The sequence below is a fragment of the Pogoniulus pusillus genome, chromosome 2 (genome assembly GCF_015220805.1).
Source record: "Pogoniulus pusillus isolate bPogPus1 chromosome 2, bPogPus1.pri, whole genome shotgun sequence".
NCBI classification, from domain to species: domain Eukaryota; kingdom Metazoa; phylum Chordata; class Aves; order Piciformes; family Lybiidae; genus Pogoniulus; species Pogoniulus pusillus.
The window spans coordinates 49,238,851-49,308,676 of NC_087265.1; the positions used below are offsets into that span (position 1 = coordinate 49,238,851).

The 69,826-nt window shown below is 52.9% G+C and overlaps 1 long non-coding RNA gene across 5 annotated transcripts; it reads right to left on the minus strand.

Annotated features, from left to right (window-relative positions):
* Positions 1–12,608: 12,608 nt before the first annotated feature.
* LOC135188302 (uncharacterized) lies at positions 12,609–30,813 on the minus strand. Of its 5 annotated transcripts, XR_010307649.1 has the most exons (4): positions 30,701–30,730; positions 30,439–30,550; positions 19,033–19,113; positions 12,609–12,966 (listed from the first exon to the last, which is right to left on the minus strand). It is a non-coding gene; the product is annotated as an uncharacterized LOC135188302 (long non-coding RNA). The 5 variants fall into 5 exon arrangements; XR_010307652.1 differs by lacking the exon at positions 30,439–30,550 and having other exon boundaries at positions 30,701–30,813; XR_010307651.1 differs by lacking the exon at positions 19,033–19,113 and having other exon boundaries at positions 30,439–30,509; positions 30,701–30,810.
* Between the last annotated feature and the right edge of the window lie 39,013 nt (positions 30,814–69,826).

Below are 69,826 nucleotides of genomic sequence, written 5' to 3' on the forward strand. Positions count from 1 at the left end.
CCTATCCTATCTTGAGGGCTCATAGCCTCAAGTTGTGCCAGGGCAGGTCTAGGCTGGATGTTGTTAGGAAGTTGTTGGCAGAGAGAGTGATTGGCATTGGAATGGGCTGCCCAGGGAGGTGGTGGAGTGGCTGTGCCTGGAGGTGCTGAAGGCAAGGCTGGCTGGGGCACTTAGTGCCATGGTTTGGTTGGTTGGGCAGGGCTGGGTGCTAGATTGGGCTGGCTGAGCTTGGAGCTCTCTTCCAACCTGATCCAACCTGACTCTCTGCTTCTCTGGTTAAGCACAGGACCTTCTCTTGGTCATTTCTGGCATTTTCCTAGTTTGGGTGGGTTGTTTGAGATGGTCCTTAAAGCTATGTGAAGCATCAGGAGCCTATACATAGAGACCTGGCATGAAGCTCTACTAGAACCAAAAGTAAGGGACCAAGTCAATGAAGTAGTTTAAAACAGGTCTTTGATTCTTGTTGCTGAATCATCTCTGGGAGCTGTTTTTCAGCTCTGGAGAAAGGCAGAAGAGGCTGTTGGGATCAGCCAAGTGTGCATCCTCTCCCTGTCCCAAGCCAGGGTCACAGCCCCTGAATCCCCTGTCACATGCTTTCCTCTGCCCTGAACACACTGGCAAATTGTCCAAACTGTCCCCTCTCAAGAGTGGCCAACTGCCTGATCTCCTGTCAGGGAAACCAAAACAAGCTCTGCCTTTTTTGTTTCAGTATAATCAGTCTCCCTTTTTAGCCATCACAGCATCTAGTCACATGGAACAGGAGCTGGAGCAGAGAGGGAGCATGAGAGAGAAGGGGAGCTTAGACAAAAAGCTTCCTTGCTTGGGACAGGAAAGCTCCACAACCAGGCAATGGAACAAGGAACTTGGCCTCGAGGTCAAGGTTTCAAGTGCATCCATCAGTTAGAGGCTTTGGGAGTTCTCCCTTAGACTGAGGGGAGCATGGATGCATGGCAAGTCCCCTTGTAACCTGGGGTGGGGGGGCAGTCTCTACATCTCCTACAAGGAGATACTGGGGTACAGACCTGGGTGCCAGTCACTGTCTAGATAAAACCCCAGTCCTGCCATTTCTTGGTGATTTGTCTGCAGTGACCAACACAGATTTTAATACTGCCTGTGAGGAGAGGGGACAGGGAATCAGCCAGGCTGGAAGAGCCCTCCAAGCTCAGCCAGTCCCACCTAGCACCCAGCCCTGCCCAATAAACTAGACCACATAATCACCAAACCAACCAGGCTGGAAGAGACCTCCAAGCTCATCCAGCCCAACCTAGCACCCAGCCCTGGCCAATCAACCAGACCATGGCACTAAGTGCCCCAGCCAGCCTTGGCTTCAACACCTCCAGGGATGGTGACTCCACCACCTCCCTGGGCAGCCCATTCCAATGCCAATCACTCTTTCTTGTTCCTTCATCCTTTGTGTGGTTCTCTGACTCTCCTTATCTCAGCCCTCAAAGGGTTTTGCAGTTTGGTCCCAGTTTCTCCTTTGTATCCCACAGAGAGGAAGGGGTCAGGGGAGTCATGAGCTGCTGCCAGCCAAGCCTAACCATGACACTAGCATTCATCTTGAGCCTGCTGACTTTACATAGTCCCCTGGAGCTGAAAGATAACTTTCACTTCCTTTAGCAGGGTCCCAAACCCATGCAAATCACTACATGAAGCCAAAGCCTTCCAGCCAGCCATCACACTTGAATAGTGCCCCTGATCTCTATCTGTCAGCCAAGGACCTCATGCTTGGCCATATTCAGTAGCTCCCAGGTAGGCATGACATGTGTTTGCTCTCTTGATAACCTCTGCTTTGCTCTCTGTGTCTAACCAATGTTTGTGAGGCTTCCTCAGGCCAGATCAGCCAGCCTGGTGTGTAGGCAAGAGCCACCTGTCAGCTGCTAGGGAGGGGGACTTTACCTGGAGCATCTCAGTCCTCCTCTCCTTTGACGTATTCAGAAAGCCTCTTTCTGATCATGCAGGCAGGAAATATACCTGCCCCAGCACCTGAGGAGTCCTGCAAGCAGGAGAGCAGGAGAGCAGGGCAGTGATGGTTACCTCTTTTGCTGCTGAGGCTCTGGAAGCCCTCTCTTGCGGCAGTTCATCTGGCCCCGCGCTTCGCACGGGATGCAGCATTTCATGTCTTTGGGCTGGGAGCAGGGATGTCATCCCGTGGCTCCAGATGATGGTACATCCACCCTGTCCCTTGGGCTGCAGCTCTCCCTGCACCACACTACTCCTCTGTGCAGAAACATGCCACATATTTCCTTTGTGGGCTTCGCTGATCACCAGCCTGCAGCCTGCGGAGCCTCTCATGCCTCTGGCTGCCAGATCAAAGATCCATTTTCCATCAAGAGTCTTTCACTCCATGAGTGCCCCATATCACTTACTGACCTGTTAGCCCCTGTGCCATCTCTCCTTCCCTCTTTCACTGGTAGGCACTTTTGCCAGGCTATAAATCTTTCTGACAGTTCTTCTTTGTGCTTCCTCCAAGCTGTGTTTTTGAAGTGCCAGCTCCAGGACCCGGCGCAGGATTCTGTTCTCACACACTTGCCAGAGGTTGGTTTTGCAAACTCATTAGTAAATACATTTCCCTTCCAGTTATTTCTGCCAGTTCTGAGTGACCAAAGGGAGAGGCAGAAGGCAAGAGATAAGGTATGCTGTTGTTTCTACTTACCATGTGAGCCTCACATGGAGCAATCTCTCCTGGCTTTCTGCACACCACTTGCTGTGACCCTTAGTGTGGAAGTCTGCCTCAGGAGCAGTGTGGGCAGCAGAGCCAATGGCATCCTGGGCTGGCTCAGGAGCAGTGTGGGCAGCAGGACAAGGGAGGTTCTTCTGCCCCTGTGCTCAGCACTGCTCAGGCCACCCCTGGAGTGCTGTGTCCGGTTCTGGGCTCCCCCATTGCAGAGAGATGTTGAGGTGCTGGAAGGTGTTTGGAGAAGGGCAGCAAGGCTGGGGAGGGGCCTGGAGCAGAGCCCTGTGAGGAGAGGCTGAGGGAGCTGGGGGTGTGCAGCCTGCAGCAGAGGAGGCTCAGGGCAGAGCTCATTGCTGTCTGCAGCTGCCTGCAGGGAGGCTGTAGCCAGGTGGGGTTGGGCTCTGCTGCCAGGCAACCAGCAACAGAGCAAGGGGACAGAGTCTCAAGTTGTGCCAGGGGAGGTCTAGGCTGGATGTTAGGAGGAAGTTGTTGTCAGAGAGAGTGATTGGCATTGGAATGGGCTGCCCAGGGAGGTGGTGGAGTGGCTGTGGCTGGAGGTGTTGAAGCCAAGGCTGGCTGGGGCACTTAGTGCCATGGTCTGGTTGGTTGGGCAGGGCTACCTTCAGGGAGCTGCAGACAGCAATGAGCTCTGCCCTGAGCCTCCTCTGCTGCAGGCTGCACCCCCCCAGCTCCCTCAGCCTCTCCTCACAGGGCTGTGCTCCAGGCCCCTCCCCAGCCTTGCTGCCCTTCTCCAAACACCTTCCAGCACCTCCACATTTGTATATGTATGCATTTGAAAAATGCAGCCCACATCTTTTGGTTTAAATTTGATCTGAGAGTATCCCTTTAACATGGAACTCCAAAGCTGTAACTGATACCCCAGTTGGACATTATCACAGATTACTTCCTGTCTGTGTTTTGACTGTCCTGGTCCAACAGCTTCCAAACCTAACACAGTCAATTAAGAGAAACAACCCTCAGCTACTATTATTGCAGTTACTCATTCCACCAAAATAATAAAAATAATGAAACCACAGCCTGCCCTGAGCAGCAAAGAGCTCTTGAAAGCCCTTCCTAAGCTGAGCCCTGATGTGTCTCACATATCTTGAGAGAAAAACCACAGTTGGTAGGTTGGAGAGAGGAATTAGCAGTGCTGTGCCTTGGCTGGGCTTGTGTCCCTGCTGCCTTGAGCACAGATGGCAGCACCAGGCCCTCTCTGTCCCACCCAGGGCTGACCACCCAGCTGCAGCCTGCCTGGCCATGAGCCTGCTCTGCCGCACCACTGCCGGCAGCAGGGCTGGTGGGAAGCCAGGTGCAGGTGGGCAGCTGTCCGGGTGGCCCTGCTGTCTGCACTGGTGACAGCAGACCTTGTCTGCAGGGGGGCAGGCAGGAGCTTGCCAGGGATGCTTATGGTCTGGCTGGGGCACTTAGTGCCATGGTCTGGTTGATTGGGCAGGGCTGGGTGCTAGGTTGGTCAGGCTGAGCTTGGAGCTCTCTTCCAACCTGCTTGATTCTCTGATTCTATGATCCTGGGTTAAGGAATTTTCTCAGGGCATGGTTGGAGTTTTTCAATGCCATATGTCAGAGGAGCTGCACTTTGGAAACTTTCAGACCTCCTGGGTCCACAGGGTCATGGCTCCACCATCCTAATGAGGAGGTCCTGCTCACTGCTGTGCAGGAGGAAGCTTAAAAGGCAGCTGAGTGGAAGGATAATGAAATGGCTTAATATGAAGTCTGCTCCTCACAGCAGAGCAGAGTGCCACAGTGAATTCCAATGCCATTTCTATTCTCATTGTCTTCTGCTGTGAAATCTTCTTGCACCTCAGAGCACACTAATCAAGTCCAGGTATCCAAATCAAGCTCTGAGTGTAAACCCTTATCCTCCTTTCCTAGAACCCTTGCTTCATGGGTGGGCTTGCCTGTCCCCTGGCCTGCTGGATAGGGGAATGAGAAAATCCAGAAGCTGAGGCTTTCAGGATGCACACCAGAGGCTCTCTTATCTGTGGTGTCCATGCAAGAGGTGACAAACAGGTTTTCTTCAGGAGATCACCTGGCAGATGTGTTTATACTTGCTGGGGAAGGTGGGGCAGAGAAAAAGCCAGAATCAAGCCTCAGTCTGGGTTTGGTGAAGAGGTGCTGGAGATGAGATGCTGTGATTCAGTTGTACTTGGGCTCAGCACACAGCTGGTGCTGCCAGAGAGCTGGTGCTATTCCTGGTGCACAGGGCATCATGGTGCCAGCAAGCCTTGGCTGCAAAGCAGAGGTGAGGCAAACGTTACAGGAGAGGACTCTGGGCTTGTCTCTTCACAGAGACCTGGCAAAGGAGACCTGCACTCAGAGACATCTCTCCTGGTCAGGCTTAGTAAGGCCTCAGAGCAGTCACCCACCAGAAGCTCCTTAGGGAAAAAAAGCAATCCAAATATCTGCAAAACAACATAATAGTCCAGGACTCATTTTAATCCACAGGAAACAAACTCTTCTGGAAAGCAGCTTTTGCTCCCCCCCCTCACCTTTCTTGGCTTCTCCTTCTGTCACATGAATCTCCACTGAGATGTTCCTCATAACCCATTTTTTCTATGCCTTTATGATATTGTTTCATCTGATTTTCCTCTTTCCTCACCTCTCAAGGCTGGAAATAGGCTCATTAATTTTTTACTGGGGAGAGAAATGAAAAGTAGTCCTTGAGACAGTGGAATTCTGACCCACCAAAAAGACAACCAACAGCAGGAACCACTGGCCCAGTGCTGTTCAATATCTTTATTGATGATCTGAACCAGGGGATTGAGTCCAGCATCAGTAACTTTGCAGATGACACCAAGCTAGGGGCAGCTGTGGAGCTGTTGGAGGGCAGGAGAGCCCTGCAGAGGGACCTGGCCAGGCTGGATGGGTGGGCAGAGGCCAATGGGGTGAGACTGAACAAGGTCAAGGGCAGGGTTCTACACTTCTGCACTTTGGCCACAACAACCCCAAGCAGCACTACAGGCTGGGGCCAGAGTGGCTGAGAGCAGCCAGGCAGAGAGGGAGCTGGGGGTGCTGGGAGAGAGGAGCTGAAGCTGAGCCAGCATTGGCTGGCTGGTTGGTTGGGCAGGGCTGGGTGCTAGGTTGGGCTGGCTGAGCTTGGAGCTCTCTTCCAGCCTGCCTGATTCTATGATCCAACCCTCCCCAATCCCCTCTTCCCCTCCCTGCCCCCCACCTCCACCCCCTCTCAAACCTTCCTCATGCTTCTCAGGTCAGCCATGTGCTGGGGAGCTCCACACACACAATCTTCTCTTTCCCCTGTTCGAGTGAATTTTTGCTGAGAGCTTTCTGCATAGCCTGAGGCCTGCAGCTATTTTTGAACCTCTCCATCTCTTTCTGAGGGCGAGGCAGAGTCAAGTTACCTTGTCATCAGATCCTCATTTTGGCAAGAACCGTGGTGGGGGTGAAGAAACAGAGGACTTCATAGCAATAATCACTAACCAAAACACTTCAGAGTGCCTGAACTTGCTGCTGCATCTGCTCAGCTCTCGGGCGAGATGTCAAGCAGCAAGAAAACAGCTTAATTTTTCACCAGCCCAGTTGCTTTCTGAAGGGAACAGCAACACAGCAACTTGTCTGAACTAGTAGCTGCAGGGAAGGTGCTATTAATACCAGAGTCACTGCTCCCCACTCCCCACAGCCCTCCAGATGGCTGCGTTCAAGCTGTCACCTCACGGATCACATCAGATTCTATGGGCAGCATCTTGCTCTGTGTTCCAAATGCCCTAGAGGCACTGAGCTGTTCTTGCAAGGTCTTTGATATGGTCTGTGAGTAATATATGGCTGTAAAAAGTCACATCTATTTGTGGTGCACTGTTATTAATACACCTCCTGTTTCCACCAGTGGTTTTGCAGTTCTTTATGTGATGTTTCCTCTCAGGCAGCTGGATTGCTCTAGGAGCTGATGCTTCATGTCAATGGCTCCATGGCCAAGTACAGGCTAGTGACACGTGGAGTCCCTCAGGGATCAGTCCTGGGACCACTCTGGTTCAGCATCTTTGTGGGTGCCATGGACAGAGGCATTGAGTGCAGCCTCAGCATGTTTGTTGCCCACACCAAGCTGTGTGCTGCAGCAGCCAGGCTGGAGGGCAGGATCCATCCAGAGGGACCTGGGCAGGCTGCAGAGGTGGGCACAAGCCAAGCTCAGGAGGTGCAACAAGACCAAGTGCAAGGTCCTGCAGCTGTGTGGAGGCAATGCCAAGCACAACTGCAGGCTGGGCAGTGAGTGGCTGGAGAGCAGCCCTGAGGAGAGGGACTTGGGGGTGCTGCTGGAGGAGATGCTCAGCAGGAGCCAGCAGTGTGCACTTGCAGCCCAGAAAGCCAAGCAGAGCCTGGGCTGCAGCAGCAGAAGTGTGGCCAGCAGGGCCAGGGAGGGGATTCTCCTCCTCTGCTCTGCTCTGCTCTGCTGAGACCCCACCTGGAGTACTGCATGCAGCTCTGGAGCCCCTGGGACAAGAGGGCTGTGGAGATGCTGGAGAGTGTCCAGAGCAGGGCCAGGAGGATGCTCAGAGGCTGCAGCAGCTCTGCTGTGAGCACAGGCTGAAAGAGTTGGGGCTGTGCAGGCTGGAGCAGAGGAGGCTCCCAGGGGACCTTCTGGTGGCCTTCCAGGATCTGAAGGGGGCTACAAAAAAGCTGGGGAGGGACTTTTGAGGCTGTGAGGGAGTGTCAGGAGTGGGGGGAATGGAGCAAAGCTGGAGGTGGGGAGAGTGAGGCTGGAGGTGAGGAGGAAGTTGTTGAGCAGGAGAGTGGTGAGAGGCTGGAATGGGTTGCCCAGGGAGGTGGTTGAGGCCCCATGGCTGGAGGTGTTTGAGGCCAGGCTGGCTGAGGCTGTGTGCAGCCTGCTCTAGGGTAGGGTGTCCCTGGGCATGGCAGGGGGGTTGGCACTGGCTGCTCCTTGTGCTCCCTTCCAGCCCTGACTGATTCTGTGATCATACAAATCCTCTCACTTGTCTATCAGCCCAGATTGGTCTCCTGCCTGCTCCCCAGCCCCCTGAGGGTTGCTGTGTGGCAGGGCTCTGTGCTCACATCCAACACCAAATTTTCCCAGAAAAGAGAGAGAGATTCTGGGAAAGCTCTGTAGGAAACCAAAATAAATCCATTTCCCCTGGAATTTGGTTGTGGTGATTTTTGGGTGCTTTGCCTTCTCTATTCTCAAAAAAAATCAACAACAAGCCCCAAACAAACAAAAAAAGGCTGAAAACTGGCTAATGTTTAGGCCAGAATTGGTCTGCACCCAGAAGCCAAAAATTCCTGTGGAAAGAAGACAGTTTTCAAGCAAATTCAAACTCCACTTTCTCAACAAAGCCAGAGCTGATGACAGCTGTACCCAAGCTGACACTGCTGGGCACTACCACCTCTTCCTGCCAGGGGATTCTCCTGGGCCACTTGGCCATGGGTCTTTCATGGTGAGAGAAAAAAGTCAAAAGCTTTGCTCAACTGAACCATCAGTTAGTGAGAGACTGTCCTGTGCATAGGGAAAAAAGCTGGGAAGGAACTAGGGAGTCAATAGAGCTTATGGGTAGCAGAGAGACTGGAGTGCTGCATCCTGTTCTGCAGCACTGCACCCAGTTCTGGAGTCCCTGTTCCAAGAAGGATGTGGAGATGCTGGAGCATGTCCAGAGAAGGGCAGGAGGCTGCAAGGAAGGGCTGATGTGGAAGGGGACAGACCTACAGACTGACCCAGGTCTGCCCAAGTTCATCTAATATTTCAGATCAAAGTAACCTCCTAAGTAGGTCTTTTGTTCCCATGGGGTGCAGCTCCTCTAGGACCTCACTTCACTATGAGGAGAGGCTGAGGGAGCTGGGGGTGTGCAGCCTGCAGCAGAGCAGGCTCAGGGCAGAGCTCATTGCTATCTGCAGCTGCCTGCAGGGAGGCTGAAGCCAGGTGGGGTTGGGCTCTGCTGCCAGGCACCCAGCATCAGAACAAGGGGACACAGCCTCAAGTTGTGCCAGGGCAGGTCTAGGCTGGATGTTAGGAGGAAGTTGTTGTCAGAGAGAGTGATTGGCATTGGAATGGGCTGCCCAGGGAGGTGGTGGAGTGGCTGTGGCTGGAGGTGTTGAAGCCAAGGCTGGCTGGGGCACTTAGTGCCATGGTCTGGTTGACTGGGCAGGGCTGGGTGCTAGGTTGTTCTGGCTGAGCTTGGAGGTCTCTTCCAGCCTGCTTACTTCTATGACTCTATGATTCAAGGAGCCTTTCCTCCAGCAGAGCAGAGGAAGGGCCAGGCCCTGGGGTGGGATGCCAGGGTGCTGCTGCAGGGGCATACCTGTGCGCGGTCAGTGCCGCTCCCAGCCGCGCTCTGCACTTCTTCATTCCTGCTCTTCCTACAACAGAAAATTCCTTTTTTTTCTGGTTTTCCTCCCCTTCCCCTGAGATCTAAAATGAAGAAATCATGCAGATGGAAAACATCTGCCTGTCCTTTGTGCATGGAAAAAACATAACACATGGCAGCACGATAAATAATAATAAATAATGGTGACGGTGAAAACATTTTGAGAGGCACAGTGGTTTGATTTGTCTAGAGTGAGCATCAGATGCTCTCTGTCCAGGCTGAGGAAGATAAATAGGCTGCTGTGGTTTGAAACCCTACAAATGGCAGCAGGATCTGGAGGCATTCAGGAAGAGCAGATGCTAAACATGGCCTGGTTTTCCACCACTTTGTCCATTAGCACCTAGCGAGAGACTGTTCAGGTGTGCAGAAGGAGCCTGACCCCTCCTGAGTGCATGCCTGTCTATGTGCCAGCCACAAAGCACTGTCCCTCCTACAACATGCCCAGGCCAAAGCATGCCACAGCCTCCCAGTGATGTAATGCCTCTCCTTTCTGTCTGTTACTTTGCAGGGTGATGTAGTCAACCCGTGGGATAAGTAACCTGTATGCTTCCCTAAGGTTATCACTTTGCACCCAGAAGACATCATTCTTAGTGCCTCCCAAACATCCATGCTCAAATCAGCTCTAATTGCATCCCTGTGGACCTCACCTGGACCTTCATCAGGGGGCACCTAAAAGCTTCTCCCAGATTTTGAGTTGTGTTGGATCGTCCCAAACTGTAGGCAGTGACATTGTGAGTCCCAGGGAGTGAGTGTTACCTGATGGAGAGGGACAAAGGGGATTACTGAATGAGTCTTCAGGTCTCAGGTGACTCTCCAGACTGCAGGTGCTCTACTTAATGCCTGCTAGCAGGGCTGGTGCTCTCCCTGCTTTTGTGAGTATGCCCAAATGACAGGGAGTGCTGGTGGCTAACAGTTACCCATGGCACAGCAATGTGCCCTGGTGCCCAAGAGGGCCAAGGGGATCCTGGGGTGTGTTAGGAGCAGTGTGTCCAGCAGATCAAGTGAGGTTCCCCTGCCCCTCTACTCTGCCCTGCTGAGACCTCATCTTGAGCACTGCCTTCAGTTTTGGGCTCCCCAGTTTCAGAGGGACAGGGATCTGCTGCAGAGGGTCCAGTGGAGGGCTATGAGGATGAGGAGGGGACTGGAGCACTGCCTGGTGAGGAGAGGCTGAGGGACCTGGGGCTGCTTAGTCTGGGGAAGACTGAGAGGGGGTTTGATCAATGTTTATCAATATCTGAGGGCTGGGGGTCAGGATGGGGGGGACAGGCTCTGCTCACTGCTCCCTGGGACAGGAGCAGCAGCAATGGGTGTAAGCTGCAGCACAGGAGGTTCCAGCTCAGCACAAGGGGGAACTTCTGGAGTGTAAGGGTCCCAGAGCCTGTCACAGGCTGCCCAGAGAGGTTGTGGAGTCTCCTTCCCTGGAGCCTTTCCAGACCTGTCTGGATGTGTTCCTCTGTGATCTGTGTTAGGTTGTGTGGTGCTGCTCTGGCAGGAGGGTTGGACTTAGTGATCTCCTTGGGTCCCTTCCAACTCCTAACATCCTGTGAGCTGTGATCCTGTGAGCCTGTGACACCTGACTTTGGAAGCATTTGAACCTGTGAGATGCCTGCAGAGCAGCCAGGGCTGGTGTGGGAGCAGTGCTGTGCACTGTCAGATGGAAGTGTCTATCTAGGGGAGGAGAAGTGATCAGGAAATGGAAGGTGGCTCCTGTGCTCCTGTGAGTGGTTGGAGCAGTGGCAAGGGAAAGGTGCCAGGCCTGGGTGCATTCACGCCTGAGTGAGCAATGTGGCAGCAAACACTGCAAAGGACAGCGACAGCCTTGCCCACTTCCAGACTTGAGCTGTTTACAGAAGGTGCCTCCAGAGGCCTGAGATCTCAGGTCCTTGGGTGACTACCCTGCAATGTCTCAGCCAGGATGACTCACAGATGGAAACAGCCTTGAAGGAAGCCCAAGACTAACACTGCCGACAAGCCACGCTCTGTGTGTGCCTCTGCCTGCCCTTTGCCAGCAGGTTTATGGGAGCACTCCGAGGGTAAACACAGTCACTGTTTTATTCTTTGCTGTGTGCCTGCTGGAATGATTGAAGCTGAAGAGCAAAGAGGGGGAAAGAAGTGGAATTGGAGCTGAGCAAGAGGAGAATGATGATGCAATGACACTGCAGCAGCAAAGCAAAGCGAGCTGCTAAAAATACCCCAGAGGGATCTAAATGTTTCCATAAGCAGATGGAGGTCAGAGCCCAATTGGAAGGGAAAAATGCAAGGAGAGGAAATTGCAGTTGACAGCCATAAGGGTCTTATGGTTCTTCTGTGTCTTTTATCCCCAAAGGGTTTTTCCTTTACAGCTGCTCAGGTTGGGCAAAAGGGGAGTCTGATCCCACAGTGCTTTACTTGCCTGAGTAGCCCCAGTTTGTCTCTCCAGACTCCAAGGGGCCAATGGAACTGCCATGTGAGCATTGCCTTGTCTGGGCTCCTTTAGAGGAGGCATCTGGCAGTGCTTTAGAGTGGAGGCTGCAGAGCACTTTCCATGCTAAACTTCTCTTTCCCTCATTCTCAGAGGTCTTTTTTTTTTCCCTCTGTTTCAGAGCATTGACATTTTCAGCTGAAGTTTTCCAAACAGGGTCCATGCCTGACTGTGAAATTTGTCAGAATGCATGAGGAAGAACAGATTCAGCCTGGCTGGAAAAGTGTCTTTCCCTTTAAACAAACAGAGGCCAAGCCTCTTCCTACCTCTTTCTTTCCCCTTTATCTAAACAAGAGACACAGGGCTAAGTTTTTGCTTGCTGAGTTGCCCTAGGAGGAGTTGAGGACAGTGAGATTTGATGAGGCTTCCAAACCAAACACCCTTAGAAATATTTCAACTATGTAGGTACCTGAAATCCTGAGTCTGTTCTGCAGGGATGAAATCCAGCTGCTGGGGAAAGGCTACCAGAGCTCTGCATGTGCTCTTTGGCAGCAGGATGCCTGTACTCAGGCCTTGCTTTGATCTTGCCCAACTTCCCCCAACTATGAGTGGGAACCAGATTTTCTGATTGTAACCCATGGGGTGCAGCTCCCCTAGGACCTCACTTCACTATGAGGAGAGGCTGAGGGAGCTGGGGGTGTGCAGCCTGCAGCAGAGGAGGCTCAGGGCAGATCTCATTGCTATCTGCAGCTGCCTGCAGGGAGGCTGCAGCCAGGTGGGGTTGGGCTCTGCTGCCAGGCACCCAGCAACAGAACAAGGGGACACAGTCTCAAGCTGTGCCAGGGCAGGTTCAGGCTGGATGTTAGGAGGAAGTTGTTGTCAGAGAGAGTGATTGGCATTGGAATGGGCTGCCCAGGGAGGTGGTGGAAGTCTCTGTGGCTGGAGGTGTTGAAGCCAAGGCTGGCTGGGGCACTTAGTGCCATGGTCTGGTTGGTTGGGCAGGGCTGGGTGCTAGGTTGGGCTGGCTGAACCTCCTCACAGGGCTCTGCTCTAGGCCCCTCCCCAGCCTTGCTGCCTTTCTCTCAACACCTTCCAGCACCTCAACATCTCTCTGCAATGGAGGAGCCCAGAACTGGACACAGCACTCCAGGTGCTGGCCTGAGCAGTGCTGAGTACAAATATAGCATCTGGACAAGAAGAAGCATCAGGTCCCTGGCAGCCTAAATGACTCCACCACTCTGAGCATGGCTCACTGCACACAGCAAACCCTTCCAACTCTGTTCCTGCTGTTGTAATTCAGCTGCAGTCATGATGATGAAAACAAAGCACCTGTAATTACACACTGCAAGGTGGAGCTGAGGTGATGAGGTGTAGTGCCTGAGGGGCTGATTACAAGACATCCTCAGTGCAGGAGCTCAGCTGCTGTTTGCAAATGAAGACTGAGCAGTATGGTGCCCTTTGAAGACAGGAGAGGATCTGCAGCTTCCTTGGTGGCTTTGGATGTTGTCTGATGTTAAACTGGACATTTCCTCTTAGCTGCCCTGGAAACACCAGATGCAAAAAAGTTTAACCTCTTGGGTCTTGCTTTTTCCTTTATTACTAAAAATGATTATTTTCAAGAATGTGTCCTTGCCAAAACACTGTTTGCAGCCTATAAACATGTCTGGTGTCCTGGCCAAAGGCAGGAGAGCTTTTCTTCTACAGCTCTTGACAATGATAGGAGTGGTCAGACCTCCTGTGCTTTCCTAACCAAATACTTCTGAGCCTCTGCTTGATATTTTAGCATTTTATGGCTGAAAACCATTTTCACTTCACCTGTTCTCCCCTCTGGATGCCTTGTCTCCATCTGGTGATAGGCACCATGGCACTGCTGTAGCTTAAGGCAGGACAAAACAGCATCAGGAAAGAAGTTATATGAATCATAGAGCCATAGAATCACAGAATCAAGCAGGTTGGAAGAGACCTCCAAGATCATCCAGCCCAACCTAGCACACAGCCCTGCCCAACCAACCAGACCATGGCACTAAGTGCCCCAGCCAGCCTTGGCTCCAACACCTCCCTGGGCAGCCCATTCCAATGCCAATCACTCTCTCTGCCAGGAACTTCCTCCTAACATCCAGCCTAGACCTCCCCTGGCACAACTGGAGACTGTGTCCCCTTGTTCTGTTGCTGGGTGCCTGGCAGCAGAGCCCAACCCCACCTGGCTACAGCCTCCCTGCAGGCAGCTGCAGAGAGCAATGAGCTCTGCCCTGAGCCTCCTCTGCTGCAGGCTGCACACCCCCAGCTCCCTCAGCCTCTCCTCAGAGGGTTTGTGTTCCAAGCCTCTCAACACAGCAAGAATGGGTTGGTGATGCCCCAAAGCTTTATGCTGGGCAAGCCCCAGTTTGCTGCAGACAGCTCCTTTCCTTTCATGCTGTACTGAGGTAAGCTCCTAGCCTGGGCTTGGCTGCCTCTGCCTTGTGAAGAGTCACTGATGGTGTTGATTTATTTAGCGGTTGAGTGGTAGGTTTTGGAAGAGGCAGAAGGAAGCTCTCCCTTCCTGTTCACACACAGCTGTTCTCCTCAGAGACCCATCTGGATTCGCTGGAGGACCACTGGCCTCCTTGCCAGAGCTCTATCAGAGGCAGTGTTTACAGCTGTCCCGTACGGACGACCGGTGTGTGGTCTGAGCGATGGCTGGAGGAGCGAGGCAAGTGCATGCCAGGGGATTCATTCTCCCTGCACCTTCCAAAGCTCCGTGGCCTGAGCTGCCATGAACCCCTTGGACCTGGCTGGGGCAGGATAACACAGGACTGGCTGTGCAGAGCTACCAGTCCTCCTCGCAGGAGCTGTCATATTGCACACCAGCTGTGTCTGTCGGGAAGGACTGCAGAGCCAGCCTCTGCCTTTGGGAGCAGCCGGCTCCTGTGGCGCTCAGAGCCACCTGAAGAAAGATCTCTGGCAGAGGTGAAGCTGTGTGCATAGGCAAAGCTTTCCATCTGTGTGCCTGGAGAGGTGTGGCGAAGGTTAGGTGAGCTTCAGTATGCCTTTTTCAAGCAGTCTGCCAAGAAATAAGGGGCTCTGAAGAGGTCAAGCCTCGAAAACACGAGGACAAAACCAAAGTATCTCCAAAGCTTCCGATCTGTGCAGATCAGGAACGGCTGGGAGCAAAGAATTCACCTGTGACACTGCCCTGGAGGAGCCCTGCCCTCGCTCCAGGTGGCAAGCCCACCCCTTGGCCCACTCCAGGGGCTACAAATCCTCCAGAGGATTCCAAGCTCTTTGCATGCAGAATTGCCCAAAGTGTGCTGCTAAGAGCGTTCAGGGGAGGTGCAGTGGATGGGCACCACTGCGATCCTGTCTGTGGTTGTGCTGGTTTGAAGCAGGCTGGAGTGCTTTGGGGAGAAGAGCTAGGTTACAGGCTGTGGAAGGAAAACAATGGTGATGTCTACTGCACTCATAGGCTTGCTGAGATGTATAAGAATAAAAGCAATACATAGATAAGGGAGTCTCACTTCTGCTGCTGGCAAGCTCTGAGCTGCATCTCTCTAACCTCACCCTCCTTTTCTTTTCTAATCCACTTTGCTACCTAACCCCCCTGGCCGAGCCTCCATTCTGCCTTGGGACTGGGGTAAGGTTGAGAGGGGCAGGGGGAAGGTGCAGGGGTGGTTGAGAGCCCCTCCTGGGGACTCAGGTTTCTGGGAGGGGAGTTGTGTTTCTGTGTTACCTTTTCCCTTGTCTATTTCTGTCTATATTTGTATCTACTGTAACTATCTGCTTGTCTATTGTGCCAGCTGTAAATATAAGCTTCATTCAATCTCCAGAGCTGGCTGAGTCTAGTCTGGGTGATTTCTGAAGTGTGGGGGGCAGGGAACACCCAAACCATCAGAGCAGTGGCATTGCCACACAGGTGGAATCAAAGCCTTCCAGAAGAGCATGAAAGCCTGCAAGCTGTACAGGTTAGTGAAGCCAGGCTCCCACGGCAGGCAGCAGCCTGTGCCCAGCAGCTCACTGCATCACCTGCTGCTTGCTCTCACCCACATGGACAGGGGTGGTCTCTGAGGTGGGCACTCATGCCACCCCAGCAAGCCATCCCCAAATTGCTGCTATCACTGGGCCTTTTTGCCTGGCACTGGTACTTGGGCACATTGCAAGGACCCTACTGTCTCTGTGATTGAGTTTTCACCTCCCCTCGGTGTTTCCTGGATTGATGCACTATCAGCACCCGGGACCACTGCAAAAGACCATCTCTGCTCCCAAAGTCCTTCACTGAACTTAACCCTGCTTGACTTTATCTCCAGTAAAGGGCTGTGGAATCCCTTACTGCAACAGTAGATTTCAGCATAAGTTGGAAGGTTCGTTGAGGTCAACTCAAGCTTCAATATCATGGAGATGTGTGAGAGAAATCTGCTTAGCTGTGAGCCTGGTTTTGCTTTGGTTTAACTCAATGCATTTCATACCAAGCTGAAGGCACCTGAAAGGCAGTGCCAGCACAAGCCTGTGTGAGTCTGTGTAATGGAGCCCATTGGACAGGCATAGAATCACAGAACCATAGAATCAAGCAGGTTGGAAGAGAGCTCCAAGCTCAGCCAGCCCAATCTAGCACCCAGCCCTGCCCAACCAACCAGACCATGGCACTAAGTGCCCCAGCCAGCCTTGGCTTCAACACCTCCAGGCACAGAGACTCCACCACCTCCCTGGGCAGCCCATTCCAATGCCAATCACTCTCTCTGACAACAACTTCCTCCTAACATCCAGCTTAGACCTGCCCTGGCACAGCTTGAGGCTGTGTCCCCTTCTGTTTCTGGGTGCCTGGCAGCAGAGCCCAACCCCACCTGGCTACAGCCTCCCTGCAGGCAGCTGCAGACAGCAATGAGCTCTGCCCTGAGCCTCCTCTGCTGCAGGCTGCACACCCCCAGCTCCCTCAGCCTCTCCTCACAGGGCTCTGCTCCAGGACCCTCCCCAGCCTTGCTGCCCTTCTCTCAACACCTTTCAGCACCTCAACATCTCTCTGCAATGGGGGAGCCCAGAACTGGACACAGCACTCAAGGGGTGGCCTAAGCAGTGCTGAGCACAGGGGCAGAAGAACCTCCCTTGTCCTGCTGCCCACACTGCTCCTGAGCCAGCCCAGGATGCCATTGGCTCTGCTGCCCACCTGGGCACTGCTGCCTCCTCTTGAGCTCCTCTCTCCCAGCACCCCCAGCTCCCTCTCTGCCTGGCTGCTCTCAGCCACTCTGGCCCCAGCCTGTAGTGCTGCTTGGGGTTGTTGTGGCCAAAGTGCAGAACCCTGCCCTCGGCCTTGTTCAGTCTCATCCCCTTGAACTCTGCCCACCCATCCAGCCTGACCAGGTCCCTCTGCAGGGCTCTCCTACCCTCCAACAGCTCCACAGCTGCTCCTAGCTTGGTATCATCTGCAAACCTACTGATGCTGGACTCAATCCTCTGGTCCAGATCATTGATGTCAAACAGGGCTGGGTCCAGCACTGATCCCTGGGGCACACCACTAGTGACAGTTGCCAACTGGATGTGGCACCATTCACCACCTCTCTCTGGGCACAGCTTTCCAGCCAGTTCTTAACCCATATGAGAGTACTTCAAAGCAGGATCCAGAAGAGATGGACTTCTAGCTCTCAGGAGACTATGCATATGACTGCTTTGGAGGTTCATCCATCTCCAGCTTAAACCACTCAGCTTCACTCAAGTATGTCCCAACTCTGCTGTGAGTTACACCCACTGGCTTGACCAGAACCACATGGATCTTAACAGCAACGAGCAAACAAAGCAGAATTTAACCCCATTGCTTCTCCTCTTGGGCTTTCCAATGGATGCTAGAAATAAGAAAGCCCAGAAACAGAAACGCTGTCCAGCAGACAACATATTCACCAAATGGAAGGACGGAGGTTCTCCAGGGGTAAGAGCATGGAAAAGCAGGGTATTTGATGTGATAAATACTTGGAAGGCTACTTCATTGTCAGCAGTGTGAAGACCCACCCGTTCCTTGGAAAATCAGGACAAAGCAACAGAAGATCTCACTTGAAGGAAAACATCAAGGAGGAAAAAAAAGGAAGTTATCCAAGAGCTGGAGAAACTTGACCAGGGCCTATGGGATTTTAAATTGCAAGGCTGTTTGTTGTTTGAACTGAGTCACACCAATGCAGCAGAGAACTTGTCCTTGGCAGCAGAACTGTTAGAATGGAGAGTTAAGGCTCCCTTGTGTCAGCCCACCAAATCCAGGTCATCATGTCTTAATTAAAGTGTATATGCTAGGAACTGCAGCCAGTTCTGGAGCCCCCATGACAAGAGAGATATGGTGATGCTGGAGAGTGTCCAGAGAAGGACCACGAGGATGCTCAGAGGGCTGCAGCAGCTTTGCTGTGAGCACAGACTGGAAGAGTTGGGGCCGTGCAGGCTGCAGAAGAGAAGGCTCCCAGGTGACCTTCTTGTGGCCTTCCAGGACCTGAAGGGAGCCTCCAAATATGCTGGGGAGGGACTTTTGAAGCTGTCAGGGAGTGCCAGGAGAGGGGGGAATGGAGCAAAGCTGGAGGTGGGGAGAGTGAGGCTGGAGGTGAGGAGGAAGTTGTTGAGCAGGAGAGTGGTGAGAGGCTGGAATGGGTTGCCCAGGGAGGTGGTTGAGGCCCCATGGCTGGAGGTGTTTAAGGCCAGGCTGGCTGAGGCTGTGTGCAGCCTGCTCTAGGGTAGGGTGTCCCTGCCCATGGCAGGAGGGTTGGAACTGGTTGCTCCTTGTGGTCCCTTCCAGCCCTGACTGATTCTGTGATTCTAATACCCCTGAATGTCAACCCAGTTCCTTAGTTTACAGAATGCTGTGTTTATCTATGGGCTTTGGCAATCACATCTGGGGGAAAAGAAACCCAACCCCCAAACTGTTCAAATATAAAGCTTGCCCATCAGCTGGTTCTGGTGAGATTCCTGCCTATGGCTCATCTTTTCACACATTAGAATCATGGAATGGTTTAGGTGGGAAAGGATCTCAAAGGTCCTCTAGTTCCAACCCCCTGCCATAGGCAGGGATACTTCCACCGGCTCCTCTCCTTCTATCACCTGATACTAGGGAGAACAGACCAAGCCACCTCACTGCCACCTCCTCTCAGGGAGCTCTAGAGAGCAAGGAGGTCTCCCTCATGGCTCTGATGCCTCCTAGCTTGCATCCAGGAGCACCCACAACAGGGGTGCTTGGAGGTGGCATTTGGTGGGGCTGTGCTGGGGAAGTTGTTCACTGCCTGGGCCAGGTGCAGCTCACTCTTACTGAGATGATGACCCCTGCCTAGTCTATGGCAGAAGTTACATTCACAATAACCTGCCTATGATGGGCCAACCACGCAGCAAGAAGCATGACAGTATTCCCAGATTACCCTCTCTTGAAATCTCAGCTGTATCTCAAGGGTGTCCATCAAGCCTTTGAGAGCACAAATGCCTGAGACACGTGGAGGAAAAAGTTCTCTCCTTGCCTGCCATTCTAACTCCATTACAGACTCGGCACTGGGTATCTGCCCAGCCCTGGAGCAGAATTCCAGTGAGGTCTGGAAATTCACCACGCTCAGAATCACCCCCTGAAGGTTGCTTCACAAAGGATGGCCAGAGCAGCAACCACACTGGTTGTATATATTCACATGGTGCATGTATCTATGGAGTAATGGCTCTAGTGACCCAGCCAAGGAAAACAGCAGAGGAGGCAAGTTCGTAGAGATGGGCTAGATAGAGGAAGTGCCAAACAAAACAAGGCTCATTATGACTAAACACTGTCCTCTGCCTTTAATTGTCTCTTGCAGGGAATTTCCTAGAAGAAGGCCAGCAGAAGAGGTCCTGCCTAGCTCCTTGGTTCTCTGAAGTTAACCCTTCCCCGGACCCTGGGCTGGCATGCTCAGTTAGCCTTCACACATATGTTAGCTAGGCTCTGCTGATGCTTTGGAGCAAAGAGCCACTGGTTTCAGTGTACCCTGGGGAAGAAAAAAGCAAGTAACTGAAAGGCATTTTCACTTCTCCTGTTCATACTCTGCCCTCAGGGTGTTTACACCCAAGATGTCTTAACTCTGTAGAATACAATAGTTACTATGATCACCACAGAGAATCATAGAATCACAGAATCAAGCAGGTTGGAAGAGACCTCCAAGCTCATCCAGTCCAACCTAGTACCCAGCCCTGTCCAACCAACCAGACCATGGCACTAAGTGCCCCAGCCAGGCTTGGCTTCAACATCTCCAAGGATGTTGACTCCACCACCTCCCTGGGCAGCCCATTCCAATGCCAATCACTCTCTCTGACAACAACTTCCTCCTAACATCCAGCCTGAACCTCCCCTGGCACAGCTTGAGACTGTGTTCCCTTGTTCTGTTGCTGGGTGCCTGGCAGCAGAGCCCAACCCCACCTGGCTACAGTCTCCCTTCATTGGGAGCCTCCTCATTGCTGTTTGCAACTACCTAAAGGGAGGCTGTAGCCAGGTGGGGTTGGGCTCTGCTGCCAGGCACCCAGCAACAGAACAAGGGGACACAGCCTTGTGTTGTGGCAGTGGAGGTCTAGGCTGGATGTTAAGAGGAAGTTGCTGGCAGAGAGAGTGATTGGCATTGGAATGGGCTGCCCAGGGAGGTGGTGGAGTGGCTGTGGCTGGAGGTATTGAAGCCAAGGCTGGCTGGGGCACTTAGTGCCATGGGCTGGTTGATTAGGCAGGGCTGGGTGCTAGGTTGGGCTGGATGATCCTGGAGCTCTCTTCCAGCCTGCTTGATTCTATGACCCTATGAGAGGCAAAGAGAAGCCCCTTGTGCACTGTAACCTGTTGGCACTGCCATGCTTGCCATCCCTGGCAGGGAGCATTCCAGAGTGCTGTAGCTGTGCTGCAGCGAAGCAGAAGACCCTCTGGGAGCCATGCAGCACTGTGGTTACAGAGAGGGCTGTGAACTTAGAGATAAACTGTTGAGTGCCCTGAGAGGAAGCCTGAGCTTTGACACGAGAGGAAAGCAGTCAGGTAGCAAATGGCACACAGAGGCCATCCTCCCTTAAGCACACACAGGCAGCTCTGCTGTGTCTCCTAAAGAGAGCTCTTCTGAGCAGTCAGAACGAGAGCAGCGAGAACAGTGGAAGGGCAGGCTCAGGAATGATTCATTAACTGCACAAGAGGGGAAAATTCAGACCAAATGTGCCTTCTAACTGCCCTGCTGCTTCCAACAGCATTTCTTGTGTCCTGTAACTGAGGGGTCAAACCCAGTGTTAGGTTTTCACAGGAGGTTTGGACATGTAAACCTGGAGACTGTGCCTGTGAGAGGGTCCCCACAGGCACATAAAGCCTGCTGTGTGCTGCTTTAGTTGCCAGCTCCTGCAGCTGCCAGGTCTTACTGGCACCCTAAGAGGAGCTGTGCAGATTCAGGCAAGCATTCACACGGGCAGGTAACTAAAACATGCTGAGGGAAGAGCACAAGAGCAAGGCAAATGCACAGTGACACATCCCAAGGCAACCCTGCTGTTTGCAGAGACCATCAGCTTAGGGAAAGCACCACGGATCCACACCTGGGAATTTCCATGCTGAGCAGGGTCCAACTAACAGAGTTAGCTGCAGAGCCATCAGAGACTTTGAGATGCTGAACTCCCAAGGCCAAGGTAACTACCTCAGCCAGGCATTGCAGAAGACAAACGTGCAATACTAAGTGTCCTAGTGCCTGGGCTGCAGTATTCTGGAGAGAAAGGATCATAGGATCATGGAATCAGCCAGGTTGGAAGAGAGCTCCAAGCTCATCCAGCCCAACCTAGCACCCAACCCTGCCCAACCAGCCAGACCATGGCACTAAGTGCCCCAGCCAGGCTTGGCTTCAACATCTCCAAGGATGTTGACTCCACCACCTCCCTGGGCAGCCCATTCCAATGCCAATCACTCTCTCTGACAACAACTTCCTCCTAACATCCAGCCTAGACCTGCCCTGGCACAGCTTGAGACCGTGTCCCCTTGTTCTGTTGCTGGTTGCCTGGCAGCAGAGCCCAACCCCACCTGGCTACAACCTTCCTTCAGGTAGTTGTAGACAGCATAACCTAATTTTGGGGGCACATCCTCACAAAAGGGCTGTGATGGAGGCATATCTCCACAGTATATGCAGTGCTTGCAACCTCAACACCTGTGAATGCAGAACACTGGAACTGCTGACACATCCTCAGAGCTGGAGCTGCTAATGGAGTCCTTATGCAACACTGCAATTCTTCCATGCAGAAACCCATAAAATTATTAACAGCTTCTGCAGAATCAAAGAAAACTCAATATGAGGAGGGCCAGCAGCTTCTTGGATCAAGCAGAGTTGTCAGCTCCAATCTGGTTGACAATCCTGCCTGTTTCCCTGCTCTCTCTATTAATTTGTCCAGGCTAGCTGAAATGAGACAGCAATTGTGCCTCCCCCAAGCTGGATCTGTGGCTTCATTGCTCTTGCTGTGAGGAATGTCATCCTCAGGCTTGGTCTACCTTTTATTTTACAGTTGGCTCATACCTGGACCTCTCCATTTTCCTGGCTCTCAGCACATAAAAGAATCCCAGTGGCTCTTCTATGAAGTTGCTTCGTTATCCTTCCCCATCACTCAGAGCATTTCCGCATAGAGACATCAGAACAACTTTGCTCCTCGTCTGAACAGTTTGGGCACGTGGAAGAGAGACGCTGAGGTGCTGGAAGGTGTCCAGAGCAGGGCAGCAAGGCTGGGGAGGGGCCTGGAGCAGAGCCCTGTGAGGAGAGGCTGAGGGAGCTGGGGGGGTGCAGCCTGCAGCAGAGGAGGCTCAGGGCAGAGCTCATTGCTGCCTGCAGCTGCCTGCAGGGAGGCTGTAGCCAGGTGGGGTTGGGCTCTGCTGCCAGGCAAGCAGCAGCAGAAGAAGGGGACACAGCCTCAAGTTGTGCCAGGGGAGGTTCAGGCTGGATATTGGGAGGAAGTTGTTGTCAGAGAGAGTGATTGGCATTGGAATGGGCTGCCCAGGGAGGTGGTGGAGTGGCCGTGGCAGGAGGTGTTGAAGCCAAGGCTGGCTGGGGCACTTAGTGCCATGGTCTGGTTGGTTGGGCAGGGCTGGGTGCTAGGTTGGGCTGGATGATCCTGGAGGTCTCTTCCAACCTGCTTGATTCTACGATCCTATGATTCTCTTCCATAAGCCATGCTCTGTACTGCAGAGCCAGTGCTTGGGGTGAGACACCAAGCTAGGAGGCAGGACATGGTTTAGTTTGAAGGCAATACTGTGTTAATGCACAGCTGTAGGTTTAGAAAGGCAGCAGAGCTGTTACAAGGACAGCTAAGGTTTCTCCAGACATTCCTGCCCTTCCCACTCTGTAATTTTACACAGTGAGGCAGTAAAATAAATGAACAGCAGACACAGCATTCCCCCTGCAAGCACAGTGATTCCTCCAGTGGTGATCTGGAACCAGCTAGGACTCCTGCTTAGACACTGGCCTTGAACTTTCATGGACTCATCAGCTGTCCTGGTGGAAATATTACTTCTCTCTTTTCCCACATAATTCTTTGTAGACCTCTTGGAAGTTGGAAGTACAACCCACAGAGGCAGCTCATCATTTACTCAATCAGCCTGTTCCCTGCTTGATCTCCTCCTCTTGTGTTAAAGACTTCACAGGGGTCTAAGCTGACTGTTAAGACATTGCAGCAGTTCTGCTAGCCATGCACACTGCCTTAGCATCATCACAGCTCACAGGATGTCAGGGGATGCAAGGGACCCAAGCAGATCATCCAGCCCAACCCCCCTGCCAGAGCAGGACAATCCTATCTAACACAGATCACAGAGGAACACATCCAGACAGGCCTGGAAAGGCTCCAGAGAAGGAGACTTCACAACCTCTCTGGGCAGCCTGTGCCAGTGCTATGGGACCCTTACACTCCAGAAGTTCCCCCTTGTGCTGAGCTGGAACCTCCTGTGCTGCAGCTTACACCCATTGCTGCTGCTCCTGTCCCAGGGAGCAGTGAGCAGAGCCTGTCCCCCGCTCCTGACCCCCAACCCTCAGATATTGATAAACATTGATCAAATCCTCTCTCAGTCTTCTCTGGACTAAACAGCCCCAGGTCCTCACCAGGCAGTGCTCCAGTCCCCTCCTCAGCCTTGTAGCCCTCCACTGGACCCTCTGCAGCAGATCCCTGTCCCTCTGAAACTGAGGAGCCCAAAACTGAGGGCAGTGCTCAAGATGAGGTCTCAGCAGGGCAGAGTAGAGGGGCAGGGGAACCTCACTTGATCTGCTGGACACACTGCTCCTAATGCAGCCCAGGATCCCCTTGGCCTTCTGGGTCCCCAGGGCACATTGCTGTGCCATGGGTAACTGTTAGCCACCAGGACCCCCAGGTCCCTCTCCACACGGCTGCTCTCCAGCAGATCACCTCCCAGCCTGGACTGGTGGAGTTTGTTACACCTCCCCAGGTGCAGGACTCTGCCCGTGCTATTTATTTCTGCTAATTGGTCAGGTGTTAAAGACTAGACACAGAAATTAATTGGTGTTTGACAGGCATTACAAAGAAATAAAGGCCAAAACTGAGCCACTCAAAGAAGCTTTACAGGGAAAAAGTGAAGATGGATGAATCAAGGTCAAAAGAGAGATTTTCAGCCGTGCAGGACAGCATGCAGATGGAAAATGTTGCTGAAGGAAGGCAGACAAGTGCAAACTTGCATGCAAAGTGCAAGCATCCATTTCCATGTGCAAACCCCTTGCAGTTGCCAGACAACACTCGCAGCTCAGTACTCGAACAGCTCACAGGTTATTTCAGGTGACCCAAAATGGTCCTCCTTGGCTTTGTAGTCCATGACTCCACTGTAGAAAGATTTCACACCAAGAAAAGCTCTCTGGTAACCAATCTAGGCACTTAATGAGTCACCCCTGAGACAACAACCATTGATGCCCAGGAGAAAACAGGATTTGAAGTAAAGGCTTCTGGTGGCTGCAGACAGCAGGAGCCAGAGCTGAGCGATGAGAAGTTCATGCAGCATCTATGCACACATGCCTGTGAGATGAACAAGTTGGTTCAAACTCCAGGATGTTGCATTTTTTGGCTGCTGCAGCTCAGAGCCTGCAAAACCTCTGCTGAGCATTTGAGCACACTACTTCTGCTCTCAAGTGAAGCCATGAAGAGCACCAGAGGAGTCTGGCATATACATCGCTGGACCAAGAGCACAGCGCAGACATCGCTGGGTACGACCTACCAAGCAGCTGAAAGGAGGAGCAGAGCTGATACTCACCCTGGGAAAGGTTGCTAGCCCTATCTGTTGCTACTGTTGCTGCTACTGCTATTTTTCAACATCCCCTCTTGCCAGGATGTTCTCCAGCCAAACATCACCTCCCAGAGAACAGCATGGCACCCACGGAGCTGCCAAAAAGACAGCAGCGAGCACATCAAGGCAAAGTTCAGGGAGTCCCTTCTTGCTTCTGCTGCAGACACTGCTTGGGGAGATAGACCAGCTGAGGAGCTGAAAAACATCCAAATATCAGACTGGCCCCAGAAAGGAAGCACTCTTCACTCAGCAAAGTGGCAGCCAGAGACTGAAAGAGTTGGGGCTGTGCAGGCTGGAGCAGAGGGGGCTCCCAGGTGACCTTCTGGTGGCCTGCCAGCATCTGAAGGGGGCCAGAAAAAAGCTGGGGAGGGACTTTTGAGGCTATGAGTGGGGGGAATGGAGCAAAGCTGGAGGTGGGGAGAGTCAGAGTGGAGATGAGGAGGGAGTTGCTGAGCATGAGAGTGGTGAGAGGCTGGAATGGGTTGCCCAGGGAGGTGGTTGAGGCCCCATGGCTGGAGGTGTTTGAGGCCAGGCTGGCTGAGGCTGTGTGCAGCCTGCTCTAGGGTAGGGTGTCCCTGGGCATGGCAGGGGAGTTGGCACAGGCTGCTCCTTGTGGTCCCTTCCAGCCCTGACTGATTCTGTGATTCCAAGAAGCTCTTCAAGGTGGGAAGAACAGCAGGGATTACCCATACTGGAATTCAGATGGGGCACCAAAATTAGTTTTCCTACCATGATGAAAAGCAGCAAAGGAGGTATGGAATGAGCATGGGAGAAATGAGGACTTTGACACTGGTCTGCAAGAAGGGCCAAAAGGAACTACAAATGTGCCTGAGGAAGACAACCTACAGGATGACAGTTGATTTCTGGATGGCCCTGGATCCAGTCATTAAAGAGGCCTGACATCATGAGTGTATAAGAGCTGGTGTTTTTGCAGCTTGCAGTGGCATGGCTGGAAGCCATCTATAGAATTATACAGACAGGATGAAATGTTTCCAAGGGAAAACATGCACAATGAGAATGAGCTCTGCTCTCCCCTAAAGCAACACACACTGCTGCCAAGCTGTGCTCAGCCAGGCTGCTGTACGTACCAGGAAACAGGCTCCCTTCCAATGTAAAGCTATAAAACCAGGCAGATAAAAGGCACTGAAATGAAAGGAAAGGAAGAGTGGAAATCTTTTCCTTGCTTATATTCCTCTGCAGACATGGCTAGCATTTGGAAGCATGTGGATGATGCTGCCATCACTATCTACACCATGGGATGCATGAGCCTCCACCATGTCAAAGTGTGCCTTATGGATGCACTTTGGCCACAACAACCCCAAGCAGCACTACAGGCTGGGGCCAGAGTGGCTGAGAGCAGCCAGGCAGAGAGGGAGCTGGGGGTGCTGGGAGAGAGGAGCTCAAGAGGAGGCAGCAGTGCCCAGGTGGGCAGCAGAGCCAATGGCATCCTGGGCTGGCTCAGGAGCAGTGTGGGCAGCAGGACAAGGGAGGTTCTTGTGCCCCTGTGCTCAGCACTGCTCAGGCCACCCCTGGAGTGCTGTGTCCAGTTCTGGGCTCCTCAGTTCAAGAGAGATGCTGAGGTGCTGGAAGGTGTTGAGAAGAGCAAGGCTGGGGAGGGGCCTGGAGCCCCTGGCTGATTCTATGATTGTCTCCCACAGCTCAGTAGGTAGACATCCATTCCTGTGTAGAGCTTTGCAGGTGGTGCAGAGCAGCACCCCTGAGCTGGCATCCAGTGACTACCTTAAAGGGAATGAGAAGTCACTCCCCAGAAACAGATGTCTTCTATTCCATGGCCTTCCATTAAAGCTTGAAAAGAGAATCATAGAACCACAGAATCAAGCAGGTTGGAAGAGACTTCTAAGCTCAGCCAGTCCAACCTAGCACCCAGCCCTGCCCAACCAACCAGACCATGGCACTAAGTGCCCCAGCCAGCCTTAGCTTCAACACCTCCAGCCACAGCCACTCCACCACCTCCCTGGGCAGCCCATTCCAATGCCAATCACTCTCTCTGCCAACAACTTCCTCCTTGAGACTGTGTCCCCTTCTTCTGTTGCAGCTTGCCTGGCAGCAGAGCCCAACCCCACCTGGCTACAGCCTCCCTTCAAGCAGCTGCAGGCAACAATGAAGAACCTCCCTGGTCCTGCTGCCCACACTGCTCCTGAGCCAGCCCAGGATGCCATTGGCTCTGCTGCCCACCTGGGCACTGCTGCCTCATCTTCAGCTCCTCACTGCCAGCACCCCCAGCTCCCTCTCTGCCTGGCTGCTCTCAGCCACTCTGGCCCCAGCCTGTAGCACTGCTTGGGGCTGTGAAGGGACTGAACATTAACTGTAGAAGAATTGCAGCTTGATGTTTTTTGGTCACAAATTTGCTCAGCCTCACACATTCCCAAGCTGCATTTTGCCCTGAGCTCTCTCTCTCTCTCTCCAATGGAAACAGCTTCTGAAACTTTCTGGGGTTTCTCCATCCAGCTTTGGCTGTGGTCAGCAAGGCCTCATGGGGATCCTCTGGAGAGCTCAGTGTCCTTCCTTGGGAGTACATGGTGCCCTCAAAAGATGGTGCTACAGATTAAGAATAGGCAGCATGGGGCCCAAGGTCTTTGCTGCAAAAAATGGTGATGAGGAGGAGGATTTATGTGGGGTTTTGCTGCAGCTGTTTGCTTGCTTGTGGCACTGTTTCACTGTGGTGCCAGGACGTTCCGAGGACATTTGCTAGCACTGCTCTCCACAGCCCCAGGCACAGGCACACATGGGCTGTGCTGAGCTCTGACACCTCAAGAACCAGTGCAAGCCCAGGGGAACTGAGCTGTGAACCAGCTTGCTTGAGGAAACTAAACAAAGGGGGTTTGGGGCTGCAGAAGGGAGCAACTCAAGGACACGAAGCCTTGGTGGGAGAGGACTGCTTCAGTTCCTTTTTGTTTAGGAAAGTGCATATGTGTGGTCATCTGATCTGTGTCCTTTCTCATGGAGATTGTCTGATGTTCTGCTCCCTTACAGCCTCTCTTAGGAGATGACTGGGAATGTGCTCCTGATGGTCTAGAAAAAGCCAGAAAGATTTGGACTCTTCCCCTTTTTGCTCCTCTCCACTGGGGCACTGAGATGCTCTGTGGAGGAGGGTGGACACTCATGTTATAAGCCTTTTTTGCCTCATGTCATCTCCTTGCAGATATGTAAGAGGCTGGGATGTGCAAAGCTGTGACTCAGGATGAGATCTACCAGTGGAAGAAGGTGGAGTTGAGGCTATTGCTGTCTGCAACTACCTGCAGGGAGGCTGTAGCCAGGTGGGGTTGGGCTCTGCTGCCAGGCACCCAGCAACAGAACAAGGGGACACAGTCTCAAGCTGTGCCAGGGCAGGTCCAGGCTGGATGTTAAGAGGAAGTTGTTGTCAGAGAGAGTGATTGGCATTGGAATGGGCTGCCCAGGGAGGTGGTGGAGTGGCTGTGGCTGGAGGTGTTGCAGCCAAGGCTGGCTGGGGCACTTAGTGCCATGGTCTGGTTGGTTGGGCAGGGCTGGGTGCTAGGTTGGACTGTCTGAGCTTGGAGCTCTCTTCCTACCTGGCTGATTCTGTGATGCTATGATATTCCTTTAACACACTTCTGAGCCCTCTGCCAGAGCTCATCAGCTCTCATTTTTGGAGCTGCTTGGAGGAGGACAGCCAAGGGGCATCAGGGAGGTGTTTTCTGGGCCCTCTATGTCTCTGCTTTCCCCTTCCTGTTCAGGTTGCTCTTTGGAGCCCCAGGACACAGGTATCTATGGCAGCACTGCAGAGCAGAACCAGCACAAGCAGGTGAGAAGCAGCGTTGGAGGTGTGGAGCTGATGTTTACTCCCTGATGACTTGGCTTGCAACCCAAAGCCATCATGTTTAGTTTGCTAACCACCAGTTCTGCAGCTTCAACCTCGCTCCCTGAAACCCCCCACTCTGAGCCCCAAACTGCCTACTGATGCAAAACCAGCGCTTGCTGTGACAGAGAGAGACTACAGAAAGAGATGTGAGCCCCTCAGGAGGGGAGAGTGAGTGACAGGATTTCACTTAGGCATGAATGACTCTAAAAGGGAAGAAAAGGAGAGAGGCTTCAAGAAAATGCAACCAATAACTAATAAAGGGATTGGGTCTGCCCGAGGCTGCCATGGAGGCCCCGAGCTTAGGAGACACAAGAGGGGATTAGGTACTTGTAAGAACAGCTCAGGTCAGCTCCAGCCCGTACGAACAGCCACAAGGGCTGCCAAGCCCTGTGCCTCCTGTGCTGCTGGTGGTGGCTGGCAGCAGGAGAGAGGTTCACTGCACACAGCCACAGTGGGGCACAGCTGCAGAGGTGCTGCAGGCACTGCTGCTCCCCTTGGAAAGCAGAGCTGGTCCCTGCAGCCGGGGGCCAGACGCTGGGACGTGAGGCTATTCCATCAGGGAAACTGCTGCCATGGAGGTGTGTGGGACTGGTTTTGCCTCCACACTTGCACAGATCGGAGGAGTTAAGAGCCTGCAAGCTGCGGTGGATTCCTCCTTTCAGAGCCATTAAGCAACACTACAGACTGAAAGGCAGGGCAGAGGAGACGTCTGTGTTTGTTTTCTCAGCCGGCAGGGCAGGGCTCTGCTCTGTGATGCACCTACCAAAGCTAGAGCAAGGCTGCAAGGAAAACAAAAGGTTCCTGCTCTCCTGCTGAACACAAGCCCTCCACAGCTGCTGGGATGGGTTCCTGTCGTTTGGAACGGGACACCAAACCCACTGCTACCTACTGGGGCAAATTCTGGTTACTGAATAACAGACACAGACTGGACTCTGGCTCTGGGCTCGTTTCACCCCATCAGGGAGACTCTGACATTTTGATCCTTTCTGGGGCTCTGCTGCTGCTGCTTGAACCACAGCATGGCATTAGGTAAACCTTGCTCATCTCTGTGGTCCTGGGAAAGAATCAGGGGTGGGCAGAGGCCATTGGGATGAGACTGAACAAGGCCAAGGACAGGGCTCTGCACTTTGGCCACAACAACCCCAAGCAGCACTACAGGCTGGGGCCAGAGTGGCTGAGAGCAGCCAGGCAGAGAGGGAGCTGGAGGTGCTGGGAGAGAGGAGCTGAAGAGGAGGCAGCAGTGCCCAGGTGGGCAGCAGAGCCAATGGCATCCTGGGCTGGCTCAGGAGCAGTGTGGGCAGCAGGACAAGGGAGGTTCTTCTGCCCCTGTGCTCAGCACTGCTCAGGCCACACCTTGAGTGCTGTGTCCAGTTCTGGGCTCCTCAATTCAAGAGAGATGTTGAGGTGCTGGAAGGTGTTGAGAGCAGGGCAGCAAGGCTGGGGAGGGTCCTGGAGCAGAGCCCTGTGAGGAGAGGCTGAGGGAGCTGGGGGTGTGCAGCCTGCAGCAGAGGAGGCTCAGGGCAGAGCTCATTGCTGTCTGCAGCTGCCTGCAGGGAGGCTGTAGCCAGGTGGGGTTGGGCTCTGCTGCCAGGCAACCAGCAACAGAACAAGGGGACACAGCTTCAAGCTGTGCCAGGGCAGGTCTAGGCTGGATGTTCTTAGGAAGTTGTTGTCAGAGAGAGTGATTGGCATTGGAATGGGCTGCCCAGGGAGGTGGTGGAGTGGCTGTGCCTGGAAGTGTTCAAGAAAGGACTGGATGAATCACTTAGTGCCATGGTCTGGTTGGTTGGGCAGGGCTGGGTGCTAGGTTGGACTGGCTGAGCTTGGAGCTCTCTTCCAACCTGTCTGACTCTGAGTCTGTGAATAAAGGCTGTTCTAGCTCCACTACAAAACCAAACAGAACTTTAGCTACTCTGACACAAAGCAGTGCCAATAAGATTGGAGTTCTGTTCCACTTACCCTGGCAGGGACTCTCAGCCATTCCCTCCATGCTCCTTCAGTGCTTTGCAAAATGCTTCACAGATTCACTCCTGCCCTTTCCACAGTGTGACAAGAGAGCAGAAGGCAGCAGCTAACAGAGAGGAGCTCAGCCAGCACCCGTGGGTGATGGGAGAGCAATCAGCAAGCCCAGCCCTACACAGGCAGGGGGCCAGCAGGCCCCCCGGCCTTTGATCCCCTCCACCACTCACCCAGAGTGCACACACCAAGGTAGGAGACTCACCAGTGGCGACTGGAGGAGGATCCTCTGCCCAGCTGGGCAAGCTTAGAGCTGCTGCCTCTTCTGGGGCCGATTATAAAGGGGAGCAAGCAGGGAGGGCAAAGTGGTCACACCTGGGGTGGGAGGAGACTGCAACAGCACCCAGGTGCTGTGGGTTTGGGGATAAAAGGGGGAGATGTGGTTGATTCTGTGGTCCTCACCTGCCCCCTCTCTCTCTAGAGAAGCCTGAACTGCACTTCCTAGGGTTGTGTGATGTCACCTCTCAAGAATCCCCCCCCAGGGAGCTTCTACCTGGTTCTGCATCCTCAAGACACATCACTGGAGGGAATTCTTCACCCCACTGAAAAATGACAAACCCTCCCTTGATGTCATGGTGCTGACTCACTGCTTGGAAACCTGCACATGCTCTGAAGCAAAGGTTAGAAGTGGCTTGGTGCCATCTGCCCTCCCTTGAGCCCTCCAAGGGAAGATTACTTCCAAGCTGGGCAGTGCTGTCCCCTTGGTCCAGCAAGGTCTCAGTGCTTTGATTTAAGGTCACTAATGCTCTCTGTGCAGACCCCCAGATCTATCTAGACCTGGTGTTAGGGCTTGCAAAGGAGGAAAGCATCTTGCTCTGCTGGATCACTCACTTCAGAGCACTGTGCCCTGGCTCCCAATGCCATTTGTGTCCCTGGCCAGCTGCCTCTGCGAGAGGGTTCAATTGCATCAGCCCTACTGCTGCTCAGCAGTCAGTGGGCCAAACTCTGTCCTTACTTGGATCCAGGCATAATCTTAGGAGAGCTGCAAAGGCAGAAGCAAAGTAAGATTTGGGCCTCCTTCTTCCATCCTTCTCTCCCTGGAGAGGCAGCAGCTGACTGGGAGCTTGCTTCGTGTGGTGTTTTCTCTCTGTGCAAAGCGATTCACCTTCTGGGGCTGTCAGCCCCAGGTGTTCAGAGCAGTGTGGCCATACCAAGGTTTCCCTGCTGCCCAGGACAGCTTGTTTGGCATCTGTGAAGCACAGCAGCCTTTTGGGAATGCCCTCCCCAAAAGACTGCTGCTCCTAGGTCACAAGAACCAGTCGCAAGGCTTGGAAGTTTATTCCACTAAGTTGCTTCTGGAGGCAGCTGTTTCATCACAGATTCCCATCTTTTTCCAATGGAAAATATGCATAGCTTCAGAGGAGACCTTGAGGGGGGAGAAATAAACTCCTTGCAACTCCAACAGCAAAAGAAAACTCAACCCTCTCTTTTTTTTTTTTTCCTGAAGTCCTGTTGTTATCCTAAAGAGAGACTCAGGGAGTTAACAGTGTCCAATCCATCTCCCTGGTTAGGAATTCACTAACCTTGCAGAGGCTTCCCGTAAAAAGGTAACCAGATATACAGGCAGCTGCTGAAAATAGCCTCACTGCCTTAGTCAAGCCCCAGTTAGCTGCTTCAGCTATCTTCAGGGAGGATATTTAAAGCTCTCCCTCTTCTGGAGAGGTGGAGGATGCTGGTGCACAGGGGTGCATGTCAGTTCAGGGCAGTTCAGGCTGTATCTGTGTTTGAACATAATTCTGGGAGAGGTGGAAATCAGCCTGAAGGGAAGAGTTTGGCATCACTCTTGTCCTGGGGTTCCTAAGAAGAAAAGGAAGTTGAGCTGAGATACTGAAGGCAAATGGTTGGAGTGGCCTCCAATTTCTGGTCTTTGCAGTAGCAGTGAGTGGGGAGAAAAAGGAATGCTGTGAACCTTGCTGGGACCTGATTGTTTTGGGAGGAAAGGTTGGTTCAAGTTAGCCATGTTCTGATCCAGGCAAGTGAAATGTCCCCTGGACACAGAAAGTAGAGAAAGGAGGTGTTTGAGGCCAGGCTGGCTGAGGCTGTGTGCAGCCTGCTCTAGGGTAGGGTGTCTCTGGCCATGGCAGGGTGTTGGAACTGGCTGATCCCTGTGCTCCCTTCCAGCCCTGACTGGTTCTGTGACTCTAAAACTGTTCCCCTATGCATTTGCATCTGATAGCTCCACTGTCATTGCCTGCCATGGAACAGTTCTAGCTCTCCTGTGTGACTGCTTGCCACGTTCTACATTCCATATCCCCTTCATCACCCTCTCTCCTGTTCCTAGATCTTGACAAGTGGTCACATACCTGTAGCCCATCCCAAACTCTGGACCTTCTGATAAAACACAACAGGCAATCAGTGGGAGCACACTGAAGCTTTTCCCTTGGCAAGAGAGTATTAGTCAGCCTCTAGCTCTTAATCTGCCATTGTCTACTGGGGGGGTTCAAGCCAAGCCTGGCTGGGGCACTTAGTGCCATGGTCTGGTTGGTTGGGCAGGGCTGGGTGCTAGGTCGGGCTGGGTGAGCTTGGAGCTCTCTTCCAGCCTGCTTGGTTCTGTGATTCTACCTGCTTAGAGGTGCTATCATGTCAATGTTTCTGCACCACTCAAGCCTGAATTTTCACACCAGCCAATGGATTGGATGGGCAAAGCAAAATGCCAGACTCCCTTTCAAAACTCCATTAAGAAATAAAGCCAGTCTTTCCATGCCAGCATTTCAGGGGTGCTCAGCTGTTGACTCAGAGGGGCTCGTTGTGTGCTCAGCACCAGTCCCTTTGCATGGCTGCCTCTGGGGTACTGAGCCAGCACTTTGTTTTTGCAGCGCAGTTCCCAGCTGCTCTGACTCTTGTTTCAGGAGGAGTTGGAGGGTGGCAGCAGGAGGCAGGCAAAGTGGCTTTTGGAAGGCTCTGCAGAGTGACTCAGCAGTTGGTCTCCAGTTACGTGACCCAGCATCCACTTGGCACACAGCTTGGCTCTGCTCGCTGCGGCACTGCTTGCCCTCACCTCTAGCTCACCCCCACCCTTTCTCTAGGACTCTGATTCACCTTCCCTTCTCTAGGCACTGAAGCAGCCCTTGACTTGGCCAGAGTGTTTATCTCTCATCTCTTCCAGGTAGGACAGATCCAGATGAGTTTTGGTCCTGGCTGAAGACAATGGGTACAAGGTACTTCTCCCCTTTCCACCCCCACGCTCCTGTTCTGCATCAGCCCTCTGGAATTCCTTTCATCTCCAACCCTTGCACTCAACTGCTTCTTCCTGTCTGGGTCTCAGCTGAAAGCTCTATTTGTTTAATCTGTCTTTTAACTGACCTAGTCCAATGCTTCTTGATGTCTCAGATAACCTGTGTTCTCCTCTGCTTATCTGGTGCAGTCCTTTGAAGTCCCCAACAGGATAATGTGTGCTGTAAGAAGAAAGAACAGAGGATGACTGGGACAAAGTTTCCCATCTTACTCTCTGCCCAGTCCACATTTCACTTGTCCCTCAACCCTGAGGCAAGACAGGAAAGTAGTCTGCCAAGGACAAGCAGCAATGGGTGTAAGCTGCAGCACAGGAGGTTCAGCTCAGCACAAGGGGGAATTTCTTTCCTGGAAGGGTCCCAGAGCCCTGGCACAGGCTGCCCAGAGAGGTTGTGGAGTCTCCTTCTCTGGAGGCTTTAAGGCCTGTCTGGTTGTGTTCCTCTGTGATCTGTGTTAGATAGGATTGTCCTGCTTTGGCAGGGGGGTTGGCCTGGATGATCTGCTTGGGTCCCTTCCAACCCCTAACATCCTGTGAGCTGTGATCTAAAATAGATGCTATCAGCCCCCACTCAGCTGGAGATGCTGGTGACAGCCTCTGCTGTACAGCTGCATCATTCATCTCTCTCTGCCAGGGAAAAGCAGGTAGTACAAATCTGCTCTCCACAGAGACTTTGCAAAGCTTGGATCCCTCAGCAGTTAGGAGGTGCTCCGACACCACTGGGCAGGATGAGGGAGAAGATGATGTTGCCAGCACTGTTTGCAACTGCTGGGTTTGCCTGAGACAGCTGAGGGAGTTCCATGTGCAAGTACCACTGAAATGGGAGCTGGGCAGAAAACATGGATGAGCACTGTGGGGGGCACCTGAGGCTACCTCTGGCCTGACATGCATAGCTAAGACATTCCCCTTCACCATGCCTACATCTGGGGAGGCTACAATGGGGGTTTTCAGCCTCCCTGCACTTGCTAGGAGGTTGAACTAAGAACCTAGGCTGCACTGATCTTTAGAGCTGAGGCCAGAATTTGCACTCAGGTGAACAGGTTTTTGAGGTGGTGGAAGCTGTCTGGGGCTTTAGGTCTCACCTGAAGTGCAGGAGAAGCTGGATGTACAGAGAGGCTCAAGCACCTCAGAGTGCTGCTGGGCTGTTAAAAGAGCCTGCCATTAATACCCAACCTTCACTCAGAGCTAACTTGCTCTGCAGCTGCCACTGCCTGAACTCCTTCTCTGGAGCCTTTCAAGGCCTGTCTGGATGTGTTCCTCTGTGAGCTGTGCTAGATTGTGAGGTCCTGCTCTGGCAGGGGGGTTGGGCTTGATGATCTCCTTGGGTCCCTTCCATCCCCTAATATCCTGTGGTCCTGTGATCCTGAACTCAAGCAGTTGAGCACCTCCACTGGAGGCAGCACAAATGTAGCTGGAGAAGCTGGCTGCACAGAGAAGGCTCAAGCACCTCTGGCTGCTGCTAGGCTGTTAGAAGAGCCTGCCATTGGTACCCAACCTTCACTAAAAGCTACCTTGGTGTGGGCTCCTGAGTGTCCTTGACAGCTTTAAAGCTTCACCTTTTCAACCCAAGCCAGCAAGACAAACCCATCCCTCGTGTAGTGAACACAGCTCCCGTTGGTACAAGGTTTTTGGGAGATTCTGGTTATGAAACTACTTTGTGCAAGCTCCATGAGGCAATAAAAGGCTTCAGAGAGGCACAGCAGGGAGCATTGCAAATCAAAGCATCTCTTCTGCAAAGCTGTTTGTGCATGAGTCACTGCAGGAACAGAGTCCAAGACTCAGAGGAAATAAAAGGGTCCTGCTAAAAGCAATATACCATGGAGTGTGTTTGTGTGTGTGCACAAAGCCTGACCTTAGCTCCCCATAGGCATCCCGAGGGCTGGAAAAGCCCATGGCTGGAATTTAGCTGGGCTCCATCAGATACAAGCCTGCTATTTTCATCCTGAGACAGTGAACTGCACTGTTAGCTCTGCAGCCCAAGCCTGAGCTGAGCAGCTTGACATTCTGAGCCATTCACCACTGATGTTATTTACTCATAAAGATCACTGTCTGAGAATGCAGAGAAATGCATGACCATGTCCAGTGCATGGAAGAGCAGCATCAAACCCAGAGCTGGGCCAGAGGAGGGGAAAATTCCATCCCCAGGTACTCTCCCGATGTGCACACACCTGGGCAATGAGAGCTGGGGGGATAAAGATTTGTTTTGTCCTAGAATTCCTCATTCAAACCTTTTGACAAAGTTGCAGCAGAAAAAAACACTGCCAAAGGCCACAGGAAGAGATGTTTCAGCTGAGAGAAAATGTCCTAAAACGTGGGGAGTCACTTAAGGTCCAGTGGAGAACCCAATAGAAGCTGAAAAGAAGTTGAAGGCCAAAAGCTGTGCAGTTACCTCTGCAGAGTTAGAGTCATAGAATCAGGCAGGGCTGGAAGGGACCACAAGCAGCAGCCAGTTCCAACCCCCCTGCCATGCCCAGGGACACCCTACCCTAGAGCAGGCTGCACACAGCCTCAGCCAGCCTGGCCTCAACACCTCCAGCCATGGGGCCTCAACCACCTCCCTGGGCAACCCATTCCAGCCTCTCACCACTCTCCTGCTCAACAACTTCCTCCTCACCTCCAGCCTCACTCTCCCCACCTCCAGCTTTGCTCCATTCCCTCTACTCCTGCCACTCCCTCACAGCCTCAAAAGTCCCTCCCCAGCCTTTTTGGAGCCCCCTTCAGATCCTGGCAGGCCACAAGAAGGTCACCTGGGAGCCTCCTCTGCTCCAGCCTGCACAGCCCCAACTCTTTCAGTCTGTGCTCACAGCAGAGCTGCTGCAGCCTCTGAGCATCCTCCTGGCCCTGCTCTGGACACTCTCCAGCATCTCCACAGCCCTCTTGTCCCAGGGGCTCCAGAGCTGGATGCAGGACTCCAGGTGGGGTCTCAGCAGAGCACAGCAGAGGGGCAGAATCCCCACCCTGGCCCTGCTGGCCACACTTCTGCTGCTGCAGCCCAGGCTCTGCTTGGCTTTCTGGGCTGCAAGTGCACACTGCTGGCTCCTGCTGAGCTTCTCCTCCAGCAGCATCCCCAAGTCCCTCTCCTCAGGGCTGCTCTCCAGCCACTCACTGCCCAGCCTGCAGTTGTGCTTGGCATTGCCTCCACACAGCTGCAGGACCTTGCCCTTGGTCTTGTTGCACCTCCTGAGCTTGGCTTGTGCCCACCTCTGCAGCCTATCCAGGTCCCCCTGGATGGATCCTGCCCTCCAGCCTGGCTGCTGCACCACACAGCTTGGTGTGGGCAGCAAACTTGCTGAGGCTGCATCAAATGCCTCTGTCCACTTAAAACTGGGATCTCCTGTAGCAGGTCCTCTCTAAATGGTTCCCTTTTCAATTTTATTTGCAATGTGGTTCCTGGAAGAAACAAAGAGAGGGAAAAAATGGTGTTTTTCTTCATTGCCACTTATAGAGACCATCTGGATTGGAGACAACTCACCCAAAAGAAAATTAAACTTGGCAAGGGATAAAAAAATGAGTCCCTTGTGTATCTCTCTAAATTAATATCTCAGGATCTCTGTTCTGCACCAATTGAAAGGAGCCCAAATGTTCTGGTAGTGAATGTGTGTTAACATGGCTTCTATTCTATTAAGAAGAAGAAGGAGGAGGAACAAGAAGCCATGGCAGTGATTTAGCTGTAATAGCCAAGATATGAAATGTCAGTTTTATTTATGGCAAGTGGCTGGGTAGAAAATATGTCCTGGCATTGCTGGAGTTCTCAAGAAGTTTGTTTTTCTTTTTCCTCTTACTGCAGGAAATGATGCTTCATTCTGAACAAACAAACAGAGCAGCACAAAGAGGGAGGCAGCCCTACCCAGCTAGGGGGATCCTGTTCTCCTCTGGGCCACCATCTCCAGAGCAAGGGCACCTGATAGAGATGCAGTGACATGAAAGCCAACTCAGATGCTCAAGGGACTGAAGGGCCAGGAGGATGCTGAGAGGCTGCAGCAGCTCTGCTGTGAGCACAGACTGAAAGAGTTGGGGCTGTGCAGGCTGGAGCAGAGGAGGCTCCCAGGGGACCTTCTGGTGGCCTTCCAGGACCTGAAGGGGGCTCCAAAAAATCTGGGGAGGGACTTTTGAGGCTGTGAGGGAGTGTCAGGAGTGGGGGGAATGGAGCAAAGCTGGAGGTGGGGAGAGTGAGGCTGGAGGTGAGGAGGAAGTTGTTGAGCAGGAGAGTGGTGAGAGGCTGGAATGGGTTGCCCAGGGAGGTGGTTGAGGCCCCATGGCTGGAGGTGTTTGAGGCCAGGCTGGCTGAGGCTGTGTGCAGCCTGCTCTAGGGTAGGGTGTCCCTGGGCATGGCAGGGGGGGTTGGAACTGGCTGCTCCTTGTGGTCCCTTGCAGCCCTGCCTGATTCTGTGATTCTTTCCATCTCTGAGTTCCCAAGCTGCTCACTGCAGAAATGAGCACTCTGGAGCCACTGTGCTCTGCTCTGGTTTTGAATAAAAATTCCTTGTTGGGTCTGAGAGCTGTTCCTGCCCAAAAAAAAAGGGAAGAAGTGTCACTGAAGTCAGTCCACTGCTGCCACATCTGCAGCTCTCAATGAACCCACATTTTCCAACAACAAACACTTCCATTGGAAAATTCCTCCCCACTTCTCAGTGATGAACATGAATTTATGCCTTCTCTGAGTCCCCAGAGCTGCTCAGGGAGTCAGCAATGTGGCCAGTAAGACAGCAGCCACGCTGAGGCTGGTGCACAGCAAGCAAGCTGGCAGGGGGTGAGTGCCACACTGCTGTTATGCTCAGCTTGCACCTCTCATGAGCTCACACGGAGGTCAGTGGATGGTTAAGCCACCAGCTTCAGAAACAGGCCTGATTAGACTCATAGACAACTACCATGTGAACTGGGCATCTACAGTGTGAGTTGGGCATCTACCATGTGATTTGGGCATCTACCATATGAACTGGCATCTGTCATGTGAGTTGGGCACCTACCACATGAGCTGGGCACCTGCCATGTGAGGCAGGGCTTCCTCCCTGAAGCTTCACCACACCATCAGAAGAGCTGAAAGACAGGAATCTCCCCGCAGGATGATGCCACAGCCTCTGCAAGTGATTCAAAAGATGCAAAGGCTTATTCCATGATCCTGTCCAGAATAACAACAGCATCAGGCACCCAGCAACAGAAGAAGGGGACACAGTCTCAAGCTGTGCCAGGGGAGGTCTAGGCTGGATGTTAGGAGGAAGTTCTGCACAGAGATCCAAGTCCAACCTAGCACCCAGCCCTGCCCAACCAACCAGACCATGGCACTAAGTGCCCCAGCCAGCCTTGGCTGCAACACCTCCAGCCACAGCCACTCCACCACCTCCCCGAGCATCCCATTCCAATGCCAATCACTCTCTCTGTCAACTTCCTCCCAACACCCATGTGTAGGAAATAGAATTTTACTACCCAGAGTAAGAGTCTTCTGTGTTCCCTCAGCTGAACAAGTGCCATAGTTTTAAGATATTGTTCTCCCTGAGGCCTTGGTTCAGCAAAGTGCTTCAGCATGTGGTTAATCCTACTCCCTGGAGCCATCCCATTCAAGCCAGAGCTTAACCACTTTGCTGAGTTGATTTCGAAGTGGGGGAGGGAGTGCTTGAATTCTCCAAGGTCTCTGATTGCAGTTAGCTATGCCAAGGGTAGCTTTTCATCTTGTTTCCGCATTCAGTGGGCAGTTTGCATCTGAAAATGCCTGCAGCTCCTGTGCTCTATGCAGCACTCTTCTGACTACAGGATGGGAGGTTGCACTGCAGAGCTTTGTTTCAGAATACTTTTGCCTGGGATTTTATTCCAACTTTCCTAAGCAGGAGCTGAAGCTATCTCAACATCCCAGGCTGTCTTTGGAGAGCCCTAGGTCCCAGACTTGTAGTTAAGATACTGTGGCTCAACAGGTTACCAAGTATCAGCTAAGCTGAGGTAATTGTCTGGATGCAAACCTTACAGTAAACGTTTAGCCTAAATGCTGAGTCAGTTTCTCCCTGGGCAAGTGCAGAATGATGTAATTTAACTCTTCAGACTAAGCTAAGATGAGTCACTACGAGTTTGCCACGGGCAAGAGATGCAGGCAGTGGCTCCAGCTGAGGAGAGGCAGGATAAGGCACAGCTCTGGTCCCTTGGTGCTGGGCCTGAGTCACTTCCCCCTGCTGGCAGTGGCAAGCAGCTGATGGCTAGCAGCAATGCCACATTCTCCTACAGGTGTTTAACCATTTCTTGGTCTAGGTGAGAGAGCCCAAATCCAGCAGCCATTGGTAATGACTGAAATCATGAAGCCTCCCAGTTTGGTGTCATCCACAGCCTCCCTGGAGGTGTTCAAGGCCAGGCTGGATGAGTCCTTGAGCCACCTGTTCTAGTGGGAGGTGTCCCTGCCTGCGGCAGGGGCCTGGAACTGGCTGATCCTTGAGGTCCCTTCCAACCTAAACCATTCTATGATTTCATTCTATGCTTCTATGTGCACCTCTACCACCCTCACACAGGGAGGTGCCCACAGTGACCTCAGGTTACTGCTGCAGAGTCACTCCTTGTGTCCTTTAGAGTGGAACAGTGTTAAGATGCACTTACAGCATCCTTAGCTGAGAAGCCATGTGCTAGGAGATGTCTCCAGAGAGTCATGCAGCTTGTGGCTTGGTGTCAGGACACAGGAGAAGAACTGCACAGCAAGAGAAAAGCACAACACTGCCCCAGCCCCCCTCTACTTGCCAAGGTAACACTTTCAGATGTTGTGATCCAAACTTTCTGCCATGTCACACTGAACCTCCTGCATTTAGTGCTGTTTGTGTAACCTCCTGGTTCGTTGGGTTTGTGGAAGGCACTGGAACCATCCTCAGTGACAAGGGCCTGGGGAATTATCAACCCCACTGGACCACCTCCTGGCTGGGCTGCAATGCCTTCAGCTGCACAGCCACTGCCCTGCTGTCTGAGTTCTGCAGCTCTGTGCCTCCTGCCGTCCGTGGGTACTGCTTTGTGCTGTTTCTCACACGGGGCAGTGACATCAGCAAGGCCATTGAGGTGGGTTCTAGATCCCCTGATGCCAACTCCCCAAAACTGAGAGCAGAAAAACACATCTAAGTGTCCAGATTGACTCTCCTCTAACTCCAGGTGCCCATGTCAAGCAGCCACTGCAGACACTCTGTGCTCAGATTGGAGAGAGAGAGAAGGAAAGAAGGGGGTCCTGCTGAGGGATACAGACCTGAACCAGAGCAAAGCTTCAAATGCCAGCACCACTGCACAGCCCAGGGAGGGATCCTCAGCAAGTGACTCTTATGGCATGAACACGTTGTTTTTAAGCACCTCAGGGCTGCCAGGATGAGTCCAGGTTCATGAAACACTGTACAGGAGCTGGGCTTTACTTGTCTTGTCTGAGGACAGTGCAAAAGGCTTTCTGGGAGATCACAGAATCATAGAATCAGGCAACTCCACCACCTCCCTGGGCAGCCCATTCCAATGCCAATCACTCTCTCTGCCAACAACTGCTTCCTAACAATGCCAGTGGCATCCTGGGCTGGCTCAGGATCAGTGTGGCCAGCAGGACAAGGGAGGCTGCAACTCCCTGAAGGGAGGCTATAGCCAGGTGGGGTTGGGCTCTGCTGCCAGGCACCCAGCAACAGAACAAGGGGACAGAGTCTCAAGCTGTGCCAGGGCAGGTCTAGGCTGGATGTTAGGAGGAAGTTGTTGTCAGAGAGAGTGATTGGCATTGGAATGAGCTGCCCAGGGAGGTGGTGGAGTGGCTGTGCCTGGAGGTGTTGCAGCCAAGGCTGGCTGGGGCACTTAGTGCCATGGTCTGGTTGACTGGGCAGGGCTGGGTGCTAGGTTAGGCTGGATGAGCTTGGAGCTCTCTTCCAGCCTGCTTGATTCTGTGATTCTTCTTAAAATCATGGCTTAAAAATTCAGGACATCCTGAAACTGCCCTAGGAGGATTTATAGGGAACCAAACCCTGGTTACATAACTTTGGACTGTCCTCGTGTTAAGCTGTGAGAGGAACATTTGGTCTGAGCACTGGACAGACCTCCTTGCATGCTGAAGGTGAGATAGTTGTTGAGTCTCCCATCTGCAGGGCTCCACCAGAGAAGGAGAAGTGCTTCTATTTTTCAGGAGGCCTAACAGAAACGTGTTTGAGTCTCTGTCCTCTGGGACACTGCAGGGAGAGCATCACAGAAGTCCCTGGATCTTCAGTTCATGGCTGTGATGGAAAATCTGTTAAACACTCCCTCTGTGGTGATAGCATTCTCTGGGCTCTCCTGACCCCTCTCTCCCCTCGTGTCAGTCTCTGGTGATGAGTTCAGGTGCAGCAGGCACTCAGATAACAAGGGTAGGACAGCAGGTTTGGTTTCAGTTGGGGACTAAGATGAGGCCAAGAGCATTAAAGGTGATTTAAGGCAGGTGGGGTTGAACCTGTCATGAGTGTTTCAGAGTGCTCTGTGAGTGACTGCTCTGCTCCCTGCAGATCAGCTCTGGATTTATGGTGTGTGCAGAAATGCTTGGCTCTAGAAATGAGAGGATTTCAAGTGCTGCTTCCCTAGCTGGAAGCCACAGACCTGCAGTCCCTGCTGAGCCATCAGCCCTCCTAGGGCAGATAAGCCAAGAAGAACTGAACTCCTGGGCTCAGCAGCAGGGGTGAAGCGTGCAGCACTGACAACGTTTCTGGCAGACATGATGTCTCTTTCACAGCTTCACTGTACTCCTGCCTTGGGAGGAGCCTTTTGCTTGCCTCTCTCTCTGTTCTTTCTGGGTCCAGGCAATGCCAAGCACAACTGCAGGCTGGGCAGTGAGTGGCTGGAGAGCAGCCCTGAAGAGAGGGACTTGGGGGTGCTGCTGGAGGAGAAGCTCCACAGGAGCCAGCAGTGTGCACTTGCAGCCCAGAGAGCCAAGCAGAGCCTGGGCTGCAGCAGCAGAAGTGTGGCCAGCAGGGCCAGGGAGGGGATTCTCCCCCTCTGCTGTGCTCTGCTGAGACCCAACCTGGAGTCCTGCATCCAGCTCTGGAGCCCCTGGGACAAGAGGGCTGTGGAGATGCTGGAGAGTGTCCAGAGCAGGGCCAGGAGGATGCTCAGAGGCTGCAGCAGCTCTGCTGTGAGCACAGCCTGAAAGAGTTGGGGCTGTGCAGGCTGGAGCAGAGGAGGCTCCCAGGGGACCTTCTCGTGGCCTTCCAGGATCTGAAGGGGGCTCCAAAAAGGCTGGGGAGGGACTTTTGAGGCTGTGAGGGAGTGGCAGGAGTTGGGGGAATGGAGCAAAGCTGGAGGTGGGGAGAGTGAGGCTAGAGGTGAGGAGGAAGTTGTTGAGCAGGAGAGTGGTGAGAGGCTGGAATGGGTTGCCCAGGGAGGTGGTTGAGGCCCCATGGCTGGAGGTGTTTGAGGCCAGGCTGGCTGAGGCTGTGTGCAGCCTGCTCTAGGGTAGGGTGTCCCTGGGCATGGCAGGGGGTTGGAACTGGCTGCTGCTTGTGGTCCCTTCCAGCCCTGCCTGTTTCTGTGATTCTTGTGGTTAAGAGGGCAGCATGTTTTAAACTGGATGGTGTCTGAATTTGTGCCTTTGGAACTCATCTTTGCTCTCAGCTGCTGAGGGAAGATCTGTCCCAGGGGCACACTTTCAGGTGTGTCTCAGGTTCTGCAGGTCAGTGTGGCAGCTGCTGCTGGGTGTGATGCTCTTGTATCTGTCTCTCAGGCTACAGAACCTCAAGCCTAACCACGCACCCTCATCATCTACTGAACCCCAGGCAGACCCTTGAGCTATTTGTTCAGCTGGGGCAAGTTTTCCTTCTTAATCCTTGCAGCTTGGCAGGAGCAGAGCTGAGCACACAGGAAGCTCATCAGCTGCTGGCTGGGTGTTTGGAGAAGGGGCTGACTCCTGCTGGGGCTGGTGAGCTCCAGTCCTGTCTAATTCACATTGTTATTTATTCTGCAGGCATTCCTCTGCTTCCTGAGTACAAGCTGGCTTTTCAGCACATTTACAACCACCCTCCCCCGGGGAGCTCAGCAGTGACAGACAGCTCCACACAGAAGCCACAAGCCCCTTGCACCACGGAGGACTGGTGACTGTAGGGCAGCTGCAAGCCGCTGCCTCCTTCGGTGGAGAACAAAGCAGAGCAACTCACCAGGGGCCTCCTACTTCAGGTTCTGGGCCCTGTGCTTTGTTCAGGGTGATGCAGTTTTCAGGTCCCTTTTCCAGGTGTGTGTCATTCTGGAGCAAGCCCAAACCTGAGGAAGCTGTTGGCTCTGCACCCCCCAGACGAGGCTGCGGTGACCTGGTCAGTGAGTGGCACAGCACAGCACCCAGCATGCCCATTGCAGAGCTCAGAAGGTCAGACCTGCTTGTCTGCTCTGCAAGCTCGTTGGCAAAGGGCTGCAGGGGCAGGCATGCACCAGCCTGAGTGGCAAACACCTGTGCAGCATCTGAGTGCAGAGCTTGCTTGGCTTTCGCCAGGGGATTGGTGGCAGGAGGCCATAGAATCACAGCATGCCAGGGTTGGAAGGTACTTCTGGAGATCATCAGGTCCAACCCCCTCTGCCAAAACAGGATCACCGAGGGCAGGTCACAGAGAAACGTGTCCAAAAGGGCCTTGAAAGTGTCTAGAGAAGGAGACTCCACTACTCTTCTGGGCAGCCATCTGTGGGGACTGCCTCCAGAATGGGACACAAAGTCTGTAGCCTTTACCCATGAGAACGGACAACTCATCTCCAGGGCTAAGGTCACATCTGGGTTTTGATTAAGCTGTAGGGAGTAAAAGTCACTGATCTGTGCCACAGGGAAATACCTGCAGCAGGAGAGACAGAAATCCCTCATGGCCTGAACTGAGAGGCTCTGCCATGAGCCTTGTTACCTGGGACTCAAGGTGAGAGGAGGAAGCCAGGTGAGGGTTGGGCTCTGCTGCCAGGCACCCAGCAACAGAAGAAGGGGACACAGTCTCAAGTTGTGCCGGGGGAGGTCTAGGCTGGATGCTAGGAGGAAGTTGTTGTCAGAGAGAGTGATTGGCATTGGAATGGGCTGCCCAGGGAGGTGGTGGAGTGGCCGTGCCTGGAGGTGTTGAAGCCAAGGCTGGCTGGGGCACTGAGTGCCATGGTGTGGTTGGTTGGGCAGGGCTGGGTGCTAGGTTGGGCTGGCTGAGCTTGGAGCTCTCTTCCAGCCTGCTTGATTCTATGGTCCTAAGGAATGGCTGCTCTGTTACTCCTACTGGCTCTCCAAGGCTCTTGATATTTGTTTCAGCCAGTCCTGCAAGGTGATGCCATTGGGGATTTACACCCCAGCAGAGGGACCACTATATGTAGTAGCAGAGGTTGGACACCTCTCTGCTGACCAGGTGAGACATGTGGATAGCTAGTCCTGGGGTGATGGAGTCCAGCACTTTGGGTGATCTTACTTTAGCTTCTCTGTATTGTATTCAGAACCTCAGCAAAGAAGTCCTTGGTTTCTCCTGTGTGTGGTGGAATTAATGTCTCCCTATGCCCCAAGAGAGGGAGCCTTCTGGACCTAAAGTCCACTCACTGCCTCAAAGTAGTTGAAGGCCTTTGGTGCTGTGTGGCCATTTGAATGCCTATTCTGACCCCAGGCATTTTCCCCTAGGAATGAGCAGGGAGAAAACATCACTGTGGTCTCATCAACATTCAGTCAGTAACCTGCATCCTGGAAAGTCTGATGGCCACGGCCAAAGCTATGTTCTGTCTTTGCATTGTCACCACCTTCTCCCAGTGCACCTTCCTGTGCTCCTGCAGGTCAGAGGGGTGGCCACAGTCGCTTGTCAGTGGGAAGGGCACTCAAAACATGCCGTTCGCTTCAAGCGACACCTCGAGCCAAAGCTTGGCAAGCAGAAAGTGGCTTTGGTGTCTCCTCCTGCAGACAGCTGCACCTGTCAAGACAGTTAAGAACTGGTAAATGAAATATCTCTGGATGGATGCAGTCTACTGTAAGAAGAAAACTAACAAAAAGTTGTTTCTTGCAAGGGGCAGCTTCTGGTGCAGCATTGTCACTCCGCACTGCTTGCCGCTTGGACCAGATCCGCACGCCACGTGGTGCTCCTGACAGCTACATGCCTCGGAGCAGCAACTGCTGGTCTCAATATGGTGTCACCTGGGAGGTGATGAACGTAAGCAAAGGCACCTCTTTAACTTTTATAGTGCTGCTAAGCCCTTTCTTTTGTGGGGCTGGCTTCAGCTCAGAGCCCAGGGCCGGCTGATGACGCGTGAACGGGATGTCGGCGGAGAACCGACCTCAGAGCCGATGACAAGTTGCGCTGGCAGAGCTGCTCTAGCTGAGTGAGGGCTGAAACCATGTAGCAGCAAAAGCAAAGCTGGCTTGGCTGAAGGTGCAGGGAGAAGGCATGAATAATGTGGCATGGGAACTACTGATTAACACAGCAGGCTCCACGACACAGGCATGATTAGGGCACGGATGGCTCAGGAGAGAGCAGCATCTTAGACAATAACACTGCCGAGACCAAGCGACCAGCATGTGGGACTGTGAAAACCAGGCTGAGCCCACCACATGTGCTGTCTCTGCACTGCACTCCCAACTTCACTGAGATTTACAGCCAAGGTTATACTTCTCCCCTGCTACCTCCTCTCCTCCTCTTGTGGAAGTGCTTGTTTTGCTTTACCTGGGAACAGAGGACACTTTGTCCGTAAATCTTTATGGCTTTCCTGCTGGGTTATGTTCCTTGAGCAGCACTGAAATCCTCTGACTTGTCCCTGCCTTCCCTCAGGCAAGTTTCCTGTGTTCAGACTTCTACTCAGCGTGACCACAGCACTTCTGGAAAGCAAGGCTGACATAGCTCCTCACATCCTTGCTCTACTCTGGGCAAGGATTTTGATGCCACCCTGAGAATTCGTCTACGTGATGAGGTGTGCACACCGTAGATCCATGCAGGCTTTTGCAAGTAGGAGGCCAAGTTTTGCTCACGTTCCAAACTGCTCTGGCAGCCAGGGAAAGGCAATGATGAAGTGCTGAGTGACAGCTGATGTAACCTGCTTCTCCAAAGCCCCTGAGAGCCTGTGTAGAATCATTTCAGTGCATAGTGTATGCTGAAACGACTGCACTGCTTCCCACGAGGAGCTGGCTTCTGTTGGATCAATCCAGACCACAGTATTTCAGGAAGACAGGACTGATGTGGAATCATACCAGGGTGGAAGAGAGCCCCAAGCTCAGCCAGCTCAACCTAGCACCCAGCCCTGCCCAACCAACCAGACCATGGCACTAAGTGCCCCAGCCAGCCTTGGCTTCAACACCTCCAGGCACAGAGACTCCACCACCTCCCTGGGCAGCCCATTCCAGTGCCAATCACTCTCTCTGACAACAACTTCCTCCTAACATCCAGCCTAGACCTGTCCTGGTACAGCTTGAGACTGTGTCCCCTTGTTCTGTTGCTGGGTGCCTGGCAGCAGAGCCCAACCCCACCTGGCTACAGCCTCCCTTCAGGCAGCTGCAGACAGCAATGAGCTCTGCTCTGAGCCTCCTCTGCTGCAGGCTGCACACCCCCAGCTCCCTCAGCCTCTCCTCACAGGCCATGTTTGCCTGCCCTCTCCCCAGCCTCTTTGTCCTTCTCTGCCCCTGCTCCAGCACCTCAGTGTCCTCCTGTGCTGTGGTGACCCAAACTGGACACAGCACTGGAGCTGTGGTCTCAGGAGTGCTGAGCACAGGGGCATGAGCACCTCCCTGCTCCTGCTGCTCACACCACTGCTGATCCAGCCCAGGATGCTGTTGGCCTTCTTGGCCACCTGGGCACACTGCTGGCCCATGTTCAGCTGCTGGCCACCAACACCCCCAGGTCCCTTTCCAGCAGGCAGCTCTCCTGCTGGCAGATGAAGTGACAAAGACTGATGTGGACAGTTTAGCACCATTCTTGGCTGGATCACCAAATATACATTTTCCCCCCAGTAGGATGTAGTTTTTTAAGCCAAACTGTGATGTGATTTACAAATTACTTTAAGTTTGAACTGGAGCCCATTGATGCATTTTCCAAACAAGGACATTTCACAGCAGGATGTTGTCCTGGAGCCAGAGCATGCACAGAGATGGGTCTGTCTCAGACTACTACCTGAGTCAGGTTGGGCAAAGGCAGCACAAACCTGCCAGGGTAAATCTGCCTACCTCACATTTCTCCTGTTCTCTGCTGTCACAGCAGGGGTGGCAGCTCTGTGGTCTCGTGGTGAATGGGGTCAGAGGACTGACCTGGATGCAAATGAGTGGAAGTATGAAAGCAGATCAGTTTGAGCTGGCCAGGCCTTGTGTGGCTGCAGCAGCACTGCCTCCTCCAGCAGCTGCAGAGTCTGCGCTGGGCGATCCCGACGAGGACCTGGGATGAAGCTTTCCCTACAGCTGCTGCTGACCCATCAGCACTGGAGCACATGGAGGTGTACTCACCACCCTCCCAGGCCTGATGTATTAGGGAAAGATGCAAGCCAGAGTCTGCAATTCCTGTAAGACACTCATCTGCACTGGCTTCTTAGGAACCATCCCTTGTTCCCTCCAAAGCCTCCTTGCTTTGTGCAGTGGTGTATAGACTCAGGTAGCTTTGCTCAATGGAACTTGAGTTCTCAAGGCTTCCTGAACAGGAGAAAAGGCTGGATGGAATGTGTCTGAAACAACTGAGTGGGCTGCCTGCCTCTGCCTTTCACCTCTGTGTGCGTCATAGAGTCAGTCAGGGTTGGAAGGGGCCACAAGGATCACCAAGTTTCAACCCCTCTGCCATGGGTGGGTTACAATGAGCTCAGAAAGGAGAAAGGCACCACAGCCTCGAGAGACACACAGGCTGGTGGGAAATGTGTTACAACAGGACCTAGAGAACATCAGCATCCAGCTACAGGCATTTGACCTGCCTCCCCAGCTGCCTTTCTCTCTGTCAGTGGGGAACTGGGGATGCAGAGCACAAGGGACAAGGCTCCTGCTCTGGATCACCCTGTGAAGGAACTTCTGCACTGATTCCAAAGAAGGCTGAGTCTGTGAAGGTTTATGAATCAAACCAAACCCCGCCTGCATGCTTGAGAGAGAAAGCTTTGCTCAGCTTTTCCATGTGGAAACCTTTCAGCTGGTGGCACTCTTTATATATCAGACAAATCTCTTCTGAAACCCCCTTGTACCTTCCCAAATACTTTCTGATACAAGGTATTTGGACCAGGACCAAGGGATTTGTATCAGGAGCAGTGCGGGCAGCAGGACAAGGGAGGTTCTTGTGCCCCTGTGCTCAGCACTGCTCAGGCCACCCCTTCAGTGCTGTGTCCAGTTCTGGGCTCCTCCATTGCAGAGAGATGTTGAGGTGCTGGAAGGTGTTGAGAGCAGGGCAGCAAGGCTGGGGAGGGGCCTGGAGCAGAGCCCTGTGAGGAGAGGCTGAGGGAGCTGGGGGTGTGCAGCCTGCAGCAGAGGAGGCTCAGGGCAGAGCTCATTGCTGTCTGCCTGGATGTAGCCAGGTGGGGTTGGGCTCTGCTGCCAGGCAAGCAGTACAGAACAAGGGGACACAGCCTCAAGCTGTACCGGGACAGGTCTGGGCTGGATGTAGTTAGGAAGTTTTTGTCAGAGAGAGTGATTGGCATTGGAATGGGCTGCCCAGGGAGGTGGTGGAGTTGCTGTGCCTGGAGGTGTTGAAGCCAAGGCTGGCTGGGGCACTGAGTGCCATGGTGTGGTTGGTTGGGCAGGGCTGGGTGCTAGGTTGTGCTGGCTGAGCTTGGGAGGTCTCTTCCAGCCTGCTTGATTCTGTGATTCTATGACCTTGTTCCAACACCTGGTTTGCCATACTCAAACACTCCATCTCTCTGTGCAGGTGGCCGAGGATCCAGTTTTACTCCAAAAGGGTTTTGTAGGTCTCATGAAGTTGTCTGAGAACTCCCTTTGAGGTTCTGGGTCCTTCACACTCAGGGAGCAGGTTATGCTGGTGACAGCCCTGAAGAACAGATCATGCCACTACTTCAGAGAGGGAAGCCAAGTCTCTCCAAATTAATTCGTGCCACATCTGGGCAATGGGAAAAAACCCAGAATCCTTCCCAGATACAAAGCTGGCAATGGGATTAATCTGAATGGCATGAGCAGATCCTGGGGCTCCTCATTGGACCAGTTCTCCTAACTCCAGGTTTACCCCGAGCCTGCCACAGGATCCTAACTCCATCAGGGTCCTTTCTGAAGCTGTGCCCCTTCCCTGCCCGAAGGCTGTTTCCAGTAGGCAGGCAGGGTTACTGCTATAGCAGCTTCACTGCTCCTTTAGATTGCCACTGGCCAGGAGCATCTGCAACGAGTTTGCACGGAGAGGGCTTGGCAAGAACGAATTACCATCTGACCTGAGGTTGTGCTTGGGGAGCTTCTCTCTTTTCTCTCTTCTCTTCTCTTCTCTTCTCTTCTCTTCTCTTCTCTTCTCTTCTCTTCTCTTCTCTTCTCTTCTCTTCTCTTCTCTTCTCTTCTCTTCTCTTCTCTTCTCTTCTCTTCTCTTCTCTTCTCTTCTCTTCTCTTCTCTTCCCTTCCTTCCCTTCCCTTCCCTTCCCTTCCCTTCCCTTCCCTTCCCTTCCCTTCCCTTCCCTTCCCTTCCCTTCCCTTCCCTTCCCTTCCCTTCCCTTCCCTTCCCTTCCCTTCCCTTCCCTTCCCTTCCCTTCCCTTCCCTTCCCTTCCCTTCCCTTCCCTTCCCTTCCCTTCCCTTCCCTTCCCTTCCCTTCCCTTCCCTTCCCTTCCCTTCCCTTCCCTTCCCTTCCCTTCCCTTCCCTTCCCTTCCCTTCCCTTCCCTTCCCTTCCCTTCCCTTCCCTTCCCTTCCCTTCCCTTCCCTTCCCTTCCCTTCCCTTCCCTTCCCTTCCCTTCCCTTCCCTTCCCTTCCCTTCCCTTCCCTTCCCTTCCCTTCCCTTCCCTTCCCTTCCCTTCCCTTCCCTTCCCTTCCCTTCCCTTCCCTTCCCTTCCCTTCCCTTCCCTTCCCTTCCCTTCCCTTCCCTTCCCTTCCCTTCCCTTCCCTTCCCTTCCCTTCCCTTCCCTTCCCTTCCCTTCCCTTCCCTTCCCTTCCCTTCCCTTCCCTTCCCTTCCCTTCCCTTCCCTTCCCTTCCCTTCCCTTCCCTTCCCTTCCCTTCCCTTCCCTTCCCTTCCCTTCCCTTCCCTTCCCTTCCCTTCCCTTCCCTTCCCTTCCCTTCCCTTCCCTTCCCTTCCCTTCCCTTCCCTTCCCTTCCCTTCCCTTCCCTTCCCTTCCCTTCCCTTCCCTTCCCTTCCCTTCCCTTCCCTTCCCTTCCCTTCCCTTCCCTTCTCTTCCCTTCTCTCTTCTCTTCCCTTCTCTCTTCTCTTCCCTCTCCTCACCTTCCCTCTCCTCACCTTCCCTCTCCTCACCTTCCCTCTCCTCACCTTCCCTTCCCTTCCCTTCCCTTCCCTTCCCTTCCCTTCCCTTCCCTTCCCTTCCCTTCCCTTCCCTTCCCTTCCCTTCCCTTCCCTTCCCTTCCCTTCCCTTCCCTTCCCTTCCCTTCCCTTCCCTTCCCTTCCCTTCCCTTCCCTTCCCTTCCCTTCCCTTCCCTTCCCTTCCCTTCCCTTCCTCTTTTTCTTTCTCTTTTTCTTTCTCTTTTTCCTTTCCTGTTCCCTTTTCCTTTTTTCTTTTTCTTTCCCACCCTGCTCCTCCCAGGAGATCTGGGATCCAGGACATGTTAAGCAGTGTTTTGCTGGCTTCGAAGCCTGTTGCAATCTTGCAGCCCACTTGGATGCCAAACTGCAGGCTGTGAGCTCTATTTTTACTCCTGCCTTTGTCGGTGCAGTGGATACTGTCATATCAAAGTATTTAAGGCTTTGTGGTAAAAGTCCCTCGAAGCAATTTTTGCTCAGATGAGAATAGTCTTACTGGAAGCCTACACAGATAGGAGCTATAAAAACTTGGTTTCAAATTGAAGCAGGCTGCTGGAGGAAAACAGCCCTTTTGTACCACGGCAGCATGAAACCAGGCAGCTTCTGGAACAGGGATGGCTTATTTTCAGAGAGCATGCATAAGCCCAGCCTAACTCCAGTGCAGTCCAGAAAGGATCCCGTGGATGAAGCCTCCTGCTCTGCAAAACAACTTCTGCTGCAGTGGTGTAAGAGAGTTAGCCCTCATCAGGCAAGCCAAGGTGGTGATTGCCATCCTGGCCCTTGAGAGACAGACATGTGCCAGGTGAGATTTTGAGTCCCCTTGTGGCAAGGGCCTATTGCTGTGAGAGGGGAGGCTCACTCCTGGGCAGCTGCCTGGCTGACCCTACCTGCTGGACATCCCACGTGGCTGATGCTGGAGGCCAGGCAGTGGCCACAAGGGACTGTGCGAGCGTGAGCCATGCAGAGCAGTCACTAGCACTTGCTTGTGAAATGAGGCAAAAGACACTCAATGTGCAGGTACACAGAGCATGGTCCTCATGGAAGCATCTGGCTCCCATCATCTGAAACCAAGGAGACAGCTGCCTATGGAAGAGGGAGTCTGAGTGCAGATGCACATCTGGATCACTCCCATGGAGACATCTCTCTGTGCAAGCACTCAGCCCAGTACTTTCTCTCAGGAGCTCAGGTCCAATCCCCAGGACCCAGCTACCAGAAACAGGATACTGCACAAAGCCCTGAGCTGTTACAGCAGCAGAGGCAACCTCACAACTGCATTTCAGTCTCTTGCTGGTTTAGACAGACCAGAGGACCAGAGGGTTGAAGCCTACTCACATTCAGGAATATCCCTGGGAAGGTTGTTTGAAAGTGCACCTGGTTTTGTTTGGTTCCTTACTGTGTTGGTCCTTCTGCACCATGACACAAACAAACTGTGAGCAAACTAGGACTAGAGGGAGTGATTTTAAGCTGAGAGACAGGAGGTTTACACTGGATATTAAGAAGAAGTTTTTGGGTGGTGGGACTCTGGAATAGGCTGCCTGGGGAGGTTGTGGATGCCTTCCCCCTGGGAGGATTTAAGGCCAGTTTGGAGGAGGCTTTGAACAGCCAAATCTAGTTGAGAGGTATCCCTGGCCATGGAATCATAGAATCACAGAATCATTCAGAAGGGAGCACAAGGATCAGCCAGTGCCAACTCCCCCTGCCATGCCCAGGGACACCCTACCCTAGAGCAGGCTGCACACAGCCTCAGCCAGCCTGGCCTTAAACACAGCCCTGAGCAGAGGGACTTGGGGGTGCTGGTGGAGGAGAAGCTCAGCAGGAGCCAGCAGTGTGCACTTGCAGCCCAGAGAGCCAAGCAGAGCCTGGGCTGCAGCAGCAGCAGTGTGGCCAGCAGGGCCAGGGAGGGGATTCTCCCCCTCTGCTGTGCTCTGCTGAGAGCCCACCTGGAGTGCTGCATCCAGCTCTGGAGCCCCTGGGACAAGAGGGCTGTGGAGATGCTGGAGAGTGTCCAGAGCAGGGCCAGGAGGATGCTCAGAGGCTGCAGCAGCTCTGCTGTGGGCACAGACTGAGACAGTTGGGGCTGTGCAGGCTGGAGCAGAGGAGACTCCCAGGGGACCTTTTTGTGGCCTTCCAGGATCTGAAGTGGGCTACAAAAAAGCTGGGGAGGGACTTCTGAGGCTGTGAGGGAGTGGCAGGAGTGGGGGAATGGAGCAAAGCTGGAGGTGGGGAGAGTGAGGCTGGAGGTGAGGAGGAAGTTGTTGAGCAGGAGAGTGGTGAGAGGCTGGAATGGGTTGCCCAGGGAGGTGGTTGAGGCCCCATGGCTGGAGGTGTTTGAGGCCAGGCTGGCTGAGGCTGTGTGCAGCCTGCTCTAGGGTAGGGTGTCCCTGGGCATGGCAGGGGGGTTGGCACTGGCTGCTCCTTGTGCTCCCTTCCAGCCCTGCCTGATTCTATGATTCTATATTTAATTCTCATGACCAGCACCAGATGCCCTAGGAACTGGACAGCTCCTGAATGCAATCAACCTCCTGTTTTACTTAACCTCACCACAAATTTGTCAACAACCAAACTGGCTGAAACACTCCTGTGAAGTGACCCAATTAAACCACACTAATTGTTTATAAAACAGAAATAGACAAGATGGATTCCAAGCTGAGAACTAAGAAGGTATTTCCACTTCCCCCAGATGAAAAAGTGTCCTTTGAAGGAGCTTAGGAAAACCAAAGAAAGACTAAAAGACCAAAATAAACTCTTATTTCCAAGAAACATTGCCTTGGAGTGAATTGGAACTCATGCACTGAATGGGTTGAGTTGGAAGGGACCTCAAGCATCAGCCAGTTCCAACCCCCTGCCAGAGGCAGGGACACCTCCCACTAGAACAGGTCGCTCAACCTGGCCTTGAACACCTCCAGGGAGGTTGTGCAGCACAGAATCACCCAATGTGATCAAAGCTGGCCACAGGCTAGCTCAGGAGATGACTGAGGACATGGTGCAAGGTCAGGGTGCTGAGACACTGGGACAGGCTGCTCAGGGAGGTCATGGATGTCATCTACCATGGGGTGCTCCAGGCCAGGCTGGATGAGGCCTTGAGCAAATGGTCTAGTGGAGAGTGTCCTTGACCATAGCAGGGGGCTGGAATTAAACAGCATTAAGGTACCTTCCAAGCTGAAGTGTTCTATGAATCTGTGAGTAATGGAAATGTCTTTGCAACTCTGAGAAGCTCTTCTCACCATGGATGGAGGTGGTCTTGGGGAGGCCATCCTGCTGCAGTTGCTCTTGTTTGGGTTTTTAACCCACACCCCTGAAGCTCAGGCTGTAAAGGGCTTTATTCCAGAGTACCAAGGAGTGCTGTGTAAAGATATGTCCCACAGGCACTAAGCCCTGGGAAGCTGCAGCTGCACTTTGTATCAGAGCAACAGCATTGAGGTGTTAAATTCACACTGCCCTGCAAACTCCTCCTGACTGTGAGGAGTCAGAGCTCTGATCAACACTTGGGATGTCGCTGGATGCTGAGACATTGTCACCTTCCTCAAATCAAGCAGAAGGCAGCTGGTCAAATTTCTGCCTGCTTTCCTTTACTGGGAGCACTCTGTAGCTGTGCCTCTGGTTTCAGAGCACTGGTCAGCAATTTCTGTGACAAAGACCCAGCAGAGCTAAGCACAGAGGCTGCACTTACACTCCTTACTCAAAAGAACAACCCAAGTAACCCCAAATCACAAACCCAAGCAGCTGTACCTCTGTCTTGTCTTATCTGATCCCAGGCACTTGCTTTGGCAAGACAAATGGAGCAAAGCTGCAGGTGGGGAGAGTCAGAGTGGAGGTGAGGAGGAAGTTGTTGAGCATGAGAGTGGTGAGAGGCTGGAATGGGTTGCCCAGGGAGGTGGTTGAGGCCCCATGGCTGGAGGTGTTTGAGGCCAGGCTGGCTGAGGCTGTGTGCAGCCTGCTCTAGGGTAGGGTGTCCTGGGCATGGCAGGGGGGTTGGAACTGGCTGCTCCTTGTGGTCCCTTCCAGCCCTGACTGATTCTGTGGTTCTGTGAAGTGGCTTTGGCAAACTGCTCCCTTTGGTCATCTTCACTGAGCAGCCAGCTCGTAGATGTGCATGCTTTGTGCCTTTGCTCCCTCAGACACACTAGGAGGAGAAGCTGACTTACTGCAACCTCATTTGCCAGGCTACACCAGCACCTTGGCATAAGCTGTCAGGACTGGATGGATAGGTTGGACTGGATGGATAGGTTGGACTGAGTGGATAGGTTGGACTGGATGGATAGGTTGGACTGAGTGGATAGGTTGGACTGAGTGGATAGGTTGGACTGGAAGGATAGGTTGGACTGAGTGGATAGGTTGGACTGAGTGGATAGGTTGGACTGGAAGGATAGGTTGGACTGGAAGGATAGGTTGGACTGAGTGGATAGGTTGGACTGGATGGATAGGTTGGACTAGATGGATAGGTTGGACTGGAAGGATAGGTTGGACTGAGTGGATAAGTTGGACTGGATGGATAGATTGGACTGGATGGATAGGCTGGACTGGATGGATAGGTTGGACTGGATGGATAGGTTGGACTGAGTGGATAGGTTGGACTAGATGGATAGGTTGGACTGGAAGGATAGGTTGGACTGAGTGGATAGGTTGGACTGGATGGATAGGCTGGACTGGATGGATAGGTTGGATGGGATGACCTCGGAGGTCTCTTCCAACCTGGTTGTTTCTATGGTTCTATACAAATTTGGGAGATTGTCTTAAGCCTGTGCTGAGTTGGTGGAGCTAACAGCTCCTTCCCCAGCTGATCTCTGTGCTGGTTTAGGTCAGCTGATTGTCTTTTTTTACTTCCAGAGAGAGTTGTTTATTTGTTCAGGGCAAGGAAGGGAAAAGAGAGCAAAACCCCCAAAAATCCCAACCCAACGAACCAAAGCCACTACAGAAGGGTTTGGGTTTATCCTGTGGTGGGACATGAGAAGAGTCTCAGAAGTCTTCAGAGGGTGAGAAAACCATCATCTGCACAGATCTGTTTGCAAAGAAACATCCAAGAACAAAAGAGGAATCTGCAATGGCTTTTCTTGAGCTGCTTAACTCAGCTTGGGCAAGTCTGCAGGTCCAGGAGGGCCTTAAAATGCCATCTCACAGACACTCTTCTCCCTAAGTTTTAAGCCATCAACTTTACTCCCTAAATGAATTAAGGTGAATCAGAATGAGGCCACAACCATTGCAAATGAAACAGCCTAGCTAGGGGTTCAATAACATCTAAACCCCAGGCAGCACTACAGGCTGGGCACAGAGTGGCTGAGAGCAGCCAGGCAGAGAGGGAGCTGGGGGTGCTGGGAGAGAGGAGCTCAAGAGGAGGCAGCAGTGCCCAGGTGGGCAGCAGAGCCAATGGCATCCTGGGCTGTCTCAGGAGCAGTGTGGGCAGCAGGACAAGGGAGGTTCTTGTGCCCCTGTGCTCAGTACTGCTCAGGCCACCCCTTGAGTGCTGTGTCCAGTTCTGGGCTCCTCCATTGCAGAGAGCTGTTGAGGTGCTGGAAGGTGTTTGGAGAAGGGCAGCAAGGCTGGGGAGGGGCCTGGAGCACAGCCCTGTGAGGAGAGGCCCAAACAGAGCTCCCTGACACTGCTAAGTCCAAAGGCAACCAGCTTAGAGCCTTGTCTTGGAGCACAAGAGAGCAGACTTGGTGCTTTTTATTCACTGCCTCTCTTTAAAGCTGTCCCAGCAGCATGCTCTCCTTGCACTGCCCCTCTTTAAAGCTGTCCCAGCAGCATGCTCTCCTTGCACTGCCCCTCTTTAAAGCTGTCCCAGCAGCATGCTCTCCTTGCACTGCCCCTCTTTAAAGCTGTCCCAGCAGCATGCTCTCCTTGCACTGCCCCTCTTTAAAGCTGTCCCCAGCAGCATGCTCTCCTTGCACTGCCCCTCTTTAAAGCTGTCCCAGCAGCATGCTCTCCTTGCACTGCCCCTCTTTAAAGCTGTCCCCAGCAGCATGCTCTCCTTGCACTGCCTCTCTTTAAAGCTGTCCCAGCAGCATGCTCTCCTTGCACTGCCCCTCTTTAAAGCTGTCCCAGCAGCATGCTCTCCTTGCACTGCCCCTCTTTAAAGCTGTCCCCAGCAGCATGCTCTCCTTGCACTGTCCCTCTTTAAAGCTCTCTTGCTGACATCCACCCTCCTTTTCCTGACATGCACCAAGTTTGGTCGACAGAAACTCCTTTGGGTCCCCAGTCAGACACAGCTCTTGTTTAACAGGGCCTTGACACCTGCCTGTATTAGGATACTCTTTGAGTAAAGATTTGTGCCTCCCATCTGTGCAGCAGTCAGCACTTTTCATTGCTTCCCATTGTTTTTCCCAGGTGTAATTCACTTTCTGCTGACAGGGCAGACACTGGGGGTCATCTCCAGGTCTTTTACTGGGGTGGGATGTGAGATCGCCAGGAAAAACATTGGCAGCCTTCAGAATTCAGCTCTCTTTGGCTAGCCAGGGAATGGCCATGGGGTGGCTGCAGCCTCAGCCTGAGCTGTGGAGGGAGAGCTCTGGCCAGCTGGCCCTAGCTGGGGCACCAGGCATTTGCTTACCCCTGAGAAACTGACACTCAGGAGCTGGGCAGGGCTAAGGAACAGGAGGGCTGCTCTGAAGTGAAGAGCTGAGAGGTGGAATTGCCTACTTTGCAAAACTGGATCAGATAATGGAGGGGAGGGAATGCAAAGAGAGAGCTGCTGCAAAATATGGAACAAAGGGAGGAAATTCTGCTCTGCCTGAGCCTGCAGCATTCGGCCTGTAGGGCCCAGGGGCTACCAGAAGCAGTTCCAAGCATCACAGCTACAGCTGAGGGGGGGGAAAAATACTAATCTCCATCCCATGGGAAAGCTGACATTTAAAAATGTACTTTAGGGTCCAAAACATGAGTTAAGGGAAAAAAAAAAGAGAGAGAAAAGAATCCCATCATTTCTGATCTGCAGAACACGTCAAAAGCTGAGGCTGTTACATTCCTATTAACAACAAATGGCAAAGCATCTCGTTTGGACATGGAGACTGCAAACAGTGGGAGGCAGCCTGCAGAGGAGCCCTTCCTCAGAGGCAATTTCAGCACCTAGAGCATAGAGAGGGACCTGGCCAGGCTGGGTTGGGGGGCAGAGGCCAAGGGGATGAGACTGAACAAGCATTTCAGTTAGCATTTTCTGGTTTCATCTCCCTTCCTTTCTTCTTTTCCAGCACACGTGCCCAGAGGACATTTAAAGACAGAAAAATGAGCTTTGTTTGCTTTTCAGCTCCCCACCACTACTTAGCTGAAAGTCACTACCCTCCTCCTCACCCCTGCAGGGTGCATCAGGCCACAGCTTCTACTCTGGAGCAGCTTTGCTGCGGGGAGCAGCTCCGTGTGAACGAGTTGTTTATGGTGCCAGCCTGCACAGCTTCCACCTAGCATCCCTGCGACCCCATAGGAGGAGGAAGGGCCTAAAAGCATTCTGACTGTCATATTGCACCAAAATAAGCAAGTGGAGAAAGGAGAGAGGCTCTCTTGCTCAGGGATCACACCTTTTATTGAGCACCAGAGAATCCACACAAGTCAGAGCCTCTGGAAGGGGCTCTCATTTCTCCCCGTGCTTGTTGAGCCCTTTGCCTGTGGGTCGTCACTGCTCTCCCTGATGGCAGCCTCCTCCCTTGGGCTCCATCACTTTTCAGCCAGTGTGAAATGCTGTCCTGGAGCCTATGCTCCCATGGTTCCCCTTGGCTCTGGCCTGCAGGATTGTGCAGTTCCTGCAGTCTGCTCCAGTGCAAACAGGACAAAGGATCTGAGCCTCAGGTTTCACAACGTGCAGCTTGCGCACGGGACGCAGAGCGGCTCAGCAGCATCCCTGCCACGGCTGCTGCTCTGCACTCTGGCCAGCATGGCCCAGGCCATTGGCTCTGCTGACAGAGGCCTCAGAGCCTCCAGCATCACAGGGTGCAGCAGTCTCAGGGAGGTCAACTGCAAAAGGCCTGGAGAACTCCCCAGGAGGTGGAGGTTTCTTCCTGTTCCAGAGAGGCATTGTGAATGACTGAGTCATAGAATCAAGCAGGTTGGAAGAGAGCTCCAAGCTCACCCAGCCCAACCTAGCACCCAGCCCTGCCCAACCAACCAGACCATGGCACTAAGTGCCCCAGCCAGGCTTTGCTTGAACACCCAATGCACTGCAATGCTCCCATTCCCCCAGTTCCAAAAGGAGCCACTGTGAATCACAAGCCCAATCCGTTAACTTGTTTTCAGTTCCAACCCACACTGCAGAGGCAATAGCAGAGCAGCTGTGGTGTAGTTGGGACCATATGTGAGTCCACCTCTGCCCTAGGGACCCACTTTGTTACCCACCTGCTGCATTTTCCACTCAAGTCAGGCATTTTAAGCTGCTTCAGTCTTTGCACCTTCTGGAGATCAAGTTGCTCTCTCTGGAACAGACACAGAGCCTTGGGTCACTGGTCTGAAATCCCCACAGCCTTTCTGTTACTCCATCCATAGCTACTCAAATGCTGTTCAGCCTGCAGCAGAGGAGGCTCAGGGCAGAGCTCATTGCTGTCTGCAGCTCCCTGAAGGGAGGCTGTAGCCAGGTGGGGTTGGGCTCTACTGCCAGGCAGCCAGCAACAGAAGAAGGGGACATAGCCTCAAGCTGTGCCAGGGCAGGTCTAGGCTGGATGTTAGGAGGAAGTTGTTGTCAGAGAGAGTGATTGGCACTGGAATGGGCTGCCCAGGGAGGTGGTGGAGTGGCCGTGGCAGGAGGTGTTGCAGCCAAGGCTGGCTGGGGCACTTAGTGCCATGGTCTGGTTAATTGGGCAGGGCTGGGTGCTAGGTTGGGCTGGCTGAGCTTGGAGCTCTCTTCCAACCTGGATGATTCTATTCTATTCTATTCTATTAATCATAGGATCACAGAATCAGTCAGGGTTGGAAGGGACCACTTCTATCCTGAAACCCCACTTTTGGCCACACAAACAACAAGAAGTGAGTCCAGTTCTCCATTTTGCAAAGGGAACAAGAGCTGACAGGAGTGAAGCTTCTGCAAGAAGCCATAATGAGGAGGAGTCTCTTCTGCAGCAGCTTGCAGGAAGCCTGAGAATAAAGTGATTGCCATAGGTGTGAAGAGGCCAAGCCTCTGAGAAAAGGACAGCACAACAGAAAGGGTCATGTGTGGCCAGCAGAAAGGCAAACCCTCGCTGGTGTTAGTAGCAGATGGAACTAGCAGGTCTTTTCTGACAGTCATTGAAAGCCTTCTCAGGAGAGGCAGATCTAGAGGAGAGTGGCTGCCACTAATGCCTAGCACAGCCTCTCCTCCTGAAGGGGAGACCTGTTTGGTAACTAATTCATCCCATCTGACAGACACACCCATGCAGGCTCTGGGTGTGTTTCCTTGCAGCATCCCTAAACCCCAGCTATTTTGCACTGAATGTTTGCTTTCAAGGGTGCATTACCAGAAGTAAGTAACCAATCTGGAAGAGCCAAGCTGGCTCCACGTTTCCTTTCCAAGATCCAGTGTGAACACAAACCAGATGTGACCCCAGCAAACAAAGGCATCCTCTGATGTAACAGATGGGGACTCCTGCAGCACTTTCCTATTGGCTAAACACAGCTTTGGGGGAAACAATAGGACCAGTGCAGAGGTGAAGTGAAATCAGGCAGGATTGATTCCTTCATCCCCAAAACCCAGTGACAGACCTCTGAATGGGCAGTAAATGGGAAATGAAGGAGTAAATTTCCCCCTTTTTTGTCCTGCATAGTTCTGCTGCCTGGTTTGGGCAGCATGGACTGCAAAAGGTTTCCTGCCTTGGGCTTGGTTTTTAAGTGCAGTTATCATCCTCATTTTGATCTCAGCTGTGGCTGTGAGCCTTCACTACCACTGCTGTCTTACAGACCACAGCAGCAGGGGTTTAAAAGTGAAGTAGGAAAGTTAACAACTGTAAAAATCTCCTGGTCCTGGGAAGTTATTGTTCATAGTCTTCCATTTTCATCCATGCCATTGATGAGGGGACAGGCAGGGTCTGCTCAGCAAGGTTGCTGATGACACCAAACTGGGAGGCTTGGCTGAGACAGCTGCAGGCTCTGAGGCCATGCAGTGAGACCTGGGCAGACAGAGCTGGGCACAGGGGAATCAAAGGAGGTTCAACAAGGGCAAGAACAGAGTCCTGCACCTGGGGAGGGATAATAACCTGCAGCAGTCCAGGCTGGGAGGTGACTGCTGGAGAGCAGCCCTGTGGAGAGGGATCTAGGAGTGCTGGGGGAGAGCATCCATGGCACAGCAATGTGCCCTGGTGGGCAAGAAGGCCAATGGAGTCCTGGGGTGTGATAGGAAGAGTGTGTCCAGTAGATCAGGGGAGGTTCTCCTGCCCCTCTACTCTGCCCTGCTGAGATCTCGTCTTCAATGCTGCCTTCAGTTTTGGGCTCCCCAGTTTCAGAGGGACAGGGATCTGCTGCAGAGGGTCCAGTGGAGGGCTATGAGGATGAGGAGGGGACTGGAGCACTGCCTGGTGAGGAGAGCCTGAGGGACCTGGAGCTGCTTAGTCTGGAGAAGACTGAGAAGGTATTTAATCAGTGTTTATAAACACCTGAGGGCTGGGGGTCAGGAGGTGGGGACAGGCTCTGCTCACTGCTCCCTGGGACAGGAGCAGCAGCAATGGATGGAAGCTGCAGCACAGGAGGTTCCAGCTCAGCACAAGGGGGAACTTCTGGAGTGTAAGGGTCCCAGAGCCTGTCACAGGCTGCCCACAGAGATTGTGGAGTCTCCTTCTCTGAAGCCTTTCCAGGCCTGTCTGGATGTGTTGCTGTGTGATCTGTGCTGGATTGTGTGGTCCTGCTCTGGCAGGGGGCTTGGACTGGAGGATCTCCTAGGATCCTTTCCAACCCCTAACACCCTGTGAGCTGTGATCCTGTGATGTCTGCTAGCAATAATTAGTGCCATGGTCTGGTTGATTGGGCAGGGCTGGGTGCTAGGTTGTGCTGGCTAAGCTTGGAGCTCTCTTCCAGCCTGGTTAATTCTATGATTCTCTGACAAGCAAAAGAAGATCTAATTTCTGGAGCCTGACTAATGCTCTGGCAAGCAGCAGGTGGAGGTGTGGTGAGGCTGAGTGCATGCAGAGGAGGCCAAGGGAGCCCTGAGCAGTACATGTGCGTGGCTTGGGCACTGCACAATTGAACAGTGCAACTAAGTGTGTGTGTGAGGCAGGGCCATGGACAGGAGACCAACCTGGCTAAGGAAGTGTGTGGGGCTTGAGCAGGGCACTCAGCCATCCCTGCAGGTGTGATCTGTGTTTCTGTTGGGTTTGCCCAGCCCCACAGCCCTTAAGGGGGCTCTCTGGTAGGGCTTCAGGCATGTCAGCAGTTTGCAGGCTTCTTTGGAGCTGTGACCACGGTGACTTTCAGAAATGATCTGTGTGGAGGTGGCAGTCAGAGGTACCTTTGGCTACCTCCATGCTGGGGATTTCTGCACTGGATAGGAAGGAAGCAGAGGAAGTTTCCAGCTGGCTGTTTATGCTCTCCCGCCAGCGAGCACAGGGTGCGGTTTTGAATGGAGAATGTTGTTCAGGGCAACTGTAAGCCCAAAAAGCCACATTTATTCCATAGCTCAAGCCTGTATCCACAGTCCCAGGAGATTATATTACTCACAGAAAAAGCTTGTTAAAATCTCCCATGCATCATAAGATATGCCACCCAGCAAGAGGTGGTGATTCTGCTTCACCCCTACTGCCACGAGCCTTAGGGCCAGGAGGATGCTCAGAGGCTGCAGCAGCTCTGCTGTGAGCACAGACTGAAAGAGTTGGGGCTGTGCAGGCTGGAGCAGAGGAGGCTCTCAGGGGACCTTCTTGTGGCCTTCCAGGATCTGAAGGGGGCTACAAAAAATCTGGGGAGGGACTTTTGAGGCTGTGAGGGAGTGGTAGGAGTGGGGGGAATGGAGCAAAGCTGGAGGTGGGGAGAGTGAGGCTGGAGGTGAGGAGGAAGTTGTTGAGCAGGAGAGTGGTGAGAGGCTGGAATGGGTTGCCCAGGGAGGTGGTTGAGGCCCCATGGCTGGAGGTGTTTGAGGCCAGGCTGGCTGAGGCTGTGTGCAGCCTGCTCTAGGGTAGGGTGTCCCTGGGCATGGCAGGGGGGTTGGAACTGGCTGCTCCTTGTGGTCCCTTCCAGCCCTGACTGAATCTGTGATTTAGTGTTATTTGAATCACAGAGAAGAAGAGAGGCATCCAGAAATGTTTGTATGCTCCCAGCAGGACCTTCTAATTTCTCAGGGTTTACAGGCTACAACAGCAAATCTCCAGGGAGAAGTCCACTTTTGAGACATGGCCTCAGTAATTCCATGGACTCACCTTCTCTGCAAGTTAAGTTTGAACCAAAATTGATGCTAAGCTGGCTCCAGAGGCTCTATGGAGCTGAGAGGTCAGATTACCCTTGACAGACAGGGGACTGAAAAGCAGAGTTGTGTTGTCATTCCAGCTAAACTGGGTGAACCCCATGGTGCATTACACCATGGACCCCTTCAGTGTCCTGCGGTGCTTATGTGATGGATTATTCCCCTTGGTTTCTTCCCACATTGTTCCCTAGGTTTGCTGCACACCACAGAGCCATTGCACCCCCCCCCTTCAGCACAGCCAGCTCCTAACTTGCATAGTGCCAGTGCACAGAGACCTCTGCTCCTCAGCCTCTCTGTGCTCACTCTCCTCAGTCAGTCTGGCATCGCCTGGCACGATGGTACTCTCGCCTGCAGAGCAGTGCAGGTCTTCACCCCAGCTGTGGGTCCAGAGGAAGAGTGGAAGCTGTGAAGGGTGGTATCAAGGCACAGAGCCAGCTCCACAGCCTAGTATCAAAACCAAGAGCAGGACTGGAAAAACATGAGCAAACTCTTCCGCTGGCACGGGCAGGTCAGTGTCACTGCAGGCAGTGCTTTGTGCTCAGATCCTGTTTCACTGGCTTCCTTCTCCTTTTTCCTCTCCCTCTTCTGAGGCACATTTTCTTCCCCTGGTGTTGCACGGTGAGGCTGCATCCCTGGAGACTGACAGCGACGAGGAGGAGCAGACAGGGATCAAAAGCACTTCTGGCCTTGAGGAGCTTGTTCCTGGCCTCCAGCCAGGTACGGCGAGCTCCAGTCCATCCATCTCACCCAAACACAGCTTCAAAACTGGCCAACTAACCCTTTTAGACTCTGCTTCCTTCTCAGCCTTCTGTGGCACACAGGGCTCTTTGGTTTTACCCTCTAAAGCATGGCACTGGGTTCTTCACCACTCCAACTGTCTGCCCTTGTTTTTCAAACCCCGCACCTGATTCCAGTCCTGCCCAGTGCCTTCCAGGGCCAGCAGCTCTCAGCTTCTTCACTAATCACCTGCACCAATTTCACCTTGGCTCGTTCACCTTTTCAAAGAAACCAGCTAAACAAAATTAAAAGCACTGTATTTATTTCTGGAAGCAATCCCCTCCTGCAGTCCTAAGCACCAAAGCAGCAGCAGCAGAGGCAGTGATAATTACAAAGGTTTGTCAAAACCTGGATGCAGACTACTGAGGAGAAAGCTAAGAGCTGTGGCATTTGACTGAAAGGAAATCCAGTGTTCATGGCTGGGTGGGGATAATTGGATGACCAGCAGAAGACACATGAGCAGAGTACTGTGTTAGTGTGCATAAGATGTGCTGTTTGCAAACAGCTTTTCCATGCATGAGGTGGGCAGCAGATGGGAAGAGAGCAGCAGACAGGAAGAGGTCAGCACACTTCTTCTAGTCCATCTCTAAAGCACAACTTCAGACATCACACAAAAAGACACAGGGCAGCAAAGCTGATGAGAGGCCTGGAGCAGAGCCCTGTGAGGAGAGGCTGAGGGAGCTGGGGGTGTGCAGCCTGCAGCAGAGGAGGCTCAGGGCAGAGCTCATTGCTGTCTGCAGCTGCCTGCAGGGAGGCTGTAGCCAGGTGGGGTTGGGCTCTTCTGCCAGGCAACCAGCAACAGAACAAGGGGACACAGTCTCAAGTTGTGCCCGGGCAGGTTCAGGCTGGATGTGAGGAGGAAGTTGTTGTCAGAGAGAGTGATTGGCATTGGAATGGGCTGCCCAGGGAGGTGGTGGAGTCTCTGTGGCTGGAGGTGTTGAAGCCAAGGCTGGCTGGGGCACTTAGTGCCATGGTCTGGTTGGTTGGGCAGGGCTGGGTGCTAGGTTGGGCTGGGTGAGCTTGGAGCTCTCTGCCAACCTGCTTGATTCTATGATCCTATGACTTAGATGTCTGTGAGTATGGCCAGTGGCTGTAAGGTATCAGAATCTCAGGAATCAGAACCTGTGGTGGTTTTTGTCTGTGTATTAGCAGCATTCCTAGCTCCAAACCTGCTGAGCCAACAGGTGCCTGTTAGCCTACCCATCCGCACATGGCTGTTACGAGGACTTAAAACAAGATGCTTTGGTTGCTTAGTTCTACCTGAGTATCAGGGTGCATAAACAAGAGCAAGTGGAAGACGTGGCTCAGTGTCACATCTGCTGGGTAAAATGGTCAAATGCATGGTGCAAGTTATTCCAGGGAGACAGGTCACAGTCTGACCATGCACTGCTCTGCTTGGAAAATTAACCACTGCCCAAGACTGCCTGGTTTTTGGAAACCAACCAGAAAAAACTAAATAGCTGAAGAAAACAACTCATCCCTCAAATCCAGAATGTTCTGCATGGGTTAGGGAGGAGCAGCAGCAGTGAAATCAGTCATCTTACTTCTCCCCTATGCCTAGCAAAGTGGTAGGACATGAACAATGCTTTGAGGACTTTAGAGGAGAGACCTGCATACGAATTTTGGGTTGAGCATTGAAGACAGTCCAGAGCATGTAAAGTGGCCAAGATAAGCTCACCTAAATATTAGCATGTTGGCAAAGAGAGGTGTCTGTGGAAGGCAGCAAAGCATGGACCAAGCTAACACATTGTTCTCGCTGGGAGAGTATTGAGAAGGCCATTCACTGCCTACGGCGCTGCCTGCAGAGAGGGAGCCAAGATGGCAAAGTTCTTCCACTGTAGCTGTGTACAGCAAAAATGCAGCTAAGAAAAGGCAGACAAAAGAAGTTTTTTCTACAGAGATGAAGCCAAGATGTCAAAGATCTTGCACTGCAGAAGGCCACTGTGGGTATGTACAGCAAAGTTGTAGTTAAGAAAAGGCAGACAAAAGAAGGACATGGAAGTGTTGGAGCCAGTCCAGAGGAGGCCACCAAGATGCTCAGAGGGCTGCAGCAGCTCTGCTCTGAGGCCAGGCTGAGAGAGTTGGGGCTGTGCAGCCTGGAGAAGAGAAGGCTTTGAGGAGACTTCAGAGTGGCCTTCCAGTATCTGAAGTGGGCTACAGGAAGGCTGGGGAGGGACTATTGACAAAGTCTGGTAATGAGAGGACAAGGGGGAATGGGTTTGAAGTGGCAGAGGGGAGATTGAAACTGGATGTTAGGAAAGGGTTCTTTGCAGTGAGAGGGGTGAGACACTGGCACAGGTTGAGAGTGGTGAGACACTGGCACAGGTTGAGGGTGGTGAGACACTGGCACAGGTTGAGGGTGGTGAGACACTGGCACAGGCTGCCCAGGGAGGCTGTGGACAACAGAATCACAGAATGTGACCTTTGATTTTAGCTACATTCTAGCCTAAACCACACATGGTGAGGGTCAGTCTGTGAATATGTGGTGCTGCCTTTCATTTCTGCAGGAGCTTTCACTGCAGCAGTTGAATTTGACTTTATCAGCCTCTTGCTTTGGTTACAAATCATTACCCCAGCAGTGCATGTGTGGCACAGCAGCTCTCTTTAGCAGCAGGCATTTTGTGTCCATTACACACTGATGATTAAAGAGCTGGCTCATCCTAGGACATCAGCACTGAAGATGCAGTTGTTCAGGGAGAGAATTCAGCAGAAGCAGAAAGCTGAGTTCTGGATGCACGAGTTCACAAAATGAGGGCAAAGCTGGAGGCATAAGGACAGCTCAGTGAAGAGCAGAACAACAGACCCAGGTGGTTCAGGTTGCTCACAGTTGTTTTATTCCCCTCTGCTTCTTAGCAAATCCTCTTAGCTTTTTGTGATGCTTTGGGTGCTACACTTAAGGCAAATCTGCCAGCCAGCTGGAAGCTGAGGAACCAAGCTATACGTGCAGCTTAGCACTGCCTGCACAAACATATACACAAACATGTACAGTCACAGACAAGTTACAAGTAATAGAAGGTTGTGGAAGCTCCTTCTCTGGAGCCTTCCAAGGCCTGTCTGGATGTGTTCCTCTGTGATCTGTGTTAGATAGGATGGTCCTGCTCTGACAGGGGGGTTGGACTGGATGAGCTCCTTGGGTCTCTTCCAGTCCCTAACATCCTGTGAGCTGTGGTCCTGTAATACAGAAATGCAACATCTCTCCCAGAAATCAGAGTCCTCAGGAGGGCTCCCGACCCAAACCCCCTTCCCTCTCCCTCCAGAAATTACCAGGCCAACCCACATATATCTCAGGTGAGACATCTGGAAGTCTGAGGTGAGATGTCAGAAAGATGACAGGGAGATTAGAGGAAAAAAGGGTTAGGGTGGGTTAGAGCTAAGGCAGAGGCAGCCAGAAAGAAGGAGCAGAGCAGCAGTAGTGCTCAGTGAGCAGCCTGTGAGCAGGGAGTGTCTTACCTGCATTTTGAGTAGCTGTGCTTCTCAGCAGAAGAATGGGTGATGGAGGGGACTGCTGGGGTTGTTTCCTTCTTCTCCCAGCTAGGGATTTCATTTCTCTCAGTAAAATATTCCAGCTAGCCTCAAACCAGCACACTTTTAGCCTTGGACATAATGCAGGCTACATCAGCTGCCTGAGAGAGAGACTGTGCAAAGTAATCTGTGCCGCTGGGAGCTGAGAGCAAGAGGAACTGAAACTCCTTCAGGTAGCAGAAGGAAGGCAAAGTCCCTTGCAGATTTGCCTTCACAGTAAGAGGTCTCTGCAGAAATGACTGATCCATGTTTTGAAAGTGAGGCTGATACTGACCAACACCCATTAGTCAAGCTGCTGAAAGACCCGAAAGAGAAACAAGACACTGGGGAGGCTGAAACTGGTAATGCTCTCTAGGAAATGAGAGGAAAGAGCATTTAGATTGCTGAGACATCCAAGCAGAAGGACACTGGTAGGTGAGCATTCAAAGCCCAGTGTGCAGACAAAAGAGAGATGCAAGCTGAGCATGCTTCCCAGCAAAGAAGGCTGGAAAAGGCAGCTGTATGTGGCGCAAGAGCAAGTGCTGACCCTGTGGCAAACATCCCTGCCTCCTGCTGCCCCTTCCTCTGCCCCTTTGGCCATTCTCTACTGATAGAGCATCAACTCCAGATAGCAGGCTAGCTACAAGCAGAGACCATCATGGCATTAGTGCTGTGTGACAGATGCAGAGTGCCAGCGTTTCACTCCATCTCACTCTGGAAATGAAGGGCAGCTTCCTTTCAGCTCCTACCCCTGGTGGTTAAGTGCTCACCGAAGGCCAGTGGCTTCTTTAAACATAGCAGACTTGTCTGAGTGCCTCACCATCTGTTCAGTGCTTTGCTCAGTGTTTATGGTGTCAGTCAGAGCAAAGCAACCCCACGGACCCCAAAGCATGTCATACCTTTTGTTAATGGAATAGGTTGAGATGAAATGGATCATAGCGGCATGGAACCCTCTGCTCATAAATGAGAGCCTGCATGAAATACTAGGCCTGCTAATGGCCCCTGTTTCTGATCACTGCTTGCAGAAGTGATAAGAGGCCTGGGGCCAATTAAGGCACTTTCACATTTTTCTCCAAGTGAGGGAGTGCTGGAAGTGAGGAGGGATCCTGGCACTAGCAAGGGCGCAGAGGTGAGGGGCTTAGTGCTGCTGTAATGTGATCGCTCTCTGCTCAAGCATTCCTGTGCCCCCCTCCACATGCCACACAGTTCCTCTCTAGAGCCTGGGCACAGGGCTTGCCTTCCTCATAGCCAGGTGAGGACAGAGCAGGCAGCTATCAGTAGTGGCAGTTACCAGTGATGGTGTCAGGGAATTCTCCAGTTTTAATGTCTCACCTCAGCTTTTCCATTTGCAGCGAGAGACCTGAAGCAGAAGCAGCAGCCAAGCTCCGAGTCTCTGCCTGACTCAAAGTAGGCCAGTGAATACACAACAAATCCAGACACAAGTTCCACCTGGCTGGCCAAAACTTGCCTTTGAACTCAAGAACAATATTAGCAGTGAAAAACAAAGGCAGCAACATCAGCAGAAGCTTTAAACTGTGGCCACCTTGAGTCTGTAGGACCATGCACGTAGCTGGCAGCACCACGAGGCAGGCTGCTCTTGATTCAGCAGCTGCTTGGTATCAATGCACCTGTGTGCTAGTAAGGACTATGCTCAGCCTTTGAAAGCACAGGACCTTGGCCACAGAACACACAATGCCACTTGCCATGATCTCTTGCATGGCCTCATCCAGTCCAGCACAAGGTCCTGTCCCAGTCTCAAAGTAAAAATCACTTGAGGTCATTTGTCTAACAGGCAGCTCTGTGCATCAGAGCATTTCTTTGCTGCCTCCTGTCCTGCCCTTTTTGCTCACTTAAAGATCCTTTCTGCCTGGAGAATGCTGGGTTGGGACTGCAGCACTTTGCTGCTATGAGGAATACTGAATTTTTCAGCAACTTAAGATCACAGAATCATAGAATCAGGCAGGTTGGAAGAGCTCCAAGCTCAGCCAGCCCAACCCAGCACCCAGCCCTGCCCAACCAACCACACCATGGCACTCAGTGCCCCAGCCAGCCTTGGCTTCAACACCTCCAGGCACGGCCACTCCACCACCTCCCTGGGCAGCCCATTCCAATGCCAATCACTCTCTCTGACAACAACTTCCTCCTCACATCCAGCCTAGACCTCACCTGGCACATCTTGAGGCTCTGTCCCCTTGTTCTGTTGCTGCT